Source organism: Quercus suber, unplaced genomic scaffold, assembly GCF_002906115.3.
Source record: "Quercus suber isolate HL8 unplaced genomic scaffold, Cork oak 2.0 scaffold_18, whole genome shotgun sequence".
NCBI lineage: Eukaryota > Viridiplantae > Streptophyta > Magnoliopsida > Fagales > Fagaceae > Quercus > Quercus suber.
The window spans coordinates 2435272-2505687 of record NW_027069483.1 but is presented as its reverse complement, the minus strand read 5'-3'; the positions used below and the strand labels follow the sequence as shown (position 1 = coordinate 2505687).

At 34.9% G+C, this 70416-nt stretch overlaps 8 protein-coding genes, 1 long non-coding RNA gene and 2 pseudogenes across 10 annotated transcripts; 5 read left to right on the top strand and 6 right to left on the bottom strand.

Annotated features, from left to right (window-relative positions):
* The first annotated feature begins 7778 nt into the window (after positions 1 to 7778).
* LOC111992096 (acyl-CoA-binding domain-containing protein 4) lies at positions 7779 to 19581 on the top strand. The gene is made up of 14 exons (XM_024023902.2): positions 7779 to 8049; positions 11499 to 11594; positions 11847 to 11924; positions 12016 to 12129; positions 12260 to 12326; positions 12449 to 12510; positions 12700 to 12839; positions 12920 to 13046; positions 15394 to 15508; positions 15598 to 15686; positions 16645 to 16728; positions 18368 to 18688; positions 18776 to 18835; positions 18937 to 19581. Exons 2-14 carry the CDS (start codon positions 11508 to 11510, stop codon positions 19114 to 19116), a joined length of 1524 nt encoding a protein of 507 aa, XP_023879670.1. The 5' UTR covers positions 7779 to 8049; positions 11499 to 11507; the 3' UTR covers positions 19117 to 19581.
* Positions 19582 to 21123: 1542 nt separating this feature from the next.
* On the bottom strand, positions 21124 to 24873 carry LOC111992068 (probable CoA ligase CCL5; annotated as a pseudogene).
* A 2304-nt stretch (positions 24874 to 27177) lies between these two features.
* On the bottom strand, positions 27178 to 28497 carry LOC111992075 (probable CoA ligase CCL5; annotated as a pseudogene).
* Positions 28498 to 35838: 7341 nt separating this feature from the next.
* LOC136062346 (uncharacterized) lies at positions 35839 to 36300 on the top strand. The gene has a single exon (XM_065761291.1). It carries the CDS (start codon positions 35839 to 35841, stop codon positions 36298 to 36300), a length of 462 nt encoding a protein of 153 aa, XP_065617363.1.
* Positions 36301 to 38810: 2510 nt separating this feature from the next.
* Positions 38811 to 44241, bottom strand: LOC111992111 (peroxisomal OPC-8:0-CoA ligase 1). Its single transcript, XM_024023922.2, has 6 exons — positions 44045 to 44241; positions 41101 to 42134; positions 39827 to 40566; positions 39382 to 39449; positions 39186 to 39288; positions 38811 to 39103 (listed from the first exon to the last, which is right to left on the bottom strand). The coding sequence occupies exons 2-6, from the start codon at positions 41789 to 41791 to the stop codon at positions 38978 to 38980; spliced, it is 1728 nt and encodes a 575-aa protein (XP_023879690.1). The 5' UTR covers positions 41792 to 42134; positions 44045 to 44241; the 3' UTR covers positions 38811 to 38977.
* Positions 44242 to 53385: 9144 nt separating this feature from the next.
* LOC136062202 (malate dehydrogenase [NADP], chloroplastic-like) lies at positions 53386 to 56401 on the top strand. The gene is made up of 4 exons (XM_065761008.1): positions 53386 to 53806; positions 53921 to 54014; positions 55107 to 55193; positions 55887 to 56401. Exons 1-4 carry the CDS (start codon positions 53646 to 53648, stop codon positions 56046 to 56048), a joined length of 504 nt encoding a protein of 167 aa, XP_065617080.1. The 5' UTR covers positions 53386 to 53645; the 3' UTR covers positions 56049 to 56401.
* Positions 56402 to 56867: 466 nt separating this feature from the next.
* LOC111992093 (malate dehydrogenase [NADP], chloroplastic) lies at positions 56868 to 59809 on the bottom strand. Its single transcript, XM_065761002.1, has 9 exons — positions 59695 to 59809; positions 58627 to 58808; positions 58462 to 58532; positions 58283 to 58373; positions 58115 to 58189; positions 57928 to 58029; positions 57701 to 57823; positions 57065 to 57133; positions 56868 to 56990 (listed from the first exon to the last, which is right to left on the bottom strand). The coding sequence occupies exons 2-9, from the start codon at positions 58798 to 58800 to the stop codon at positions 56898 to 56900; spliced, it is 798 nt and encodes a 265-aa protein (XP_065617074.1). The 5' UTR covers positions 58801 to 58808; positions 59695 to 59809; the 3' UTR covers positions 56868 to 56897.
* On the top strand, positions 59117 to 59773 carry LOC136062206 (uncharacterized). Its single transcript, XR_010624013.1, has 2 exons — positions 59117 to 59268; positions 59622 to 59773. It is a non-coding gene; the product is annotated as an uncharacterized LOC136062206 (long non-coding RNA).
* A 288-nt stretch (positions 59810 to 60097) lies between the features above and the next one.
* Positions 60098 to 61350, top strand: LOC111992092 (NAC domain-containing protein 53; the record flags this gene model as incomplete). Its single annotated transcript, XM_065761285.1, is given in 4 exon segments — positions 60098 to 60131; positions 60134 to 60594; positions 60688 to 60805; positions 61007 to 61350. Coding segments are annotated over 4 exon segments (957 nt in total), but the record flags the coding sequence as incomplete, so codon positions are not given.
* Positions 61326 to 63464, bottom strand: LOC136062200 (NAC domain-containing protein 78-like). Its single transcript, XM_065761001.1, has 3 exons — positions 63075 to 63464; positions 62713 to 62990; positions 61326 to 62401 (listed from the first exon to the last, which is right to left on the bottom strand). The coding sequence occupies exons 1-3, from the start codon at positions 63241 to 63243 to the stop codon at positions 62165 to 62167; spliced, it is 684 nt and encodes a 227-aa protein (XP_065617073.1). The 5' UTR covers positions 63244 to 63464; the 3' UTR covers positions 61326 to 62164.
* Positions 63465 to 65452: 1988 nt separating this feature from the next.
* LOC111992088 (NAC domain containing protein 50) lies at positions 65453 to 68540 on the bottom strand. 2 transcript variants are annotated; one of them, XM_065760995.1, is made up of 2 exons: positions 68081 to 68540; positions 65453 to 66259 (listed from the first exon to the last, which is right to left on the bottom strand). In XM_065760995.1, the coding sequence occupies exons 1-2, from the start codon at positions 68096 to 68098 to the stop codon at positions 65669 to 65671; spliced, it is 609 nt and encodes a 202-aa protein (XP_065617067.1). In that variant the 5' UTR covers positions 68099 to 68540; the 3' UTR covers positions 65453 to 65668. The 2 variants fall into 2 exon arrangements, 1 of the variants encoding a protein (XP_065617067.1); XR_010624011.1 differs by having other exon boundaries at positions 66148 to 66259; positions 67971 to 68083.
* Positions 68541 to 70416: the final 1876 nt, after the last annotated feature.

Genomic DNA, 70416 nt, shown 5'->3' with positions numbered 1-70416 from the left:
GCAATAAATGTCTGTGATTACAAATTACTCCTCCAAGATGTTATGAGTTATGAGTTAGAAAATCAACCTATTAATTTCTCCATAGCGTTTTACTTTGTAAATTGCACTTAGGTTTCTAGAAAATTAGTCCTTACCAAAACCCTTCCAAATTTGAACAAATTAACGTGGATCAGAATTCAGAAACTCCTACCACTGCACATTCTTGGTGTGATGATCACTTTACAAGTATAAGTGCTTGTGGGGTGTGGGGGGTAAGAGTTGGGGTTCAATTCTCCAAGAAGGAACTTCACACACATATACACTTAGATTAGGCTAAAGTAGAATTTCTATCCTGTATTTAAAAAAAAAAAAAAGAATTCAGAAACTCCTCTAAACACTAAGTAAGCTTGGAGAACCATCATTCAAGAGTCAACTCAGTTAAGACTAAAAATAGTCAAATTTATGTTTTAAAAATGAAACAAGGAAGTATTTGTGGGAATATTCAAACTCACATCAAACATATGATGGAATGAATGATAAGATTGAAGAAGTAATCCACATTCAGCAACAAAAATAAAAAATAAAAAAGAAGCCGATGGAATGTCAACAATATTTTATAAGCAACATGATTTGATAATTCCCATTTGTTGAGGACTCTTTTTGCGCGCCACATGGCATTATTTTATTAGCAACCCACGTCACATCAACATATTTTTTAGGTAAATCTCTTTAAAACCCAAAATAAGCTTATATCTTATTCAACTACATGGATTAAGCTCACATAGCTCACAAAATCCTTACTTCAAGAGACGGATTCATGGTCCACATTTCCTATTCATCAATTGGGATCATAACCCACGACATCATCAATATCAATATATGGATCAGGTTCAAGCAATGAATCAAAACTCATGGTCCATATTATCTCTCTCATACTCATGGAAGGTGGCTTCTCCGACAAAAGCCCATATTTACACAAAATGACAGCAAAGTCCAATGTATGTCATCTCATCTTTGGCTCATGATCCAAGCTCATAAGTCTATTTGGGAAACTTTGGGAGTTATGGTTTGGAGGATCAAGAGGTATGTTCAGTAAAACTCTAGCAGTTTAAAGTTTAAAAAAAAAATGATGTTTGGCGTGTCTTCTTCAAACCGCATGTTGTGGGGGACAAGAGCCGGGATTCAAGTCTCCATAAGGGAGCTTCACACACATATACACTTAGATTAGGTTAAAATAGAATTTCTATATTGTATCAAAAAAAAAAAAAAATCAGAAACTCCTCTAAGCCCTTAGTAGGTTTCGAGAACCATCATTCAAGTGTCGACTCAGTTAAGACTAAAAATAGTCAAATTTATGTTTTAAAAACGAAATAGGGAAGTATTTGTAGGAATATTCAAACTCACATCAAACATATGATGGAATGAATGATAAGATTGAAGAAGTAACCCACATTCAGCAACAAAAATAAAAAATAAAAAAGAAGCCGATGGAATGTCAACAATATTTTATAAACAACATGATTTGATAATTCCCATTTGTTGAGGACTCTTTTTGCACGCCACATGGCATTACTTTATTAGCAACCCACGTCACATCAACATCTTTTTTGGGTAAATCTCTTTAAAACCCAAAATAAGCTTATATCTTATTTAACTATATGGATTGATCTCACATGGCTCACAAAATCCTTACTTCAAGAGACAGATTTGTGGTCCACATTTCCTTTTCATCAATTGAGATCATAACCCACGACACCATCAACATCAATATATGGATCTGGTTCAAGCAATGAATCAAAACTCATGATCCATATTATCTCTCTCATACTCATGGAAGATGGCTTCTCCAACAAAAGCCCATATTTACACAAAATGATAGCAAAGCCCAATATATGTCATCTCATTTTCAGCTCATGATCCAAGCTCATGAGTCTCTTTGGGAAATTTTGGGATTTGTGGTTTGGAAGACCAAGAGGTATGTTCAGTAAAACTCCAGCAGTTTAAAGTTAATAAAAAAAAAAAACATGTTACTTGCCATGTCTTCTCCAAACCACATGTTGTGGGGTGTGGGGGGTAAGAGTCGGGGTTCAAGTTTTCAGGAGGGAGCTTCACACATATATGCACTTAGATTAGATTAAAATAGAATTTTTATCTTGTATATATAAAAAAAATATAGAATTCAAAAACTCCTCTAAGCACTAAGTAGGCTTCGAGAACCATCATTCAAGTGTCGACTCAGTTAAGACTAAAAATAGTCAAATTTATGTTTTAAAAACGAAACAGGGAAGTATTTGTGGGAATATTCAAACTCACATCAAACATATGATGGAATGAATGATAAGATTGAAGTAACCCACATTCAGCAACAAAAATAAAAAATAAAAAAGAAGCTAATGGAATGTCAACAGTATTTTATAAACAACATGATTTGATAATTTCCATTTGTTGATGACTCTTTTTGCGCGCCACATGGCATTACTTTATTAGCAACCCACATCACATCAACATATTTTTTGGGTAAATCTCTTTAAAACCCAAAATAAATTTATATCTTATTCAACTACATGGATTGAGCTCACATGGCCCACAAAATCCTTACTTCAAGAGACGGATTCATGGTCTATATTTCCTTTTCATCAAATGGGATCATAATCTACGACATCATCAACATCAATATATGGATTAGGTTCAAGCAATGAATCAAAACTTATGGTCCATGTTATCTCTCTCATGCTCATGGAAGGCGGCTTCTCCAACAAAAGCCCATATTTACACAAAATGACAGCAAAGCCTAATGTATGTCATCTCATCTTCGGCTCATGATCCAAGCTCATGAGTCTCTTTGGGAAACTTTGGGAGTTATGGTTTGGAGGAATAAGAGGCATGTTCAGTAAAACTCCAGCAGCTTAAAGTTAAAAAAAAAAATGTTGCTTGGCATGTCTTCTCCAACTTCCTAAACTCTGACGAGTAGCAGAAAACATCTAGTAAGTCCCTTTTATCACTTGAACACTTAAAATGATAAAACTCTCCATTACTTTTTAACTAAAACTTAATATTCATCATATGACAAATACGCAAAAACACCAGCCATCTAAATGCTATTCAAATAACTATTCATTTTATCTCCAGCTGTTGTTATACGAATTTGGAAACCTAATCATATTATCTCACATAAACTACATTACTATTTTCAGCTAAAATCCAACTCAAACACATGGCTAAATTTGATTGGTTATCTTTAATCCTCAAATGTAAAATATTCATAATATCTTTAATATCCAGTTGCAATCTGCCATAATGAGCCTAAATATCCCCCTGCCAGCTGTTTGAGTAGAGCATTAAATGCTCTTATTGCCCACCAAGATTAAGTCACAACACAATGAGACCCCTTGACTAGATCTCTAAAGTTTCATTAACAATCAATTAATCATTCCATTACTTACTAAAAATGTATTATAATGAAACCTTAGACCAAAAATATAAATACCCAAAAGAGGAAACCTTTCCAACAGAACACTAGCAGTGTGTTCAACACTTGAAACTTGGTTGAAAGTGATATCACTCACCATTTAATGCTCAATCCAGCAACCAGCTGCTATACCCAAAACAGCAAAATATCCTTAAAAGAGATCTTACCATTTTCAGCTAAATCCAAGAAATAAAATCTGAATATTCTCTCCAGCAGCTTGAGATCATTAGTTGACCTCATCTACTTCAGCCCCAAGCAACAACTGTCTTATAACAGTTGTGACAGCTTTTTCAGACAACTGTGATAGCTGTTTCAGAACAGATGTGACAACTAACCCAGCAGCTGTAACATTACAGAATTTTCTTATTTGACTAAAAACCAAAACCAATTAAAGAAACTATATTTTTTTTTTTGCTAAAATCCTTTCACTTTTTGCTGGTCTTTCCTCTAGCTGAACTGATTTAGTTTTAGACTTGGCTCTATATAAAGAGGACCAAGCTAAAGCCTACAACAACACAACACCATTCCATACAACTCTTCCTACACACCTTTACTCATCTTATGTTCATTCTCTCACTCTCCACATTCAGAAAATATATCTATCTTGCCGCCTATATCTTTAAACATCTCTTTCTCCATTTCTTTTACATAATCTCATACACACTTACTGTAGGGACCAGGTTCGAGCGTCCCTGTGTATTACGGGAATGGATCCAAGCCCAGCTAGCCCTGCAATTAATTTGTAGAGAGCGGGGTCAAGAACTAGGCCCTAGTAAAGGGTGCAATGACCACGCGTGGTAGTTCTTAGGTGAACGTGAACAATGATGCTCTTTGACCTTTCTTCGGCGAGCTTGCTGTTCTTATGACTTCCTCCCTTTTTCTCATTTTCAAAAAAAAAAGCCCCTTCCTTAAGAGGGATCCCTTACATTATATACTCTTTTTCCCATTGATCACAACCCTACATTTGTTGAGCAACCAGGCCACCACTTGAGTACCTGTCCCATCAGCCACCTTCCCGTTCTTCCTATGGGTTGCGGCAACCAAGACAACACTGTTCTGTAATCCCCTCATCATTAATGCGGCCAAGACGTTAGTTGAGGGCATTTAATATGGAGGTGACAGCTCGCCTTAGACCTGCTCCTTTACCGTGCTCCCGTTGTCGACACGTGGCGCTTGCCCTTTCCTCCTCGGATATTTAAGAAGACCCCTTTTTAGTGGTGGGGTGCTCGTGTATTTCTGAGGTCTCGAATGTCCGAGGACAAGGTCGTCCTCGGATCTGTTCCTTGGGGACTGGACATCGTACTTTTATCCTCGGACCCCACATGCATCCTCGGCATAGGCCTCTGGGCCTGGTTTGAAGTGGGCCGAGGCTGCCTGACTTTCTGGCCCCACACTTACTATACCATTCCATATACTTACTAAACCATTACAACATTACAAGACACCATCACAACACACCACAACTCTTCTAAAACTCTACTCCCACACTCTCTTATTCTGAAATTCTACTGTTTTGCTGCGCATAAACATATCTCAATACTCTTCTCAACTTCTCTTATAAATTCCATATCTTGGAAAGCAACACAAACCATCACTATAATCTTTCCAACAGCTCTAACATAATTCCTTTACCATCTTACATATCTCTCATACATCTTACAAAGTACATATCTTACAAAATGCCTATACATATCTCTCATACATCTTTCCAAATTACATCTCTCACAAATTATCCATATATATTTCTCATATATATTACAAACCCATCTCTCATCAAGTACCCATACTTATTACCCATACAAATTACAAATACTACATCCCATAAAACATCTATATCTTTTACCATCTCCATGCTTCTTAAGAGATATCAAATACTCATACTAAAAGCCTTACTCATGGAAGGCATAAAGTTCTAACATTAAAATCCTTTTACTAGAAGACACAAATACTTCTTACAAAAGCCTTTCTCATGGAAGATATAGACTTCTAATACATAAAGCCCTTATCCTAGAAGGTACAAAGACCTTATACTAAAGTCCTTCTCTTAGAAGGCACAAAGAGCTCATATTAAAGCCCTTCTCATAGAAGGCACAAACCTATCTTACAAAAACTCTTCTTATGGAGGGCAATACTATCCATAACTTCACAATAACTAAAAGAGCATTATCAAACACTCATACTAAAAGCCTTACTCATGGAAGGTATAAACTTCGAATACTAAAATTATTCTTTTAGAATGCACAAATACTTCTTACAAAAGCTTTTCTCATGGAAGGTATGGACTTCTAATACATAAAGCCCTTCTCCTAGAAGGCACAAAGACCTTATACTAAAGTCCTTCTCTTAGAAGGCACAAAGAGCTCATACTAAAGCCTTTCTCATGGAAGGCACAAACCTATCTTACAAAAACTCTTCTTATGGAGGGCAATACTATCCATAACTTCACAATAACTAAAAGAGCATTATCAAGAGGAAATTCATTTAAGTGTATGATATAGGGGACAAACTTAACTAGCCTCTACACATAGCTGGACATACTTTCTCTCCCTCTAATTGCACCCATTTCTTCCCCTTCAATCTTGAAGTCATCATGGAAGGACATATCGTGGCATACTATCTCTCTACTGCTGGAGTCATATTGCTAGAATATTATCAGGTTTCTGATATTATACAGCTGGAGTTACAAACCACGCAAAGATAAGTCACTACGTTTCCATATCTCTAAATTTACATTATTGAATACATGATTACTTCACCTTTAAAAACAAATTACTTTACTATTACATTACTATCTAGTAAACACATACGCTAGCTAATAAATTGACCTGTCACTACTGGACATATATTATTTGGACATAAACTTCTATTGGACATGTATCATTTGAACATAAATTTTTTCTGTACATATATTATTTGAACATAAACCTCAGTTGGACATACCTTATTATTTGAACATAAACCTCTGCTAGACATATCTTATTACATGAACCATACCATAGCTAGACATGGACTACGTTAGACCCATCCCATTGCTGGACATATGACACTTAATTGATTATTCCCTAATATTGGACATCACCCAATATACATCATTATGATCTTTAACTCATCACTCAATCAAAGCAATTATATCAAACACATATTATTTATTTATTCAATCACTATCATGATTCTTAGACTTTGGGCTTTACTCATTTTGTAGGTTTAAAAATATGCCGGAAGCCATTGGACTATGTGGCCCAATGTCGAGTTCCGGACGCAACTCTCCAAAATAAATCCGAGTCTAGCAAGGTCACCCATCCAACATACAACATGTGGCTGCACAACAAAAAAGGGCCCCTAACACCATTCAACCAAAAAAAGAAAAGAAAAAGGAAAAGAAGAAGAAGGAAATCTGATAATCTTTATCAAAATCTTTGTGATATAGAACAAACAAATTGAATGATTGAAATAAGATTTATGCAGTTTTCGTTAAAGACCTCTTGCTTTTGCTTCTGCTTCCCTGCTTGTTTTTTCTATCACCTCAACTCTTTTTTTTACCTACTTAGGATATAATGTATCACGAATCTTCATTGAAGCTCCCTCTCTCCCCTTTTTTATTCTTGGTGTGAAATTTTATTGGAATTGAATTGAAAAAAAGATGCATGTGAATCCATATTGATTATATCATATTATTCTTATTACTAATAATAATTACCAAAAAAGTCATTAGCTTCAACTACACCAAATAACTGTTGACTCTTTGGCTTAAGTAGCACTTCCTTGTTCTCCATTGACACTTATAGACAACGATAATCCCCCTTTTCTTTCAAATTTAATCATACCAATACCAAATCCTAAAATACCATTGTGTGATCCATATAAGGCTTCATTAGCCTAATACATGTTGAATTTATTATGCTTCTCAAAAAAAGAAAAATGTTGAATTTACTATAAAAAAAAGAAAAAAGAAAAAGAAAAAAAGTCCGGTCTTTGTAATAGCCATGTCTGCAGATTGGTAGGCTTTGAGCCCAAAAAAGGTCAAGCCATGATGACCCATTTCAGAATTACCGAGTAAAGCCTCCTAAAGACCTAGAAAATGGTCCATTCTTTCATGCACAATACGAATATTTTAGCTTCTGTTAAGCCTTTTCGCTTTGAGAAATTATTGGGCATATATTTTTTTAGGGTGAGAAAACTGAGAATAAGTTTTGGGCCTATTATGAATTAGCCCATCGGTACACCTATAATAGCCTACATTCGGACCCCAAAAAAACCCGGAAAAGAAGGCCCAAAAAATTCATTAAATTAACGACATGTCGTAGAAAAATAAGCGACATGCAGCTGATCTATCACATTGACGGACACAGAGTGAGAGAGAGAGAGAGAGAGAGATCTATTTCAACTGAAACGACGATACCGTGCTTTTCGTCTGTACGGAAACACACACAAACACACAGAGATTGTACGGGAGAGAGAGAGAGAAAGAGAGAGCGAGCTAGATCTCTACGGTGCCGTTCGGTTCTTCGCATCAATTCGGAGAATTCGCATTCCGCACCGTCCGATCTCTCCTCATTGTCCTTCCATTTCAACCTCTATCTCCATTCTCGGTCCGATCTAAGGTACGTCTTTTTTTTTTTTCCTTCTCGTTTTCTATAAATATTGTGCTTCAATTTTGAATTACCAGTTAATTCAATGTTTTCAGCTCGAAATCTGTGGTCTGTTTGGTTCCCGAGAAAAAAAAAAAAAGAAGGAAAGAAAACGAAAAAATGAAATTGAAAATTTGAATTGGTGATTTGTATAATTGAACCAAAATAGTACAACACAACACTGCTGTATTGAATTTTGTGAAATTAGCACTTGTACTCAGTTAATTGATAGTTAGTTAGGATAAGCATTAGAGTATTGTACATTGTTGGTTAAGTCTGTTGGGCTGTGAGGAGTTGTACTCTTCTGGTTCAGTTAGTTTAGCTGGGTCATGTAGTCAAGTATAAAAGACTGTGCTGAGATTGTAAAAACTGATTCAAGGAATTAGAATTCCAATTTGTTTTGGAGGCCTAGTTCCCTCAAAGAACAACCAACCGAGTGAGTGAGTGAGTGAAGTGTTAAGATCACTCACAGAAACACGCAGTTTTCTCGTCTGAGTGAGTCTGTCGTGGTTGTTCAACAAAGGTTGGACGATCAAGATACAGCAATGGAAACAAATACCCGAAGAATAGAGGAACTGGGTACTAGTGTCAAGGTTATGCAGACTGCAATCGAGGAAAGGCTACCCCTACCAGCAATACAACGATCGGGACCACAGCAAGAAGTGCCCCTTCTTGGGGCAGAAATTGTGGAGCAACCAGTACAGCATGAGGTAGGTGTATTGATACCCAAACCCATTAAGCTGGAATTGCCAAGATTGGATTTTTAGGGCTGTGTAATTGTTTAGTTATTATAACGTACTTGAAGAAGAACAAGTCTTGACTCTTGAATGCTTATTATCATTTAGATGATGAAGCACTTATTTGGTTCGAAGATTGTGAGAGATCTTTGGATTCTTGGGAGACTTTTGTTTAGGCTGTTCAAGTTAGATTTTGACCCTTCTTCATATGATAATCCTATGGAAGCCTTGACCAAATTGAGGCTTACCACAACTGTGGCAGCCTACAAAAGCCAATTGAAATATTGAGTAATAGAATTAGGAATTTAACTGAATCTCATAAGCTTAGCTGCTTCATGAGTGGGTTAAAGGATGAGGTTCGATTGGCAGCAAGGATGCAAAATCCAAGAACCTTGAGTGCTACCTTTGGAGCTAACATTTTAAGAGGAATATTTTTCCACCTGTAGGAAAGCCTGTAAACCTTTGCAAGAAGTAATTGGCAAGCACCAATACTGGTCAAGTATGACCAGGATGAACCTAGGTAAGGGGGCCCCTCCATCCCCCCATTTTTTAATTTTTTTTATAATAAAAGCGTAGTATATATATGTACAAAGAAAGTTTGTAATTTTCCCAAAATATATATTATTGCCCCCCCTCCTCCCAAAAAATTTACAAATTAACCCATGAAATCCCACCAAAAAAAAAAAAAAAAATCCTCCATGGCTCCATACCTTTTCTCCAGCTGTACCAAGAACAACCACTAGACAAACCAAAATTAACAACAAAATAAAAAAAAAAAATCTGGTCTAAACAAACCCAATTGCCCCAAAAATAAGAAGAATAGCTTTTAGACAAATCAAAAGTCCAGTCTAAACAAAAATGTACACACAATACAATCACAAATCCCCAATTTTTACCCATTTGGTTTTTTCTAGCTCAGTATGCCCCTCTTACCTCTCATTCTTCCTCCACTCCACCAGTCACCTCCGTTAATCGATCCTCACTGCCGCACACCAACAAGTCCCATAGGCATGGGTTGGAATCATTGTGTACGTGTCTCCATCTCTCCGATATGGACTCGTCACTCATGATTCTCATGAATTTCTGATCTCTCTTCTCTAATATCTATCCTTTGTGTGTGCATGTTGTCACTGCGCTTTTATAATTTTTATGAAAGCCTGTACTTGCCTCTCTCTGATATAATGATGATATCTCCTCTGAGTGAATGTGTTCTGTGATGAGTAACTACTAACTAACATGTTGATGTGTTAGGTCCTTAGTACAACACAACACTGCTGTATTGAATTTTTGTAATAGGCACTCATACTCAGTTAGTTGTTAGTTAGTTAGGATAAGCATTAGAGTATTGTACTTTGTTAGTTAGTCTGTTGGGCTGTAATGAGTTGTACTCTTGTGGATCAGTTAGTTAGTTGGGTCATGTAATAAAGTATAAGACTCTGCTGAGAATGTAAAATTGATTCAAGGAATAAGAATGTAATTGTTTTGGAGGTTGATTCCCTTGAAAGGATCATTGGAGGCCTAGTTCCCTCGAAGAACTACTGAGTGAGTGAGTTGTTAAGATCACTGAATCTTAACAGGTGATGCTACTTTACAAGTGCTGAAGAAGACACTTTTTAATGTAAATACACAGAGAATTTTACATAGTTAAAATTGAATCTTTGGTTAAATGGTTTGAGTTACGCCAATTTGTTTGTGATAAAAAAATATTTATTGAGCTTTTTTTTTTTTTTTTTTTTTTTTTTTTTTTTTTTTTGTGGAGAAGTACTTGAGTTTGTTCATTTATATAATAGTAGCATCATTTTTTTTGCTGAATTAGATTAGGTTTTGGAACCATTTCATAATATGTTTATGTTATGATATGTGGCTTTCCCTTTTGATTTTCTTTTGGTTATATTTTAGTTTGTTAATTTTGTTTTTTTTTTTTTAAAATTTTATTTTATATAATTTTTTTTTACTACATTGATGATCAAAATTAATTGAGATCATCTCAATGGGCCATGATTATTGAAGTGAAGGTTACTAGTTTGAATTTTCCCTCAAAAGAGGAAAAAATTGAAAGAAAACTTAGCTTTAAATAGATATATATATATATAATTCAATAGTTATAATGGGTGTGGGGGGGAGCTTGAAGTCTGGATGTTTTCGTTGGAAACAACAAGAGGTGCTAGTTAAGCTATAAAGCTCTTGGCGAAGGAAAACTAAGCTTAATAAAGACTTAAGGCTGGCTTGACAGAAGTTCTTTAAGACCAATCAGCTCAGGCGTAGGCCATAATTTCTTTTATCAATGGCTTGACCAATTCTTTTGGGCCTTCTTTTTGTATTTGTAATGTCTTTTGACTTGTTTTGCGGCACCCCTTCTTACAAAAGACTGTTATTGACTATTGCATTTGATGATCAAGTCAGTCTAAATATCTTCTATCATCTTGTTCTCCATTAGTGTTATCCCTATTCCTTCACAATCACAAGATCATTGGCTTCTTATCCTAGTAGTGGTTGTATCTTTTTTCTTCGATTTAAGTATTTTTTTGCTGTTTATAGTTATATGCTAGCCTTTCCCATTGGAAATTTTATATTCCTTGTGATTTTTCCCCATATTTTGTAATAAATTTTCTCCAAATTATTGCAATTTCTGCATTGAGATTATTGTTAAAACAATTTAAATTGATGGACTTGAGTGACATGCAGCCAGCTTTTATGGAAACAGAGTGGCAATCAAGGTTGGCCTATGACCAGTGGACAGCAGTCCCTGTATCTGGTTCACGGCCACCGGCCCGCTACAAGGTGAATGAACTGAATTATATTGTTGGTTCTAGCTTAAGAAGAGGTGGTGAGGTTGTGGGTTTAAACCTATTTTGTTCATTTGTAACCTACCAATAAAAAAAATGTTGGTTTTAGTACTTTTTGAACCACTAAGGTTAAGCCCATTTTCATTTGACTATTATAAGTCCATGATCAGTGGCATATTTTTATGAAGCGTTTTACTCTTCATTATGGACCATATACTTATCATACTGTCTTATCTTTTAACTATAGCATGCTGCAGTGGTAGTTGATGAGAAACTATATGTTGTTGGTGGGAGTCGTAATGGCCGGTACCTATCTGATGTTCAGGTATTGGATTTGCCCAATTGCCCATCCAGTTTTTCATATTAAACTTCAAGTCCCTTCTTGCGGGTCATTTGGTAAAGGGATAATTCTGCAGGTATTTGACCTTAAAAGTTTGGTGTGGTCTAATCTAAAACTGAAACCAAATGCTGATAAATTTGAAGAGACAGGCTCACTGGATATTCTTCCAGCCATTTCTAGTCACAATGTGGTAAGAAGTTAGATGCACATTGTCCACGTGCGTGTGTGTATTTCCCTTTTGTCTGACTTCAATCTTTTAGTCTACTGATTCAACTTATTTTTAAGTAATTACTTATTTTAAGTATACATTGTTTTGATAGGTTAACTGGGGAAATAAACTATTTCTTATTGGTGGGCATTCAAAGAAAGTAGCTGACAAAATAACAGGTTTGTATATTTAAGAGCCATATTAGCATTGGTAAGGGTTATCTGATTTTGAATCTTTTGATGCTGCTCTGCGATATTGTGTATTGTTTAGCCCCTTATTTGTGTAAATTTACTTGTTTTAGTGCTATTCATCGATCTTGAAACACATCTCTGTGGTGTTGTGGAGACCTCAGGAAAAGTTCCGGTAATTAACTGATTCTATTGGCTGCTAAGTTTACTTCTTCCCTTGTGCTTATGCTTTGTCAATTTGCCATCTAAACTTTCTTTTGTTATCTATTTATTTAGCAAGGAGAATAATTGAGTCTTTTGTTTCTGCTGGAGTTGATTTGATGTTCTGTGAATTTGATTGGCATGCTGATGGAGAATGTTCCAGGTAGCTCGTGGGGGACATTCTGCTACACTTGTTGGTTCTAGAGTGATAGTTTTTGGTGGAGAAGACAAGAGCAGGAGGTTGTTGAATGATGTCTTCGTTCTTGATCTGGAGACAATGACTTGGGACATGGTGGAGGGAACGTAAGTGTCTACTCCACATTTATGGACAGCTACTTGTGTGCTTTCAGAAGATTCTTCATCAATTTCTTGTGTTTTGATAGGCAGACACCTCCAGCTCCCCGATTCGATCACACAGCAGCAGTGCATGCAGAACGCTACCTTCTAATTTTTGGCGGTTGTTCTCATTCTATTTTCTTCAACAATCTGCATGTACTGGACTTGCAGACTGTAAGTTTTTTTGGCAGGATTTTTTACACTTATTTTTTGGGTCCAAATTGATATATAGACTCTTCCACCTTGAACTCCTTACCTTCCCACCACAAGAGAAGGAGGTGCCATTTGAGTTAGAGCTCATTGGCCGCTTTGATATATAGGCAGTAAACTGAGTATCTTTTTATTTTACTTTTTGGATAAAAGAAATGCTACTTTGCTTCCATTCTATCTTAAGAACTGTCTCACTAGGGTAAAATGTATACTGCAGTTCATTTTTAGAATAAAAATGTAGTTTCTTGATGGTTAATATTGCAACGCTTATGAATACAAGTGTGCTAGAAAGCGTTGAGTTGCAAAAACATATTACTTGTATGCCTTTTGTCCTTAATTTATCTGTTTTCCTGAATTATCCTATGTATCATAAAATTATGGCTTGTCGTGAGGTTATGCTAGGAATTCATTGAGTCTCTCAATCCACAGATTTTTTATTTTGATATAGAGGGGCATGTCCTATATTTTTTGAATCACGACCGATCTTTTGAACTAGATTATTGAAGGAAACCTCCCTTTCTGGATTTTCCATGGCCATTGGATTGGACAAACACTATCACACACCAACACAACAAACATGCAGATGTGCCCAAATTTTGGAAAGTTGTCTTATTTGACACTTAGGAAGTGTAGCAATGATGTCTATTAGCACATGTATTCAATTTCATGAATTCTATGTTAATGTCAAAGATTTATGCTTATAAAGGATCTAATTATTATATTGCCAGTAATGGTTTCACATTTATAAAACTAACTTTGCCATCAAATAGAGACCTCCATCCATTTAAGATAACTTCATTAGATGGACTTTCGACACTGAGACACTTAGACTTTGAAGAAGATTAAAATATTCCATCAATTTGTGCTTGTGATTGCTTTGGTCACTGTATGCCTGCCTTCTATCTTTTGCTTGGCTTTCTGTGGGGTTCTAGAATTATTGTTGATATCATTATGTGGTATTTCTATGTCAAGCAGTTGATGTTGCTAATGTATGTAAGACCTGTAGAAAGAATTATCAATCACCATGAGATTTAGTCATCAACATAATCAAGGGGGCCATGCTTATTTCTGTTCCTTGAAGTTAGTGCTTAGCAATTTCATTACTTATTCTTCTGAGGAAGATTAAAATTTCATATTTTCTGTTAATACAAAGAGACAAGGATAAAATTTCATTCACCTACATTTGTTATATAGTAGGTTGGTTTTAATCTGCTTTGAAGCTCTTACTGGGTTGAAAGTTAATGTGGGTAAAAGTGGGATGGTGGCTGTTGGGGAAGTGGGTAATTTGGCTGCTTTAGCTAATATCTTTGCTGTAAAATTGGAAGTCTACCAATAACCTATTTGGGTATGCCTTTAGGGGCATCCTATTGGACAGCCTTTGTTTGGAAACCCATTTTGGAGAAGGTGGAAGGACAATGTCGGGCTGGAAGAGACTATATCAATCTAAGGGAGGTAGCCTTACTCTGTCAAAGTCCACTTTCTCTAGTCTTCCCACTTAATTCTTGTCTTTATTCACCATTCCGAAGGCTGTGGCTGATAGAGTGGAGAAGATTTAGAGGAAGTTCTTATGTGGAGCTTTGGAGGAGGAATTTAAATATTCTTTGGTTGCTTGGGACACAGTTTGTTCACCAGTTGATACTGGGGGTTAGGGGATTAGGAGGTTGGTGCATTTCAATCAAGCATTGCATGGTAAGCGGCTATGGTGCTATGGACTTGAAGCTTCCCATTTGTGGTTACGAGTGATCATCTCCAAATATGGGGAAGATAAGGGAGGTTGGTGTACGAAGATAGGTAGGGGTACTCATCGGTGCAGTTTTTGGTGGAGTATTCGATCCACATTTGATATTTGGAACTTGGTGCTGGCTTGTTTGATGTGGCTTGTTTGGAGGGAGAGGAATAGTCATACTTTTGAAGACATGGAAAGCTCGTTGGATCAATTGAAAGCTCTGTTTGCTCGTACTCTCTTTGATTGGTCCAGGGTTTGGGGTTTTACACAATGTTCTTCTGTTTTAGTATTTTAAGTTTACCTTAGATTTTCCTTTTGAGTCTTTTGTACTTCTATTCTCTGTGTTCATCATTGTGAACATAAGGTTTTACTTGGTTCTAATTAAACATTCATTACTTATTAAAAAAAATGAAAGAAAAAGAAGGGAAAAAAAACTTTTTTCAAGTATAGTTGAATCATTTACTGAAATCATACTATAATTTGTGCTTACCTATAGTGTTGCTAGATCTTTTAGTCTTTTTTCTTTCCCTTCTCTTATTGTTTATTCCGACTATGTTAGTGTGATAAGCTGTCATGTGTTTGCAGATGGAATGGTCTCAACCACTTGTTCAGGGTGATTTAGTGACTGCCAGGGCAGGTCATGCTGGTATAACCATTGATGAAAACTGGTACATAGTTGGTGGTGGAGATAACAAAAGTGGTATGTAGAATTATGTGCTTCAAATATTATTCTGCATGCATATGAACCCTTTTGTGCATTCATGGATGTATGGCTATATATGTTTGCAGGTTGCCCTGAGACTCTAGTGTTAAATATGTCTAAGCTAGTCTGGTCAGAATTGACAAGTGTGAAGCAAAGGGATCCGCTTGCTAGTGAGGTCACCACTTTATTCCTTTTCTAACTTTTCTCTCCCATTGTAATGTCTTCTGATGTAAAATTGCATTTTCTCTAGCAGAGTGAGATTGTTTGTTTGATAAAAACACCTAATGAGCAAAATTGGTATATGATTATGGTAGACTGGTGCTCATGTGTCAAAGTAGTGGGGAGGCAGTGGGTCACCTTTTGATTCACTGCAAGGAGGCCTATCGGCTGTGGAGTTTTGATTTTTGATCTTTTGGGATCTACTGGGTTTTACGGAGAGTGATTGATCTTATGTTTGGCTAGAGGAATTGGATGGGCAAACATTCTTCAGATATTTGGAATTTGTCTCCGCTATGTTTGATGTGGACCTTATGTCAGGAATGAAATAGACGTACGGTTGTGGATGTGGAGACTAGAGGGTACGGGAATCAGCTAATAGCCACCTTTGCATTCTATCTATTTGATTGGTCTTGTGCACGGGGTTTTATGGATAGAGATTCCTTTTCTTTTTTCTTAAGAGTCTTTGTTCTTTTTGTAATTTTTGTAATTCTTTAGGCTAATTTGTGTCAATTATGCATGAACTAGTCTCATTTTAATAAAATTATTCTTACCTTTAATAATGATTAAAAAAAAAAAAAGAAAGAAAAAAAATTTCTGGCATTAGTTTTGGCGTTTACCATTGTTTCCTGGCATGAACCTATAAATTTTTTATTTATTATGGACAACACTACTCAGGCTTAGTTAAGGAATCAATGGTTATGCTTGAAGTGTGACGATGAGTTGTTTAAAAAACTTATATCTATGTTAGGGTGGAGAGTCGGTAATGTCATGCCCCTTGTGCTTCATTTTATTTCATTAAGGGTTTCACCTTAGACGTTATTGAATTTGATTTTGGAAAAAGCCATGTACTTGAATACATAGCACATGAATATGTTGATTTTTTACTTAATCAGTGATCATAAATGTGAAAGCAGGGACTCAGTGTTTGCTCGGCTATTATTGATGGAGAGATGTATTTGGTTGCCTTTGGTGGCTACAATGGGAAATACAGCAATGAGGTATGTATTGAAAGTTTAGTTTGAATGAGTACAAGTTCTCTCTGAAGATTAAATTTGTTTTGAGCGTATCAGCATGTATTGAAACATAGTGTTGGTAATGTCAATTTTGAATACTATTTGTGCCTATCGCATCCCACCCCCTTTTGTGGGGTTTAGTTCCAAGATTCAAATCCCCTCATTTACACTTAGAAACAAAAATTCACATCGCACCTAGTATAACTATTGGCTAATGTTGCATTACCCAATATCTTTTATTGGCTAAGTATATTGTCAAACCTATCATTGGATAATAAGATTTCCCCATTCCTGGCAGACTTGTCAAATAAGAGAGAATCCTCTCATTTATAAATTGTTCAAAAATTTAGATGCTTATGTTTTTAAAATATGCAAAATGCATAGATTTATGGATCGCATAAGGAATGACATCTGGTATTAAATTTGGTGTGCATGTTTAGCAAGGAGAGAATGTGTGATCTAATGGTGGGATTCACATTAATTGAACTTAAAGTTATTATGTTGTTTAACTTTAACAAAAGATGCACTAGGTGTAACTTAAGTTTTAACACACACACACACACACATACACACACATATGGGTCAAGATCAAATTATATATTTTTTGGATAAGTAAGATGAAGTTATATTTGGTGCAACTCTTTGTTATATTTTAAAATTCGACCGTTGGATTATATTTTCTCATTCTTAACAATTTTGCCAAATTTCATGCTAATAAGAATGGTATTTACTATTTGATACATTAGCTCATGTTCTTTGCATGGTTTTAAAATACAAAAACTTGAAATTTAAACATTTTATAGATGAGATATCTATTGATTTTTGATCATCTTGAAATTTTGCAATCATGAAGGGTTAATGCAATATAATGGTGGATTTTTTTTTTCAAAATTCTCGCATCCAATAAAAAAGTATTAAGTGGTGTAACAAGCCAAAAGTTACATTGTGGAATTTGAACCCAACCCTATATGTATACACTCACTTCCCTTAACTCATGTCCTCAAGGCTGTTTGAGAGATCTCTATCTCTGTTCTTACTATAACTTGAGTACAGTACATAACTGATCAAATTTGTCCTCTTAAGGGTTAGTGGCGTGTGCACCTCATGAAGCGTCATTGTAAAATTGTTGATATTCATTTGATACTATTTTAGCAATATGTAGTGTTCTAGACTATCATGACTAGTGAGATGAGGATAGACGCTACACAATGTTTCTGTTTCACCTCAATCTAGAAAGGGTGGGAAGGTCATATCACTCTGCTTTGGGAAGTGGCACCTCAATGGCTCAACCTAATTGCCTCTTCTTCTTCTTCTTTTTTTTTTTTTTTTGGTTTTTTTTCTAAGATGCATTTTGTTGCTTGTAAGTCCGATTCACTGCAAATGCTTTGATTTTTAGGTACTGACTCTTGAACTGCAAATTCTGCTGATTTTTGTTTCTAACTGGGTTTCAGTTATTTTCCTCTAGATTAGTCTAGCAGTAGGCACTAAATCCTAAAGCCTCTTTGTCTGCTAATATTTATTCAAAGTTTCCAGTGTGAATTCTTGTCAAAAGTTATGGATTCATATCAGTTGTTGCAATCTAAGTCTGTTCTATGCTTTCTGTGCCTGCCCCTTTATTTCCTAGGTTTTTATTATGAAACCCAAACCTAGGGACTCATCACGTCCCAAGATTTTACAGTCACCAGCAGCGGCTGCAGCAGCAGCTTCTGTTACTGCTGCATATGCTTTAACCAAAGCAGAAAAGTTAGATTTCACCAAAGCAGAAGATCTGAACTCCAAGGGAGCTGAAAACAGTATTTCTGAAAAAGATGTCACAAATGGTGTTAAGGCCATTAGAGAAGAGAAAAATGTGTTGGAACTGTCACTTGCAGAAGTCAGAGCAGAAAATACTAGGATCAAGGGACAGATTGACGAGAAAAATGGTACTCTTTCTGAGTTGTCCAAGGTATGCTTTTTATGATTTAGTGCCAATTAAGGTGATTTTCCATTGGTCAGCTATTTAAAACTCATGGTTTCAACCATATTCATTCAGGAACTACTTTCTGTCCAAGGTCAACTTGGAGCTGAGAGATCAAGATGCTTTAAGCTGGAGGTCTCCCTTTCTCTCATTCCTTTTGCCATTTTTTAATCTGTTGTTCCTTTGTTGACTAACTGGGTCACTGACTAAATTTATTTGGTATTGGTGATGTCCAGGCACAAATCTCAGAACTGCATAAGATGCTGGAATCAATGCAGCCCATAGAGAATGAGGTACAAGAGCTTCGGACGCAAAAGTCTGCATTTGAACGGAATATAGAGCTAGCTTCAGCAGTCCAGAAGCAAGGTTCAGGTGGTGTTTGGCGATGGATAGCAGGGGGAAATGGCAATGCATAAAGGTTGAAGGTTGGTGCCTAAAAATTAAATCTGGGAGCAATTCAATTTATCATTAGCCATAGCTTTTTTCAAGCAAATATATGATCTTAAGCTTAGGCAGATTATAGCAGTTGCAATTTCGAGAGCTAATGGTGAAATTCAATCATGGTCAACAAGCATAATCTTGGAAATGCTTGCAACGTTTGACCATTGTTAAGATCTTCTAATGGAGATGAGACTAAACTTGATACAAGAATATAGTATATGCTCTTTTTTCTTTTAAAATTTTTGGAATCCACAATCTGTTCATTTTTTTTTCTGTCTTTTCTAATTTCTTCATATTTGTTCCTTGTGTATGTGATGGTGACAGTCACTCATTTTACCCTTTCATTAGTTTTTGTACTTAGTAAGTTAGTACAATTGATTTGTATCAGTTACAAGATTCTTCTGGCTTGGCAATGAATTCTTACATATTCTGGAATTTCATTACTCATCTTGGTAGAATTTGTTTATTGATCATGCTGAATAAGTTTCACCTGAAGGTATAACAATTCATATTAACTAGTTGTGGTATCTATGTATGTAATTTGGAAGAAGATCTCCTACATCACGGTCCTTTTGCATGCTATCCTTTATTTTTTCCTCTTTAAAAAAAAAAAAAAAAATTCCAATAGGCTAGGCACTGGTTCTTTTAATTGCATATATATAATATTTAAAAGCCAAAGTGTAGTATTTATTGTTTCTACACTCCCGATAAGCCTCATCAATTGTAAATCTATTAATAAATAATTAGATGATTTAATTTAATTATTTTGTCTAAATCTATTAGCACATGAAGTCATTTAAGCTTTTTTTTTTAAAATATATATTAATCAAACAATAAGGTCTTTTAAATAATGCATCTTGTGAATGTTCTTATTTAAATTATTAATGGTAAAAGAAAAGATAAAAATAATATCATTATTGGTTAGTTTCACATCAACAACATAACAAATTCCTAATTATTTTTTAGTGCCTGTTGAGACACATTATTGTAGTATTTGGTCAACTTCGGTTGATTCGTGTTAATTCGGTTCACTATGGTCCATATCAACTGTGAAATATACTTGCAAATAATTAAATGAGTTAATATAATTATGTTGTTGAAATCTATTATTACATGAAGTTATTTGAACATTTTTTGAACTAATATTAATAAAACAATAAGATCTTTTAAATAATGCAGCTTATGAATGTTTTTATTTAAATTTCTAATAGTTCAAATTAACCAATCGATTATGGTATATTTTTTTTTAAAAATCCCTTTAATAACATCTTCTCCATTTATATAAAACAATATTATAATTATGTAATTTAAATTTTTATTTATTAAATTACGATTTTCATATATTTCACTATGTATTGTTGTTGAATGCAAAATATATTATATGTTCCATTACATATAAGTTATAAAAATAGAAAATATGTTTAAATAACACATGCACTATTTAACCTACAAATTTTACATTTTATTCTTGTAAAATAATTATATACTACATTTTCTAGCTTAGAACTAGTTTTGTTATAAGAGTCATGTCTTACCAATTAAGCAATAGCCTCACCATGATGGTTTGTGCAAAATGAGACATGTATCTATGACAATTCTATGCCTAATGGAAGAAAATGTTACCTCTTATTATAATGGTATGCCTCATGTAATGCAGAATATTAAGATTGAACATCATGCTGACAATGACATATTATTCAAACGACAGAGTTAATATTCTCAACCCATCAAAAACTATAATAATCTGTTACTAATAACTGGTCCTATACTGTTCTAAATTCGAACCATCTCACATTTGGGAACATTAGGGGCAAATGGAAGTTGTTTGAACTGTATAACACAGTCCATTACACAAAATGACCTTTGAAAGCCTACATATCTTCAAGACTGCTGAGGATATAATGGTTGATCACTTCATCTCTTGAAGCTCTCTTATTTAGGTTCCAACAGCAAAGGAATCAAAAAGTGGAGAGTTTTTTTTTTTACAACTTGGAGATAAGTTGTTGTTTGCTTTGTGAAACCAGATCCTTTCTTAAGATCTTGCCTGCAGCTGATCTTGGAATAGCACTAGTGAAACTAACTCTTCTTACTTTCTTGTATGGAGCCACCTGAAATTTCCATATACACAAATTAGGGGGAAAAAAAAGAGTTCAGCAATGGCTACTGAGTAAAGAGGACAGAGTTAGAGCCATGACAAACCTGGCTGGCTTCGAATTGAATTACTTGGTCTTCTGTGAGTTCAGAACCAACTGCTTTTACCACGTATGCCATTGGTATCTGCCCTGCTTCATCATCTTCAACCCTGCATTTTTTCTTGGTTAGAGAGAGAGAGAGAGAGAGAGAGAGAGAGAGAGAGCTAGAGTGAGAGAGAAGTGTTAAAGGTAACACACGGTATAACTGCTGCATCCATAATAGTGGGATGACTCAAAAAGTATTGCTTCCAATTCTGCTGGAGCCACCTGCATACACATTGAGCACCGATCAAGTAATTAGTTTACTATATCGTGTTGTCCAATAATTATCTTATGGCTTTGAGAATAAAAGTCTTTTGTCTCACTCTGAGTATTCCACTTTATATTCAATCATTCAGGGCGTGTTGCACTCTTTTTATTATTATATTTTTTCTATTATAAAATAATTAAAATTAACCCTGTTTGTTTTTGTGCTTAGTGCGACATATTTAGTTCACAGCCGGTCTCAAGCGTGGGTAAAGGAGGAGGGTTGTAATAGGTTGACAATTCAGACTAAAATTTAGTCATTCTCTTATTATATGGATCCAATATAGATAAACATTGGGGCTCTTTCTAGAATTAATATGACCGGCCCATTTTAGTCTATTGATGATACATAATTGACCCCAAATTTTGAGGCTAAGGCTATGTTATTATTATTGTTATAAAATAATTGAAATTAAAAAAAAAATTGGACACTAACAATGAGATAAAGAATTATTATTAGTTGATCTGATAATATATGCATCATTTTTCTCACAACATGTGAATCCCACATGATACACAAAGTAAGAGAGATGATCTATATATCAGATGCATGAAATACATTTTCAACGTTTGGATTAGTTAAAACTTAAAAACACTAAATTTGCGCTAAAATGTCAAGTTACCTATACCCATTATGTTTGATGAGCTCCTTAATCCTATCCACAATGAAAATAAATCCATCCCCATCAATATAACAAAGATCACCTGTTTTCAACCACCCATCAGAATCAATTGTTGCCGAAGTAGCTTCCACATTTCCCAAATAACCTTTCATAATAGTAGGGCTCTTTAGCCACAGCTCTCCTTCCCTATATGGTGGCGAAGCCTTTCCAGTTTCAATATCACCACCTTAGCACAGAAGCTTGGAACCAACCTTCCTGCTAACCCCGAACGAGCTTTAGCATCATTGTCTGACACAAAAAATGTCGCTGCTCCACAGCTTTCTGTTAGTCCATATCCTTGCCTTAGCTCCACCCATGGAAACCTCTCTCTGAACCCATCACCCAGTTCTTTGCTCAAAGGTGCAGCCCCTGAGCCCACCCTTCTCAACGAAGATAAATCAGACTCAAACCCTGCTTTACTTGTGTACTTTACCAGCCCAAGTATCACTGGTGGCACAGCAGGTATGTTATTAACTTTGTGTGCTTTAATTGCGTGAAGCATAGCTTGGAACTCAAACTTTTGCATCAAAACCGTAGTGATTCCCGAACAAAACAATCCTAGTGCAGAAAACGCAAGCCCGTAGATGTGAAACAAAGGAATGAAACACAAAAACACGTCGTTTTGAGCTGAGGTTACGTCCACAGACCATCTCAGTAATGTCATAACGGCAATGAAATTTGCATGCGTTAGAATTACACCTGTTAAAATAAAAGAAAAAAAAAATTAGAGAGCAGAAAGAAATTTGCACGAGTTAGAATTACACTAGTTAAAATAAAAGAAGATAAAAGATTTAGAGGAAAAAAAAAAGGATTTACATGATTTGCACGTACATAACCAAAAACGTTTTGTGATTACATTTTTACTGTTCTAAATTGTGTATTAGCAAAACCCAATATAACGCATATATAATTATATACATAATAAATAAGGCATATTAGCCATTGATTAAGCAAGGAAATTGACATGCGTTCATTCCTTGATTCTGGACATAATAAAGATACATGACTAAGATACTGTTGTGCGTATTGGGTGAAATAAATCTGTTTACACAAGGTTAAAGAAGAGAGAGAGAAGATAACATGACACAAAGAATTTACGTGGTTCGGCAATATGCCAACGTCCACGGGAGGCGATAGAATAATTTTCACTATAGTTTGGAGATTACAACAATGACTTGTAAGCACTCTCACACAAACCCAAACCCCAAATACACCCTTGGTTCTCTCACAAACAAATAGAGAACACCCTTTTGTATTTAGGCAAAATTGCAAGACCCAACTTCCTAGCTCTGGTGCACACACACAGAAGAAGTTATTTGCTCTCTCCCTAGCTCACCCTTGCATGCTTTCATTTGCTCCACACATATTGTATTTATAGCCTAGGTTTAGCCGAAACCTCCACCTTTAGAGCACACTAGAGACTTCTATTGTTTAGGGAAGTCAACAATAGTGGCTAGCATTCTTAGATTTCAGCTATGCATGAATGTAGTTCATGTTGGTTTTGTTCTTGCCGTTTCTTGACGATTCATGAATGCAAGAAGTCAAATATTTCGGCCAAAAGGTGAAGTTTGTAGAACATACAAGACTTCTATCAAAGAAGTCAATAATTTCGGCCATGAGTCCATGCAATGTTTCTTGAAACTTCTTTGCATTTCTTTACGTACAACAATCATGCAATTTCTTGCAACTTCCAAATAGTATGATATTTAATTATCAAGCCATTCTATTTGACAATTCAAGCCATTTTATTTGACAATTCAAGCCATTCTAACAGATACATATACAGTAACATATAAAGGACAAATATATTAAGTCATACTAACAATAACTTTGCTTGTCCCAGTGGTCCCAGAAGAGTATAGTATACCTTTGCTTGTGGAAACTCTGACTGATCACAGCGTTCAATCAACTCTTCAATGGACAAAGAATCGTTGTTGGGTTTTCTTGATGTTAAAATAATAGGCACCCCAGTTGGGACTAATTTGTGAAGCTCTTCAGGTGCTGGAATAGCTAGCTTGGATCTCGAGTCACGTACTTGCTTGACTATTTCTGACTCGGTGTTAAGTGGATTGGCTGTGGTTAGTATTGCACCAATTGAGAACACAGCAAGACATATGGTTGGATACAAGAGCGAGTTTGTTGACAAGACGAACACCACGTCACCTTTTCGGACCCCAAGAGCATGGTACAAACCTGAAGCAAGTGAACGAATTGATCTTTGGAGTTGTGCATAGGTGACTTGTTGATTAGTGGAAGAGTCTATGAGTGCAATTTGTGACTCTGCTTGGTGGGGATGTGGTAATTGTGATAACACATATGTGGCAGTGTCAAGGTCTGGCCTAGTGGGGATTTTTCGGCGTTCATCAAGTTTATCAAGGGAATGGTAGATTCGGGATTGTGGGTCGAACCCACTTTTCGGAACATGTGGCGGTTGAGGGTTGCCAGAGACTTCTTTGGTGGTGGTGTTCCATGCCTCTTCTGCTGACATTTCTTGATGAATTTGCTAAGCTGTAGGAAATGTGCTTAGACAAAACCTTGGGGTGACAAACTAATGTTAATTAACTTAATTGTTGTGGGTTATATATGGAAAAAATATAGTACTACCAAAAAAATTACACTTCACTAAAACTATAATGTGGAAGAGTGTGTGACTGGTGGGAAAAAAAAATAATTTAAAATAGTAGTTTCATGTATAAGTGATAAGTAATCACTCACAATCTGCCATATCAGAATTATGGTAAAAAATTGTGAAATAATTTGTAGTCCTATACCTATTCTTCTATATGCTTTGCTATTGTCTTTTGCTTTGCTACTGTCTTTTTTTTTTTTTTTTTTTTTTTTTTTGGGCTGAATGCTTTGCTGCTGTCTTTTGTGTTAGACAAGATCTAGCATTGACATTGATTAGTACGTCAATTAGTGTATGTGATGACTAGGCGATCAAGGCATGGTGTCTTGTAATTAGATGATTCGTACCTGATACCTTAATTATCTTTTTTATCATCCAATAAGCAACCGAACAAACAAATCACAAAACAACATATAAAAAAAACATATCAGGTGCAAATAAGAGATAAAAAGACAATCTTATACAGCTTTTGTTGAAGTTAAAACACATTATAATACTGTAATTTGGCCGCTAAATTGTAAGAAAGTGTAAATAAACAGATGATTCGATGACCCCATGAATTAAAACCCATTGTAAATAACGTATTAATTGACTTGTCCTTGTACATGTTATATCATTATTGTTATATAATTATATATCTTCGTATAGCTCACATAATTACTCTTATATATTAGCTATACTTCACTAAATCTGGCCGGTAGAATATTACTATGATCCCTCTTACCCCTTTTTTATTATTAAAAATCTTAGAATTATATATTCTTCTACATTTTCTGGGTTAACAAAAACAACTGTAGTTATATATATATATATATAAATGCTACGATGATTGCCTATGCTCCGCTGTGAAGTCCCATTCTCTTCTAACAAGTACTTTGGAATATAGAGATTCCTTAGGCTAGCTCATAATTATGTTCTTGGAAAAAAGAAAAATGAGTTTACTTTCAGACTTTTGGTATTCTCAAACTCTCTTTCGGCAAAGACTTGGAAAAACACCATTACTTTTACTGTTCACATATTACTGTTCACGGATTATTGTTCATGACACTGTTCACTTTTTACTGTTCATGACACTGTTTACTCAGAATTTTTGCCTATTTAAGAGGAGTTGTCCCTTAAGTTTAGGACATAATTCTCTTCCGGAAAAAACCTTCCTTCTTTTAGAAGCCTTCCTTTGAGTAAGAGAGTTCCTACTACCACTATTTCCCTACAAACTTTGTAACTATTAACTTGTTCTATAAAGATCTTGTAATTACTACTACCTGCTGTAAGCAGGGGTAGAGCTAGAGGGGGCCGAGGGGGGGCACTTGCCCCCTCCTGACTCCTCCCAAAAAAGTCCTCATATTTTTCTATAAAGCAAACCATACCCCTAATATGGAATAAATAAATAAATAAAATACACATTTTTATTTGAGAAAGTTTTAAAATGCAACAAATTTTCACAATATTTTTACAAAACTCTTATTTTTAGTTGAGATGCATCTCAAAATAGATATATTTTATTTTTATTTTGACCAATGATATACTGATATTTTAATTTATTGTCAAAATATTATGAGATTTTGTGGTATTACTCAAACAACTCCTCCCACTGCCACCAAACATGTTTAGACTTTTAACCAATTTGGCAATTTCAATCCTTTTTTCTTTTTACTTATTCAAATTTCTTTCCTTTCAATTCAGTTTAACCAGGTGAAACTCAAACTTTACACAAAATAATAATAATAATAATAATAATAATAATTATATCTTGTATGGCACTGAAGCAATAAAGTATCCATTATTTATTTCTCCTTCATTTCTTGCATTTTCATAGTTTCCAAATTTGATTTTTTATCATAAATATAAATTTTAAATAATTAGAAGAATAGAGAAAGAAAAGTTGAAATTTATTTTCTCAATTTATTTTGAGGAATCAAATTAAATGTCTAAACTTGATTTATATAGATTAATCTCTTACTTTGATGATTGATCGTCAGGAATGTTTTACAATTGTTTAGTTATTTTACAATTATTTAAATTTTAATAGATTTTGTATGACAATTATTGTTGTTTATAATTTTATTATTAATTTCGATTAATAATTTTAGGTTTTTATTTTTTTTTTTTTTAGTCTTGCCCCCTTCAACTGAAATCCTGGCTCCGCCACTGGTTGTAAGTGTTTTACTCTACTTTCAATAACAAGTATTTTTAACTTTCAGTTTAATATACTACTTGTTGCTACTGCCATCTTTGACGGTTATGAGAAAATCATTTTTTGAACCCATCACCTACTTCTTTGCTCAATGGTGCAGCCCCTGTGGTCACCCTTCTCAACGACGATAACTCAGACTCAAACCCTGCTTTGCTCGTGTACTTTACTAGCCCAAGTATCACTGGTGGCACGGCTGGTATGTTATTGACTTCGTGTGTTTTAGTTGCTTGAAGCATAGCATGGAACTCATACTTTTTCATCACCACCGAAGTAGTTCCCACACAAAACAATCCTAGCGCGAAAAAAGAGAGGGCGTAGATGTGAAATATAGGAAGGAAACACAAAAACACATCGTTTTGAGCTGAGCTTACGTCCACAGTCCATCTCAGAAATGCCACATCGGCAATGAAATGTGCATGTGTTAGAACTACACCTGATAAAATGAAAGAGAATAAATGATTATACAAAATACACTGAAAACATAAAAACGTTTGTATTTGGGTAGTGCATATTTGCACACATTGTGTGCAATAAAGATGGACCTGGCCCAAAAGCTTGAGCCTACACTAAAATATGCCTAGTGACTATATTTTTAGTATTTGAATTGTTTATTGTCAAAATACAATAGAGGGTATATGTAGACAATAATTAACACAATGGGTTATTATTATGCTTGAATTAAGGATAATTGATATGTCTTAATTCAAGACATAATAGTCAAGAGTCTTATAACTCAATTGAAATTGTTTGATGTTTTCAACAAAAACTTCTAACTCTCTCATTGTAACTAATGAATTATTAAAAAAATGAAATATATATTAAGTCTTTGTTTTAATATTTATGCTAAAAATAAATAGTAAGTCATAATAAAACATGTGATTGTACTAACAAGACGCACCTTTGCTTGTCCAGTAGTCCCAGAAGAGTACAGTATAGCTGCTGTGTCTGACTGAGCCAGCTTGACTTGTGGCAACTGATATAAATGATCAGAGCTTTCAATCAATTCTTCAATGGACAAGGACGACGAATCCTTGTTCGGTTTTCTTGATGTAAGAATTGTAGGCACCCCAGTTGGGACCAATTTGTGAAGCTCTTCAGGTGCCGAAATTGCTAGCTTGGCGCTTGGGTCACTTACTCGCATGGTTATTTCTGACTTGGTGTTAAGTGGGTTGGCTGTGGTTAATATTGCACCAATTGAGAACACTGCTAGGCATATGGTTGGATACGAGAGCGAGTTTGGTGACAATACAAATACCACATCACCTTTTCGGACCCCATGAGAGTATGGTCAAGCCTTTAGCAAGCGAATGAATTGATCTTTGGATCCATGCATTGGTGACTTACTGATTTGTGGGTGAGTCTATGAGTGCAATTTTTTACTCTGCTAGTGCCTAAGTCCTAACATAATTTAATTTTGTCTTCTATTGGTCAGTTAGGCTAACTGCCTCTGCATGTCTTTACTTCCCCAATTCAAATATCCCACCACGTGGGTGAGTCTATGAGTGCAATTTTTTACTCTGCTAGTGCCTAAGTCCTAACATAATTTAATTTTGTCTTCTATTGGTCAGTTAGGCTAACTGCCTCTGCATGTCTTACTTCCCCAATTCAAATATCCCACCACGGCCCCATGGCCACCATCCACCCCTCACTCAACAGACAAGCCCCATGGCCCACAGTCACAAGAGCCAATCAGATAAATTCACAATACACTAAAAGACAAACTAAGTAACTCACCAATAGATAAGGTCAAAACAGGTGCAAATAAAGTTATAAAGTAAAACTATAAAGTGTAAAGCCAATTGCAGTTCAAAGATAAAGAGAGAGAATTAGATAACGAGAGAAAGAGAGAGCCTCATTTCAATCTTACAGCAAACCCATTAACCCAAAGATGTAAGAGCGAAAAAGAGAGAGAAGTAAATTGTAAAGAACTGAAATACCTTGAGGGAGGCTTGAGGGGTGGCGCCGTGGCAGCACGTCAAGGGGAGGAAGGACTCGAGGCCAAGCATGATCGATCTCCTATTCGATCGGACCGATCTTTGATCTTCGATGCCTGACGTGCTGTGGAGCTTGAGTTTAAGGCCCCAATGCGATGACCGATGTGCTCTGTTGCTCGAGTTTGAGGCGGCGGTGTCGTTGCGCTGATGTGCTAGGTCCGTTGGTCATTGTCGTTGATGAGGTTTTTTTTTTTTTTTTTTTTTTTTTTTTTTAGAAATTTGAATTTTACTCCAACTAATAGTATATTAACACATCTCTTTCACGTTAGATTACATTATCTAGAAATTTGAATTTTGACAAAACCACCGTTAGATTACATTATCTTCATATATTCTCCATACTTGAAAATTTTTGAAGTGATCAAAGATTAATAATTATGTCATCAATCAATTGTTTAAATTTAAATTTTTGTAGTTTAAAATAATGTATAAAAGATAAGTTTATAAATCAAATAGTAAATAACATCTAATTGACATGAAAATTAGCATGAATGTTAAAAACATATAGATTATGGAATTCAACGATGAGATTTTTAAAATATGAATTTTATAATAAGTTATTAAGTGGTATAACATTGCTTAGAGTTATACTAGGTGTAATTTTAAGCAATATTACATCACTCAATATTTTTTAATTGGATGTGAATTTTGACCAATCCACTGTTAAAGTGCATTTTCTTCATATATGATCCATACTTGCAAAATTTTGAGATGATCAAAGATTAATAATTATGTCATCAATCAATTGTTTAAATTCAAGTTTTTATAGTTTAAAATAATGTATAAAAGATGATTTTATAGATTGAATGATAAATAATATCCAATTGACATGAAAATTGGCATGAATGTTAAAAACATATAGATCATGGAATTCAACGGTGGGATTTTCAAAATATGAATTCTATAACAAGTTATTAGGTGGTGTAATATTGTTTAGAGTTATACCAAGTATAATTTGAGCATAACTCATATAGGGTTGGGTTCAAGTTACACTTAGTAAAACTTTAAGTAATGTTACACCACTCAATATTTTTTAATTGGATGCGAATTTTGACAAATCCAATGTAATGACCCCTCATTGTGTAGATATTGTCCGCTTTAAGGCCCATACCCCTTATGGTTTTGTTTTCCTTTAAAATACACAGTAGTGGGGTAAAATGTCTCTACACATTAAAGGGAGGTCACTAAGGCCTTTATAAGCGCATCATCGTGTGCTTCCCTNGGTTTTTTTTTTTTTTTTTTTTTTTTTCATTTTTCTTTAGGTTAGGTTCTGATTTCAGTTTTTGTGTTTTTTTCTTTAGGTTGGGTTTGCTTTACCATTTGTTGTTTAGGATTGATGTTTGACTTTTTTCCCTGGGTGGGCTTGCTTTGTTACAATTTTTTTTTCTTCAGATTTTAGTTCAAAATCTTTTTTGGGCATTTTTTTTTTTTTTTTTGCTTGAAAGTAGAACAAATAATCCACCAAAATTTTATTTTATTGGCATAAAAAAAAAAAAAAAAAACTGAAGGTGTTCCTAATTTTTTTTGAAGGGTAAAATAAATAAAAAAAATTTAAATTATTATATATAATTTTATTTTATTTTCAATTCAGGGTGGTCCTGGGACCACCCTGGCTTGAACGTGGCGCCGCCATTGTATGTAGCAATGTCAAGGTCTGGCCTAGTGGGGATTTTTGTTGTTCACCAAGTTTATGAATGGAATGGTAGATTCCGGCTTGTGGGTCAAACCCACTTTTTGGATAGTGTGGCGGTCCAAGGTTGCCGGAGTCTTCTTTGGTGGTGGTGTTCCATGCTTCTGCTACTGACATTTCTTGAGTGAATTTCCTAAGATACAGGAAATGTGCTTTAGATGAAACTTTGGGTTTGTGTGAGTGTGACATAATAATGTAATTAAAATACACAGTAGTGGGGTAAAATGTCTCTACACATTAAAGGGAGGTCACTAAGGCCTTTATAAGCGCATCATCGTGTGCTTCCCTAGGCGATGTGGGATTCCATGAAATGTAAGACCTTTCTTTTAGGTCACTACAATCCACCCCTTTTATGAATACACGTGTCCTCGTGTGCAGGGCCTACACTTCCAGCTAAGGTGTGGCTCTGATACCATCTATAATGACCTCGCTCCAATTGTGTAGATATTATCCGCTTTAAGGCCTATACCTTTCATGGTTTTGTTCTTCCCCAAAGCACACAATAGTGGGGGGAAAAGGTTTCTACACATTAAAGGGAGGTCACTCCTTATAAGCACATCCTCATATGCTTCCCTAGGCAATGTGAGATTCCATGAAATGTAAGACTCCCATTTTGGGTTACTACATCCACCATATATTATCTTATCTCCATATATTCTCCATATTTGCAAAATTTTGAGGTGATCAAGGATTAATAGTCATGTCATCAATCAATTATTTAAATTCAAGTTTTTGTAATTTAAAATAATGTATAAAAGATGAGTTTATAGATCATGTGGGGGGAAAAGGGCCCAGCCCAACATAATGGGCAGAAAGCCCATAGAAGAGCTATTTTGCGACCGAGAAGAAGGAGATGGAAAGGGCAGGGCCCATCTGGAAGTGGGACCCTTAGAAGGAAGAATTATTACAATCCGAAGAGGATATCTCCTGTCCGAAGAGGTTGTAATCCTCTGACGCAAATATTATAAATCAATTGAGAGTGTAAAAGGCCAAAATGACATTCCGAGGACTCCACCTGATCAAGATAAACTCTGAGTGTACTGGGAAACGATAAGGATGGAGAAATATCTAAATGGAAAGCTGCTACCACCGTATTTAATACTCTGCAGCAACTTTTCTGGCCGCATTTATGTGGAGAAGACCCCTGAACAGTGCATCCTAACCTACCGCCACTCACACAGAGTTAAAAGAAGATGCTTGACGTGACATGTACTTAAGCAAACTCATGGATGAGGAACAAGTGGACGATGGAGATGAAGAGAAGGGTGGCTATAGAAAGGAAGGAGGCTCCTAACGAGATGGGGGAGAGAAAAAAAAGAACAAAAAAGAAAGAGAGAACTTGACTGTAACCCTAAGACCTTTGTTCATCAGATAAATAATAATATAGCTCTTCGAATTTTCAAGCTTTACGTGTAAATTCATGTTGGCTTGTGTTTGAAAGTTGTGATTCGTTGTTGTCAATCCAATACTTAACCTAGCTCTTTCACCCATACTCTACAAATTTATTGTTTTGGACTTGGGCCACAAATCCTAACCCTACAGATCAAATGGTAAATGTTACACCACTCAATATTTTTTAATTAGATGCGGATTTTGATAAATCCACCGTTAGAATACATTATCTTCATACATTCTCCATACTTACAAAATAATGAGGTAATCAAAGATTAATAACCATGTCATTAATTAATTTTTTAAATTCAAGTTTTTGTAGTTTAAAATAATGGGTAAAAGATGAATTTATAAATCGAATGGTAAATAACATCCAATTGACATGGAAATTGGCATGAATGTTAAAAACATATAGATTATAGAATTCAATGGTGGGATTTTCAAAATATGAATTCTATAACAAGTTATTGGGTGGTGTAATATTGCTTAGAATTACATTAGGTGTAACTTGAACCAAACCCATATAAGGTTGGGTTTAAGTTACACATGGTGTAACTTTAAGTAATGTTACACTACTCAATATTTTTTTTAATTAGATGCGATTTTTGACAAATCTACCGTTAGATTACATTATCCTTATATATTCTCTACTTACAAACTTTTGAGGTGATCAAAGATTAATAGTTATGTCATCAATCAATTATTTAAATTCAATTTTTTGTAGTTTAAAATAATGTATAAAAGATGAGTTTATAGATAAAATGGTAAATAATATCCAATTGACATGAAAATTAGCATGAATGTTAAAAACATATAGATCATGGAATTCAATGGTAGGATTTTCAAAATATGAATTTTATAATAAGTTATTAGGTGGTGTAATATTGCTTAGAGTTACACTAGGTGTAACTTTAAGCAATTTAACATCACTCAATATTTTTTAATTGGATGTGAATTTTAACAAATCCACCGTTAGACTGGCATGAATATTAAAAACATGTAGATCATGGAATTCAACAGTAAAATTTTCAAAATATGAATTTTATAACAAATTGTTGAGTGGTATAACATTACTTAGAATTATACCAAAGTGTAACTTAAACCTAACCTCTCTCTCTCTCTCTCTCTATATATATATATATATATTCTTTTAATAGTATGCTTATTACCTAAGACTTATTACTTTGATATTTTTATGCCTCTTTTGGGATTGTAAATTTGTAATTTTTTAATAAAATATTAGTTGTTACATTATTAACAAAAGCCTTATAGTTTAATTGATAATTCTCTAGTCTCCAAGCACACTTGTAGCTTAATTGTTATCTCTCCAAACACAAAGTGTTTAGGAACAAGCAGTATATTTTGGGTCATTTTCATTCTCAAAAAAAAAAAAAAAAAAGAGTAGTATTGTTTTGGCTTTTTTGATGATAAATATTTATAAGAAAATTAATGAAGGCCAGACCAGAAGAGGGCCCTAAACAGTTATATACTCTTCACTTGACAAACCTAGCGGGAAGCTCAAGATGGGTGTGAGTCTGACCTGTTACAAGAGAAAAGACCAATGCATCAGGTTATGGGCTGCTACAATTTCTCAAAGCACCAATTTCTCAAAATTGTTTAAAAACGCTATGTGCCGCTATGCCTTCAAATGATGAGTCCAAATCTTCTGTCCCACTTTTCCTGCTCCACTCTATACTCCACCAATAAATATTTACCATGTGATACTATTAATTAATAACTGTAGGATTAATAAGTCAATAATGATAATATTTAATTAATTAGGTGAACACGTGGTAAATATTTATTAGTGGAGTATTGAGTGGAGCAGGAAAAGTGAGACAGAAGATTTGTACTCAAATGATTAGGTTGATGGTCCATGGAGGAGCGAGAGTATCAATGGGATTCTCCGATGGACTTTAAAACGTCTACCCATTTTATAGTCTGATGATCCCATGAGCTTGCAAACAGGACTGCTCTCTCTCCTCAAGTACCCAAATTAGCTTTTCTCCATGTACAGTTGCAGCGTCAAAATTCAACTTAGACCCAATAAACCAAAAATGGAACTCAACCACCACCATTACCGTAATCATCACCAACCCAACTCTGCAAATCATGGAGTCATCATGCACGCGCCGGAGGCTCCCACACTGGCTTCGTCACTCAAACATTACCCGTGAGTCCGTTCTTAGCGTTTTGTGCTCTAGCTGAGCTTACGCCAGTGATATTCAACATGCCCATGTGCTTTTTTCTCAGATTGAAAAAAAAAAACCCATTACTTATATGTGGAAAAGTATGATCATAGGCTACTCTAAAGCCAAATATTCTCACCGTGGGGTTTTTCTATTTTCGTCAAATGATTCGAGAAAACGCATCGAAATGGAGCCTCGTCTTTGCGCTCAAGGCGTGCGAACATTTTTTGTGTAGTTTTTAGAGGGGGAATCAGTTCATTGTTGGGTTCGGACTTTTGAGGATGGATTTTTTGATAAGGATTTGTTAGGACGAATTGAGTTGAATTTTGCACTTGAAGTGTTTGATCAAAGTTTTGAGAGAGGGTAGTTGCAGGTTAGGTAGGCCATCATTTTCTGGGGAAAGTTTCGGCGGTGTAATAACAGTAAGAAACTCAAAAAACAATGAACGTCCCTTTTGAGAGAGACAGAGAGCGTCATTTTGATCTTGGACAAGCCACCCTTGACGAAGCTGAGTCTGATATTGAAGAGGATTCCATTGTTAATGGGTTTGCTTCTATAACTCTATCCAGATAAGATTTAGCAAGGATTAGAGCCCCTTGGGCCTCATCTTTGATAATCAAAACCTTGGGCAGAAGTGTGGGGTTCATGTTCCTGTCTTCAAAGATTAGAGTAATGTGGAATCCTTCAGGTAGGCTAGACTGCATAGATTTGGGTCATGATTTTTTTTCTCATTAAATTTGAGCTTCAAGAAGATGTTGATAAGGTGCTAAAAGGGGTTCCATGGTTTGTGAGTCAGCACTTCCTATCTATTCGTCAATGGGAGCCTTATTTTAAGGCTTCAGCTGCCACTTTCTCAAGTGTCGCAGTTTGGATTCGTCTCCCTGAATTGCCAATTGAGTATTAGTATTACGAGCCTGAGGCTTTGAAAGAGATTGGAGGGGCCATAGGTCATGTTTTATGTATTGACGCTCGTACTGTTAATGGACCTCGGAGGAGATTTGCCAGGTTATGCGTCCAAGTGAATCTGGAGCAACCGTTGATCAAAACGATTATGATAGGAAAGTTTGCTCAATCAGTTATGTATGAAGGCTTAATGCTCTATGCTTCTCCTGTGGCAGAGTCGGGCATAAAAAGGACGTGTGTTCCCTATCTAATCAGGGCACCTCCTTCGCCTCCTACCCAGAAAATACACCCTCTCAGGTTGACTCAGTGGCAGTGCCATCAGTGGATCAACAGGGTGATCAAAAGGAGTATGAACCTTACGGCAGTGGATGGTTGCCATGCGGTGTAAGAAACCCCGAAAGCTTAGTCCAAAGGTTCAACTAGGAGGGAAAATTCGAGTTACTGATGTTCAGGTAACAACCTCATCTGAGGGTGTTGAGGCTTCTACAAAAGAATGGGTAGCGGTTGCTTGGCAAAAACCACCTCCTGGTTGGGTAAAACTTAATACGGATGGATCTTCTATTGGGAATCCATGGTGGAGTGGGTCTTCTGAGAGGTGCTGAGGGAAGATGGATCATAGGCTTTGCTAGAAATTATGGGAATCTAAACAGTATAATGGCTGAGCTATGGGCCCTTAGAGATGGTTTACTTCTAGCTAAAGACCAGGAAATTGAAAACTTGATAGTGGAAATTGATGCTTTAGCTGTTGTTCATCTTATGCACAACTCCACTGTTAATCATTCACTTGAGCCTTTGCTCACTGATTGCAGGAACCTTTTGAAGACTTTTTCCAATATGCGAATTGAGCATACTTTTCGGGAAGCCAACCGTTGTGCTGATGCAATGTCTAAGCTTGGGAACAGTAGTGATGTTGTTTATGGTTTATTCCAATCTCCACCATCCGTGGTGGAGCAACTAGTAACCCTTGATAAGAAGGGAGTAGCTTGTAATAGACTTGTGTCTCTTAATTAATGTTATGCTTCTATTTCACCAAAAAAATGAAGTTTTGAGAGAGATGTTACTTAGACCTCGATGATGGATGGATATATGGTGCATGGTTCTGCGGAGAAGGCTTTGGAATTGTTTAATCCGATGTTATTGAGTGATGTTGAGCCAAATGAGGTTACTATCATTGTCGTTTTTTCGATATGCTAGCTGAAAAAGGATTTAACTATTTGGAAAAGCATCCGTGGGTATATAAAAAGAGGAATGTGAATTATAGACTGAATTTGCAAAATACCATATTATATTTAATTGAATTTGGAAAGCTGGATTATGACCAAAAATCAAAACGGGCAAAAAATTATTTGATGAATGGAAGGTCAAATGATCAGAACCATGATTTATGTTTCCTTCTGCCTGGCTGCAAAACAATACTACCTTAGCTGAAAGCAGGATAGCTATATTCCACTCGTACACTTTTTATTACTGTTATTATTATTGTTATTTTGCTAAACCTTTTTATTACTATTATTTTATATAATTTGGTAGTTATAAATTATAATAAGAAAAGTGCTAAAGATATAAGCTATTTTATAATAATGGAGGAGGATGAATTTAAACCTTAATTCTCCTAATAAAGGGGTGCAGGTCATGCCATTGAGCTATAAAGCTTTTAACAACTTTGATCCGCATTTTTTTAAGTACTTATTTATGAACCCATTTGGCATTATTGTATAAAGTTAAAACTTTTCGCTGAGAGAAATGGCAGCGCATAAAGGTTGAAGCTTGGTGCCTAGAAACTTAATCAGGAAGCAATTCAATTTGTCAGGCCATAGCTATCTTTCAAGCAAATAATATGATCTTAAGCTCAGGCAGATTACAACAGTTGCTATGTGAGGAACCTATGGTGATATTCGGTCATGGTCAACGAGCATTATCTTGGAATTGCTTGCCAACCTTTGACCATTGTTAAGATCTTCTAATGGAGATGACAGAATCATGATACAAGAACATAGTCTATTAATAAATCCTTGGAATCTACAATCTGTTCGTTGTTTTTGTTTTTTTTTTTTGTTTTGTTTTTTTTTTTTTTTTCCATATTTGTTCCTTGTGTATGTAACAGTACTAACTAATTCTTACATCTTCTAAAGAAAAAAAAAAAAAAAACTAATTCATACATATTCTAGGATTTCATTACTAATATCTTGGTAGAATTTCGTTGATTGACCTAATGTAGGCCGAACAAGTTTCACTGAAGGAATAACAATTCATATTAATAAGTTGTGGTGTCTACGTATTTAATTTGGAAGATCTCTGATACATCTTGGTCCTCTGCATGTTATGCTTTAATTTAATTTAATTTTATTTTATTAAAAATTTTATAGGTTAGGCACTGGTTCTTAATTTGTATTTTCATATAAAATGCATGTCTTTTCTTCCCTACTATAATGGTTGCCGCAAAAACAACAAACAGTCAATCACCATGCAAAAAGCTCAAATCTATCAAATAAATTCAGGAGAAGGGTAATAAAGAATGGTTACCCGAGACTTGGATGCAAATTCAACAAAGAATGGTGAGGATAAACAGAACAAGAGCAGAGAGATGGCAATGTTGTGAAGGAGTACAGAACGAATGAGCTAAGAAAACAAAGGAGATATATATCTATTGGGAAGAATAGGCTAGTATTTTGGTCCTTAAGTATAAAGTTAGGGCTTTTTGAGATTTTCTTAAGAAAGAAATTTTCAGTAACGTTGCTTATTCTAAAATGTGAAAATCTGCAGTTTTAAAAAATCACAATCTCACTAATATCGCATGGGCATACATTTTAAAATATTACGTTTTGGCTAGAATCACACATTTGGTTCCCAAATCATGGGCCAAACAGACACTATATTAAACAATCATGTGCATTACCGATTGGTTCTTACATATTTCGAAATTTCATTACTCATATTAGTTGAATCTCTGTTCATTGACCTGATATGGGCTCTTAAAGGTATAACAATCGTATTAATAACTCGCATGGTATCCACGTATATAATTTGAAAGATCTTTGATACATCATGGTCCTTTGCATGTTGTGCTTTATTTCTCATTAAAAAAAATTCTATAGGTCAGACACTAGTTCTTAATTGCATTTTAATATAAAATGCGTGTATTTTCTTCCTTACTATAATGGTTACTGTAAAATGAGACATGATGTAAATTCTATGCCAAATGGAAGAAAATGGTTATCCTCAATTCCTCATTCTAATTGTCACTTCATATATTATGAATTATGAGTGACTGTCTACTATTTTTCTATGAATCTATTACTTTTTCTCTATTATTTATAATTGATCACATCATAATTATGGCAAAAGTTGTGGTCACATACTTTTTCAACATGCTTATAATGATGTATCACATATTCTTTATACAACCGAGTTAATACTCTCAATCCATCAATTAACCAATGTAATCTCTTAATAATTGCAGTTTATCCTGAACTGTTATAAATTAGAATTATTTGTCACATTTAGGAACCACAAATTAGGCAGGCAAGCGAAAGTTGTTTGAGCTTTATTAATACAAACCATTATACAGTTTGACCTCTGAAGGCCCATCTTCTAGACTGCTGAAAATATCATGGCTGATCAATTTATTTCTTGAAAATCTTATTTAGGTTTGAGCAGCAAAGAAAATAAAAAAGAAGAGAGCAAACTGTTACAATTTGGAGATAAATTGCTGTTTGCTTTGTGAAACCAGGTTCTTTCTCAATATCTTGCCTGAAATTGACCTTGGAATTGCACTAGTGAAACTGACTCTTCTAAGTTTCTTGTATGGGGCCACCTGAAAGTTCCATATACACATAAATTACAAAAGAGTTTAGTGATGGTTACTGAGGAAAGAAGACAGAAGAGCCATGACAAACCTGGTCAGCCACAAATTTAATCACTTGGTCTTCACTGAGCTCAGAACCAATTTCTTTTACCACGTATGCCATAGGTATCTGACCTGCTTCGTCATTTTCCACCCTGCAAAATTTAATATATTTGTTAGAGAAACATAGAGAGAGCTAGAGTGAAAGAGATGTGTTAAAATAACACAAGGTTGTTAAAATAACACACGGTATTACGGCTGCATCGAGAATTGAAGGATGACTCAAAAGTATTGCTTCCAGTTCTGCTGGAGCCACCTGCATGCATACACATTGAGCACCAGTCGAGTAATCAGAATACTATTTGGTATCCTTTCTAGTTGTTTCATTTAGCACCAACCAAGTCAAATTTTGCTTTCCAAAGTAGGAGTAATTGAACCATTAATCCCTTAGTTTGGACTATTAAGTTTTAAAAAAATATACTAAAGCTACTAGTAAATCTTCTCTAAAAAGTTTACAAACTTACATAACATTGAATAGTACGTTGCCATTTCAATAACATAATAAATGAATGTCTAAATTTCTTTTTTTTATAATTGATAACAAGTCAATCTGTGAGACTTATGTAGCAAAATTTATTATATCCTAGTATCACAAATGTTAAAAACTGAATTAGTGCTAAAATTTTAAGGTACCTGATATCCATTATGTTTGATGAGCTCCTTAACCCTATCCACAATGAAAAGAAACCCATCCTCATCAAAATAACAAATATCACCGGTTTTCAACCACCCATCTGAGTCAATTGTTGCTGCAGTAGCTTCCACATTTCCCAAATAACCTTTCATAATAGAAGGGCTCTTCAGCCACACTTCTCCTTCCCTATAAGGTGGCAAGGGCTTTCCTGTTACAGTATCAACCACCTTAGCACAAAAGCTTGGAATCAACATTCCTGATGACCCCGAACGAGCTTTAGCCTCTTTGTGAGTAGGCGAAAACGTTGCTGCTCCACAGATTTCTGTTAGTCCATATACTTGCCTTAGCTCTACCCATGGAAACTTTTTTCTGAACCCATCACCTACTACTTTGCTCAATGGTGCAGCCCCAGAGGTCACCCTTCTCAACGACGATAACTCAGACTCAAACCCTGCTTTGCTCGTGTACTTTACTAGCCCAAGTATCACTGGTGGCACAGCTGGTATGTTATTAACTTTGTGTGTTTTAATTGCTTGAAGCATAGCATGGAACTCATACTTTTTCATAACCACCGTAGTAGTTCCCACACAAAACAATCCTAGCGCGAAAAAAGAAAGGCCGTAGATATGAAATATAGGAAGGAAACACAAAAACACATCGTTTTGAGCTGAGCTTACGTCCACAGTCCATCTCAGAAATGCCACATCGGCGATGAAATGTGCATGTGTTAGAACTACACCTGATTAAATAAAAGAGAATAAATGACTATCATGTGGTTTGGTCCATAGGGAAAAAAACTAAACTACACACAAAAACTAGTGCACACACTGTGTTTTACACAAAATACACTGAAAACATAAAAGCGTTTGTACTTGGGTAGTGCATATTTGCACACATTGTGTGCAATAAAGATGGCCCTGGTACACAAGCTTGAGCCTACACTAAAATATGCTTACCGACCATATTTTTAGTATTTGAATTGTGTGTTGTCAAATTCCAATAGAGGGTATATATACACAATAATTAACTCAATGAGTTATTATTATGCTTGAATTAAGGATAATTGATATGTCTTAATTTAAGGCATATCAAGAGTTTTATAACTCAATTGAAATTGTTTGATGTTTCTAACAAAAACTTTTAACTCTCTCATTGTAACTAATGAATTATTAAAAAAAATGACATGTATATTAAGTCTTTGTTTTAATATTTATGCTAGAAACAAATAGTAAGTCATAATAGAACATGTGATTGTACTAACAAGACTCACTACCTTTGCTTGTCCCAGTAGTCCCAGAAGAGTATAGTATAGCTGCTGTGTCTGACTGAACTAGCTTGACTTGTGGCAACTGATATGAATGATCAGAGCTTTCAATTAATTCTTCAATGGACAAGGACGACGAATCTTTGTTTGGTTTTCTTGATGTTAGAATTGTAGGCACCCCAGTTGGGACCAATTTGTGAAGCTCTTCAGGTGCTGAAATTGCTAGCTTGGCGCCTGAGTCACTTACTTGCTTGGCTATTTCTGACTTTGTGTTAAGTGGGTTGGCTGTGGTTAATATTGCACCAATTGAAAACACTGCAAGGCATATGGTTGGGTACAAGAGCGAGTTTGGTGACAATACAAATACCACATCACCTTTACCGACCCCAAGAGTACGGTACAAGCCTTTAGCAAGTGAACGAATTGATCTTTGGAGCCATGCATAGGTGAACTGCTGATTTGTGGCTGAGTCTATGAGTGCAATTTTTGACTCTGCTTGGTGGGGAGGTGGGAAATGAGATAGCACATACGTAGCAATGTCAAGGTCTGGCCTAGTGGGGATTTTATGTTGGTCACTAAGTTTATTAATCGAATGGTAGATTCCGGTTTGTGGGTCAAACCCACTTTTCGGATAGTGTGGTGGTCCAGGGTTGCCGGAGTCTTCTTTGGTGGTGGTGTTCCATGCTTCTGCTGCTGACATTTCCTGATGAATTTGCTAATAAGATGAAGGAAATGTGCTTTAGATAAAACCTTGGGTTTGTGTGAGTGTGAGTGTTATTGATGTGGGTTAAATATGGTTTGCTATTGGCTTTTGTGTTTGCCAAGCTCCAACATTGGCATTGATTAGAACAAGAATAGGACGATTTGGACCAAGTCATGGTGTCTTGTAAGTAGATAATTCGAATTTGATACCTTAGTTAATCATAGGGATCCGTCTTTTATGTTGTGTTTAATGGTTCAAAATGACAATCACATGTCTTTTCTGTATTGTAATGCTGCCGCTAAATTGAAAGCAAGAACAAATAAAGTGGTGCTTAGATGAGCTGAAAAGGAGAGCAAATAAAGTGGTGATTAGATGAGCTGAAAAGGATGGGAATTAACGTATATATTGAGATCATCTACGTTGGTGGAGATATGTTTTTAGCTATTTGATACTACAAAAAATTACTTTATTTATTTTATTTATTCACTTTACAAAACATTCATTCACTTTACAAAACATTCAGTATAACTAAATCTATTTTAGTTTTCAATATAATAAAATAATATAAACATCATAATAAAATAATATATCTACTACAATAAAAGTATGAATAAACAAATAAAAAATAATATATAAAAAAAGAAAAAAAAGAATAAAATAAGAATAATAATGTGAACGTACCAACAATATATTGCAATGTAAACGCTATATAAAAAAACGAAACAAAAGAAAAAAAAAAAAAAAGAGAAGGAAATGTGAACGTACAAATAAATAATTGTTTCTTTTGACCTTTCATCTGAACGAAGAGGAATAAGGATAAAAGAAAGAATAAAAATAGTAAAATAATTGAAAGTAGTGTGAATACACGAATTAAAAAAAAAAAAAATTTTCTTTTTACCTTTCAGCTATAACGTACCGTCAAAAGTAGCTCTACACTATAGTTATAGAGCCAAAAAAAATATATAGTTTGAACTCCATCATTATAGGGTATATTTTGATAATTTACAGTGCTACAAATAACAATATAACTATTTAACTCCCACCAAGGTGGATTCTCTGATATGTGACATGTCCCTGTGCATCTCACAACTTACAATATTACCGTCAGAGTCGGACAATGTAAGGACAAGAGGCTACTTTGATCTTTTATAATAAAATATTTATAATTATTCCCAAAAATATATCTAGCTCGCCCCAAGAATTTTTTTATTTTTTTATTTTAGGGGAAAGAAATCCGCACAAACTTTATTAAAGAATACTCTTAAGGAATTACATCAATATTGGCATAAAGATGTAATTCTTTATGGTTACTTTTTTAGTTCATAAAGAATTCTTTATAGTTACTTAATTATAGTTCATAAAGAATTACATCAATATTACTTTATAGTTATTTTAAGGAATTCATATTGATGTAATTCTTTATAGTTACTTTATAGTTACTAAAAAAGTAACAATAAAGAATTCTTCCCCAAGAATTTTTTTTTTTTTTTTAAGGAAAGAAATCCGCACAAACTTTTTTTTATATATATATATAAAATACTTGTACTTGTAAATACCTTTTTTGTTGTTTTAACCGTAACTATAAAACAAGTATTTTTAGCCATACATAAATACTGAAAAAACTAAGCTTCACAACGAAAGATAATATAACTTTCTAAAGCAGTCTTGGACCAATAAAAGATAATATTGACAAAACTAAGCTTCACAACAAAAGATAATATAACATCCTAAAGATAATATAACTTTGAAAATTTAGTACAAAATCAATTATATATGATTTCCAAGATTTAAAAGAATGTTGACTTCTATTTTGATAAATGATTAATTAGAAATGTATTGAGTAGCAATAAACTTGAGCCTTTTGTTTTATTTATATTTTGTTAACATTGAATGGATGTTAGTTTTATTTTTATGTATTAATCTAGTTTTAAATCCTAATATACTTTTTTATTCATAAATTCCAAGAAATTTTTTATCCATACATTGTCCTTTCCAAAGCTGAAATTTTGGTTCCAACCCTAATTAATGTTATATAATTACTTGACTAAAAGCCACTCGAGGAGTAAGGATAAAGCGTATTTTGGCATTGTAGTTTCAATTCACAATATGAAACAAAATTATATTTAGCCAACAAAAAAAAAAATGCATGGAACTAAATCATACTTTAGCAAAATCTAATAATATAATATTGATCGAAGAAAATAAAGAAAAGAGATAATAAAACTACGGAATGATGGATAATCAACTTACTTGAAGGCAAACACTTGAATATAAAAAACTTGAGAAATGGTGAGGTACAAGAGAAATGCAGTTGATTGAAGAAGCCAAAGGATTACAATAGAGATGAGAAAAGATTACAGTTTAGAATTTGGAAAGGTTTACAAGTGAAAATGTAAGAGTTAGAGAGAGATGGAGAGCAAGAGAGAGGAGTCTTCAGAAGATTTGAATTCTGCGCTAAAAGCCTTATAGTCGTGACCAGTTTCCCGACAGTACAGCTGTATAATCCAAAAGAAGCTTGCAAATAATTTTCCTGAGGAATCCTTCACATGGCATTTGCAGGGAATCTTTCCTTGAATTATGGCACTTGTCGTCCTTTACCGGGGTTCGAATTGTATCAATCCATCTACAAGTGAGTGGTTTAGATTGGTAGCAAATTGGAAACAACGGTTTTCAATGTTTGGTAAAAGCGTTTGAGTCAGTTTTTAATTTAACTGGTCGTAGATCCACGGGATGCATGTGAATATATAATATTTTGAGTTTTTTTTTTTTAATAGAAACTTGGGGGTGTTTGATTGATTTTTTTTTTTTTTTTTTTTTTTTTGAAGTGGTTAAATTTTTCAAACTTTTGTTATAGTGTGTTATGTTTTCCTTTTCTTTGGGTACAATAAAACTTTTTAAATTTCAAATTAATTATTCAAATTTCTCTCTATTAAGGAGATTATCACAATAAATTTTTTGATAGTACTCAAATAATTGACAGGAACATTCAAATATATAACCATGTAGATTATATTTTGATATAAATTCAAATTCTCACTTTCAAAAAATATATATATATATATATGAATTAACTCAAACTAAAACTATAAAAGGGAAAAAGAGTGCATGTGATGGGAAACTCAAAAAGCACACAACCAAAATATATCAACCGGAAGTAGAATACAACAAACACAAAAAATCATCAATCACAAGGGGGGGGGGGGGGGGGAGGGGGAGAGAGTAATCAATTTTTTCTTCACAAATAAACAAAAATTGGAAGTTTCACCTTGATTAAAATTAGTAAATGAACATATTGGAACCAAAGTATATTATAACATAAAATCATCGTATCAAAGAGGCAATTACTGAAAAACAATAAAGCTGCTAACAAAGGACTTGAGGCTTGTTTTATTTATTTAAAATTTACTTCATTTTCTTAAAAATCAAACAAATAGGAGTATAAGCTTCTCATTTTTTTATTTAATTTTTTTTCTAAAAAAGAAAGGTATATAGGCATGCAAAGTGAAAGAAACCTACTATGCAAGAAACCCTTTGTACAAGCCTAAAACGCGGTTCAGAACTTCTCTTTGCAAAGTGGCATTGTGGGCAACAATTTGCCACTTGCGAATTCAAAGAAAGAGTAGGCTTTATGGTAGAATAGTCAAGACAAAGGAATAGATTGTTAGAATCACTAAGAGCGATGTCATAGCTAAAATGGAAGCAAGGAGCAACTTAAAGAGCACCATCCTCAATGAAGTGATGTTTATCAATTGGAGAATGCTCAAACCTAGTTCTAAAATCTAATTGAACTAATGGGAGATTGTGAAGTGGTAATTTGGCAGGTTTCAATCTGCATAGTCTAAATGGTTGTGGGTTGAGGTTCTGTTATTGATGCAGCAATTAAGAGTCAAAAGTGTTTTAATTAGAATTAAGTTGTATCAATCTAATGTTATCTAGTTAGATAGAATTTAGCCAAGAGTATTGCATCTCAAATGGTTGGCATCTCTTGGTGTGTCCATGACATCCACGGTTCAAATCCTTCCTTCCCGTTATAACTATATTGAAAAAAAAAGTTAGATAGCATTTATATTTTCAATCTGCTCTGCATAAAGTTGGGTTGTTTGAACTGATGATTGCTATTTGCCTTATTTTGGGAATAGCATCTCAGGTTGTGACATTTGTTTTGAGCTAATGAAGTTTTTTCTTAACTATTGAAGAAGAATAAGTGTGAGTCAAATATTTGAATATCTTGTAAATGAACCAATATCAAAATAATGATGGTAAGCTTAGTTTGTTTATCTTCTTGTTTCAAAAAACACAAACAATAATGTATTAGACTCATTTGATGGGTTTTGCATTGCTCTTGCTAAGGACATCATTTGTTGTTGTTGTTGTTGTTGTTGTTAGTGTTTTTTTTTTTTTTAGCCTTTGTTTCATTTATTAAAGGTATGCTTCGTAATTTACTACTGCCCTCTAAGCTTTCCTAATATCATCATTAGAACCAACATATCATGCCTCAAATGATCAATTGAAAATCTCTAGAACAAAGTCACAATTTGGACTCCTCAAATGATCAATTGAAAATCTCTAGAACAAAGACATGACTTAGACTCTAAAGAATAACAAAGAATAGGGGGAAAAAAAACTTATTCTTATAATGTGGCACTAATACTCCAAAACAATTGCCATTGAACTTGTGTATTTATATTACTAACATAAGTCAGCTAAGGTATTATGTGTGGGTTTGTTGCAATACAGTAAATAGATATATCAAGGTCGGCTAGTGCTTGGAGTCCTTATGTGCCCAATACAAAAGGTTAATTGGAATAAAACATCCAAGGTTATGATGAAAAAGGATGAAAAAAATTTCTCTCTTCTCTTAAAGTACTTTAGAAATGTCTTTGGTCACTTAAAAAATCTTCATTGTCAAACTCTCATGTATTTGGGTCAATGTTCCTAAATCCTGCAAGAACCAAATTCCACATTTAACATTACCAGAATTAGATAAAAATTAAACCCCCAATCATATTTTAAGATTTTCTATTTCCTTGTGACACACAAACCCATCAAACTTTTGAGGCAGATTTACTATTGTCTATTGGACTGCAATAAGAAACTTTCTATTTCTTTGTGGCATAATAAGAAACAGTGTGCTGAACATAGTATTGATGACTTTCAGAGCCAAATAGAAATTGAGAAAGATCCCACATAAAAAAAGAGCCATTGAGTTGAAAAATATGAAAGCAATAGTTGGAGTAAAACTGTAACGTATACTCCATTATTGTTTCAAAAATATCAAAATTAAATACATCAAACTTTGGTTTTTTTCTTCTTTTGCTGACATAGAACTAAACAAATGTCAAATTTAAGAAAACTTGGTTTTCTTTAAAATTTTAGAGAAAAAAAAAATTGAATTGTACAACATGAATATGAAGTAAGAAGTTGTTGTAGAGATTTCTAATCCTTGAAAACCCTTCTCATGATCGACAAACGAAATCCGAGCCACCCATAGCATATTGTCGACAATGCAAAAAAAAGCAAATCAGCCACAAACTTTAAAATTCCAAAGGAAAAACCAAAGTTGGGGAAAAATGAAAAATAAGAAGGGAAATGACACACCTCGAAGGGACTTTTCAAATTAGATGCAACTTTGGTAGCTTTTGCGGAGGTAGAGAGCAATTGGAAATTTATAGTGTTAAAAATAACATAGTTAATCAAGGTTTTCAGACCCGGACCGGACCGAGAGGTCGGACTGTGAAAACCGGGTTTTTAAGCATAAAGAACCAGATTTTTTGTTAATTCCGTGAACCCCTAAAACTGGGGTTGGACCGCACGAACCGATGGCAAGAACTGTGCAGTCTAACCCCTTAGCAATTTAAAATTAAAAAAAAAAAAAAAAAAAAAAAAAACTTAACGCAATTTTATTCTACTTAATTAAATTATCCATCTCTTACAAGGAATAAAAAAAATCATAATTAAAATCCTTCAAAGATATGCAACTTTACTTCAAAAATTAATCATAAATATTAATGTTTTCATGGTTATTATTTTATTTTATTAACTTTCTTATTTAATTATTAAATATATGCTTAAAAATCATTAAATTTTCCTCACATATATAGATATATTGTCAATTTTTCTAGTTTTATAAATTTAATATCTATATTTAGACTTTAATTAATTATTAAATTAATTATGATGTTGTAGTGAGCCTTTTTGTTATATTGAGTTGGGCTGCCTCCTGCGATATTGGGCCCAAATATTCTGAGTAAGGAAGTTGAGACCGGTTCAATTGCAACTCAATTTGGTTCGGCTTGTGTGCAAACTTTGCCTCATTTGCCAAGAGCATGCTTACGGCAAGCAGGGCTATTTTAGATGGGTCGTGGCAAGTAGACGTAATAACAATAAAACAAAAGAAGGTCCTTCGGCTTCGTAATTAAAGTGAATAACCCTTCATTAAGAGAGATAATCATAATAACAATAATAACTTTTATAAAGAAAGCAAGAATAAGTGGGTAGTATATGGGTTAATTAAAAAGAAAGAAATTAGATCAAATCTGATCCGCAGGACCAAAACCAGAGAGAGAAGAACGTTTCTTCTCAATGCGAATAATCTCCTGGGAAAATCCTATCGTGGAAATTAATCACTTTGAGGGAAACGGACCTGAATGGTTGGTGCCTAAAAGAACCCTTTTGCTTTTGGCAAAGAGCAAGACTTTGAGAGGGAGAGAGGGAATCAATCTATTGGTGCATGCCTACCGATCTAACTCTCTGTTTTTTCCTTTCTTCTTTTTTTAATTTTCCTCTTATCTTTCATTTCTTTTCTCCACACTTGTTTTCTATTTCGTGGTTTTCCTTAGAGGTTCTTGTTACCGTGATTGTGGTGTCCTTTCCTATGCATGGCAAGGGCCTTCTTTTATAGTGTCTGCCATGACCGGGTTTTACTATTTTATCCCTTAACCACCTTTGTTTGGTATGGGTGTACTTGCCGACCACCACTGGTCCGTCTGTGTGTCACTCCCTATCACCAGACAAAGAAAGCTATTTTATTTGTTAGTCTGTCATGGCACCCTTTCCTGCTACGGTGTGGGTGCTCTCTCTCCCTATCCTTCATGGCATGCACCTAGTGGTTCCAACTCAGTCTTGCTTCTTTTGGGCGGTATGTCATCCCAGCAGGACACTTTCCCAAAAAATCTTGAGCAGGAACCTCAGAATAGGTTTTTCCCCTCTCCCCATCGCCAAACCATGCCCTCTTACCTTTAACTCATGACCTCACCATGTCCTATATTGGCTGGGTACAGGTTGGTAATGTCTGGGCCTTACGCGTGCCTCCCTTCCATGTGTGTCCAGAATTTGCCTGCTGCTCATGCGTTAACCGTGGTCTGGAGGCTTGCCTGCACAATCTGCCATTCGTCCTTGACCTTTTATGTGAGCTGCTTTCTGATTTTCCGCTCCCCTTAGGGGCTGGGCTTTATTTGATGTTGGGTTTTGCCTTCTTTCAATCTACTCCTTGACTGCTATCATTTCCTACCATATCATTCTGTCATTCCTACTGTGATATTTATTTGACCTAATCTTGTTGGACCTCTTTGGGCCCGCCGCTTATTCTTTCCCTAGTGGCTTAGTATGACTATTGATTTTTTATTACATTACTTGCAGGCTCCTGTGTCTCATTTGTTTTCTCTTGGACATCCTTGGTCTATTTGTTTTTCTTGGGCTTACTTGACCCTTTTTCTAACTATGTATTCCCATAGGTTTTTACTAATTTCATTGGGCTTCTCCAGCCCAATTACCTTATCCTCATCCTTGGGGTTCATGGGCTTGCCATCAATCCTTTACTTTCTTTGTTTTCATTACTTCGGGCCTGCTATAGCCCATTCTCACTTTTCCACATCATATATTGCCCATGGGTTTGCTATTTCTCTCTTTCTGGACTCTCTTAAGCCCATTTGCCTCCTCAAGGCCCATTTGTTTATTTCATGGGCCTGTGATTCATTATTCCTACCGCTTGAACTTAATGGTTTTTCTATCTATTTACCAACTCCTTTCTGCCGGTGTTGTTGGGCTCCTTTCTTTTTGACTTCCAAAATGACCATCAATAGACGTCATCACGGTTCGATATCGGTTCGACCTTGGTTCGACCTCAAAAATCATGAATTTCTCCCTTTTGCGGTTCAATGAACGGTTCGGGTCTGAAAACCTTGTAGTTAATTGTAGGAGTGGTAATTGAAGGGTTTGAATTTCAAAAGAGCCAATCGGTTTTAAAGGGGAAAAGGAAGAGTTGAGAATTGGAAGAGGTTTGAATTAACGGTGAGTTGGATTTAATAAGTTAGAATATGTTAAGTTGCAATTTTTTTTATATTAATATTGTTAAAAAAAAAAAAAAAAAATGACATGACTGTTGATGTGGCTCAACTAAAGCGTAACAACAATAAATGTTATGCTTCAACTTTTATATATATATATATATTTATTTATTTATATGGATTAAGGTATTTAAGCACTGTATTTTGAAATTTTACAACGACTCTTTTAAGTTTGGACTCTACCTCTTGCTATACATCGAAATGGGCATGTGACTAAATGAGATATGGACCTCTTTAAAGCTACGTACTTGTATTTTATATCAAGGGAGCAGAATCAATCACCGCCACAACCAAACATTCTTGGCCACTCAATTGTCGACATCTATTGTACGCTAAATCTTCCAAAGTTTCAACACCATTGCATCAGCAGGATGTCTAAGTTTTGGATTTTGGCTGATGGGAACACCTTTGCAAAATGTTATGCTTTTTTTTTTATTGGCTTTGAATGGAAGGTTCATATGAATCATATCTGTAACTCTAAGGATTTTTTTTTTTTTTTAAGTCTTGAACTAGAATTTTAAAGGCTGGATTACAACCAATAAATCAAAGGGGCAAAAAATTATTTGATGAATGGAAGGTCAAAAATGATCAGAGCCATGATTTGTGTTTGCTTCTGCCTGGCTGCAAATTAATAATTTAAGCTGAAAGTAGGATAGCTATATTACACACTCTTGGACAAAATATATTAATCAACTAGTTGAACAAAACAATTCCAATAATTTTGATCCATACTTTTGAGTCCCTAAATATTATATTGTTTGTAACCGGCCGTTTAGCATTATTGAAAAAAAAAATTAGAACTTTAAATTATAGAGTTTTAGTTGTAGAGTTTCTGGGAAAAAAGTTTAAGTTACAGAGAACTTTATATGTTTGAAGTGTTTGACAATCTGCAAACTTAAATTTGAATAAATTAATTAATGGAGAATTTTTAAATAATATATACATTCAAAGACAGAACCATGTACAAGCTGAGGGGGCTGTGCCCCCCCCCCCCCCCCCCCAAATTTTTTTTTTAAATATTAAATAGTAGGTATATATTTAAGATTTTAGAAAATAACCCAAGAAAAATTATATTTGCCTTTCTCGACTTCAAATCCTAGTTCCATCGCTGTATACATTTTTTTTCATTTTCTTCATATCTCTTGCAATTTTTTTTTCTCTTCTTTCCCCTCTTTGTTTTGCTTTCTTTTTCTCCTCCTTTATACCTATTCCTTTTTTCTAAATCTAACTTTTTACTCAATTGTGGATTCAAGCAATCCAAAGTGACCACAATGGCTCTCCACTCCTCTCATCTCAAGAATCCATACATCTCTTATTAGTATATGGACAAATATCTCTCAAGTACTACTTTCTATTTGGAGCCTAAATGGAGGAAGCCTTACAACCGACTTTATAGTTTTCAATGGTCATTAGCATTTTAAGATTGAGAACATACTTGAAGAACTTTCATATTTTCATAAGCCATTCATCCATATATAATGGGAAAATTATTATATAGTCCTAAGCCTCAACTACTCAATAACAGCCCCCATGACTCAAATTCAAGATCTTTACCTTAGAGAATAGAACAGTATCACTATACTAAAGTTTGGTAGCAATCTCAAGAAAATTATTATTATTATTATTGGATAGAGATCAAGAAAATGAATGATATTGTAAGTTGGATCAACCAATTGATAATAATACAATGGAATATGATATAGATAAAACAACGCACATGACACATGAGGGTCCAATGTAGTATTATACTAGGAGGATTGAACCCCAATGGAAATTCTCAACAGCCACTGATAGGCGACTTGAAGTACAGCTGAGTACCAAAACTTCTTACCAAGTTGAAGAAAGTAAAGGAGACTATCAGTGTGTTTCTTGAACCTTTGGTTGTTAAATTTTTATATGGCAGACTCCAGCGCATAGGGATTGCAGCGACCAATTATTGGAGAAAGTCAAGGACATTGTGGGTTAGAAGTTTGAGTATTTTTTTTTTAGGTATTTTATACTACGGAGGATATTACTTATTTCTCTCGTATTTATAGTAGGGTTTATTTATTAAATTTATAGTGGGGTCTATTACGAATATGAGTAGATAGAATATCATTCCATTATGTTCGAGGAGTACTTAAGAATTTTACTTTACTTATGAATAATCTTGGTCTCCCACATTGTTAACCTGTCATGTATATTGTACTATCACTGACTCCCATCTTCACAAGGTTAAAAATGATTAAAGCCCACAAATTAATGAATTCTTCCAACCGTTAAAATGGTGCATGCTTAAAATAAAACTTATGGATAATCTTGGTCTCCCACATTGTTAACCTGTCATGTACATTGTACTATTACTGACTTCCATCTTCACAAGGTTAAAAATGATTCAAACCTACAAATTAATGAATTCTTCCACCCATTTAAAATGGTGCATGCTTAAAATAAATAAATAAAACTTGATTTGGTAGATGAAGAGAAGTGTCCAAATTTTACAATTAATTTAATGTTTCCCCATATATAAATCTTACAAACTAATATATTGTAATTTGATTTTAATAAGATTCTGTGAACCCCCTATTGGTAATTTTTTCCAACCTTTGAATAGATGACCAAAATCAAACACACATAAGATCATCAGCTCCATATTGCAAAATTGATCTTTGAAGCATCTCTAATAGATTAGGCATCTCCTTTTCTAACCTCTTTTTTTTTTTTTTTTAGCTGAATCCTTTTCCTTTTCTAACCATTTTGACTAGCATTTTCTTTACTGTGGCATCTCCAACCAATAAGGTTAGTCATTTTGGATAAACTGCTACAGTAACTCTCAAAGCTCAACACATTTGAAAAGTAATTGCAGTTTTCCAAATATTTATTTTATCATTTTTTTTCCTTAAAGAGATAGAGTTATAAGAAGAATATGAGTAAAGGAATAAAGAATAAAAACTAATATTTAAATAAAATAGAGATTAAAAAAAAAGTACAATGAAAATTTAACCAAAATAAAAATGGAAAAATGAATTTTTTTTTAAAAAAATTTATAAATGACATTTTGATTAACTAAAATAGGACACATATTTCCTCTATCACACATGCCAAAATTCAGAAGCCACCTAAACTAAGTGCCTTGTACTGTTGCTTTCCAAAAAAAAAAAGTGCCTTGTACTGTTAAGTCTCTAACTGTAATTCAAGCCCACCGTAAGTAGCCGAGTGCAAAGAGATTTCCTGACTCACATTTTGTTGACAAGTGTCAATTGCAGTGCCTTATCCTAATATTTCTAAAGGTGTGTAATCACTTCTTACTTCCTCTCCCTCTCTTTTACTCTTCTTCTCTCCCCACCATTCCATTCAATATCTTCAACCAGAGAGTCTCTCACTATAACAAAATCCCTTTCTTTTCTTAAACAGAGCTTGTTTATCTGTCCCTTTGAGTCTCTCTCTTTCTTTCTTTTTTTTGTTTAGTTTCCTCTCTGAAACTTTCACTCTCTCACTTTCTTTGATAACTCTCCGACTCTGCTGCCATGGCAGTGGCAGAGCTATCATCTTCTTACACAAAAACCCATCTTCGCTTATCCCAGCTCTCTTCCTTATCCACCCGTCTCGGCAATTTTCGTCGCTGTGCTTTTAGACCACTCCCTCGAGCTCGAAACTCCCTCACTATCTCTTGCTCTGTTGCACCAAAGTAAGCTTCTTTTCAACCCTATCTGTTCTTTCTCTGATATTTGTAGTTTCTTTATAGTCTTATGGGACTTTAAAAAAAAAATAAAAAATTGTTTGTTCTTTTTGTAATTCTCAGTCAAGTTCAAGCTCCAGTAGCAGTGCAAAATGAGGAACCCAAGACCAAGACCGAGTGCTTTGGTGTGTTCTGTCTCACTTATGATCTCAAGGCTGTAAGTTCTTACAAATTTTGTGTCTTTTTATGTTAATTCGATGAGTCATGGTGAAATTCTATCTAAATTTTGTAGTTATTTGTGTTTTGAATTAGTTTTTTTTTTCTTTTTTTCATGTTGAGCTCCAGTGTCTAATATAAGTACATTGATATTGTTTGTCAATATGTGTAGTCATTAGTTTTTTATATGAGGGCTGAATGGTTGAGAAAGATTCGTTTGATTCTGTTTTTTATTTTTCATTTTCGCCTTGTCATCATTTTCCACCTCATTTGTAATAAATGGTACACAAGCACTTGCCTTTTGCTCATAGTAATAACTAACAAGAAACATAAAAAGAGTCCAATGGGGCAATTTTTATTCTGCAAATGCATTCCTCATGACTAGATTGTTTCCTACTTTGGTGGTTGCTGAATTTAGTTGGGTTTTATCGATGTTTTTATGGTTAGTTACATTTTAGCAACTCAATATGCCCAATTCTCCATGGTCTATAACTATTAGTGCACATGCAGTAATAGATTTTTATTCCAGAACTATAAATATCTTTTATTTTAAGCGAGAGGTGTGAAACATGCTTGCAAAATCAAGTTTACTATTTAACTCAAAAAAAAATAAATCAAGTTGCTATTGTTATTTATGTAACATTTAAATCTTGGTAATCAATAATGCTAATATAATTACTGATGAATGGTGAAAGAAGAAACGAATGTTACTGGCTTGGATTTTTTAACACAATGCATATGAAATGTTACTCAAGGCAAGTGCGGAGAGCATTATCTTGATTTTGTATATACAAATTATTAAATTTTATATTGAGTACTGAATCCCTTTGATGGTGGCACTTGATCTGACAATGAGAAATAATGAGATACAGATTAAGTAAGGTCCTGTATGGACATGGGGTACACCATTTTCACATCTAGTAATGTCTTGCTTGTTTGTGTGGGTGGATGGGGGTGTTAGAAGATGCAAATTCCTATCCTTGACATCTTTTTAGCTGTTTTGGTGCAGTAATAGCTCATCAGGAGATCTTTTCTTCCATTGTTTAATCCACATTGACCACAGCTAACAAATCTTTTTAATATGTGGCCCCAGGAAGAAGAGACAAAAACCTGGAAGAAATTAATTAATATTGCTGTCTCAGGTGCTGCTGGGATGATTTCAAATCATCTACTTTTCAAAGTAAGGATTTCTTAGATCCAAAAGTCGGAGTATGCTGTTTTTGGGTGATTTTTTTTTTTTTTTTTTTTTTTTAATTTAAATTTTCCTGGACTCTCTATTGCATTTAAGTTGATATTGACCTGTATGTCACCCTAATTGTTCACAGGATACATAGAAGTCTAGCTTACAGTTTGACCCAATAATCATATCAACATTAGCATGTTCCCATAAAAGTAGGAACCCTATTATCTTTTGAAACTGACAGACACCAGTCTATGGTAAAATTTGCCCCAGCCTGTTGACTTATTTAGCTGTAAAATTTTAGCAATCCAGTGTTGCAGGCATGTAGCATAAAATTGAAGAAGGAAAAAAAAAGGTTATTATATGCATATGTATTACATCAAGGTATTGCCTCACTCATTAGGAGGCAGTGAATTGAGTTCAGTTGCCTTTGACTGACTGTCCAACGTATTAATATATTATTGAACCATCTTCAGAACTCTTATTGGTGCCCTTGGAAAAAATCATATAAATCAAATCACTCACTTCATTTTACACTGCATAGAGTCACAAGAAAGAATACTTAGCTCCGGGGGGGGTGGGGGTTGGGGGTGTGGAAAGAAGAGTCATAACAGAAGGAATAACATTATGACCTAGTCATAACAAAGGTTGTTTGTTTCAGACGTGTAAATCTGATTTTGTTTGTTCTGCCAGCTTGCATCTGGTGAGGTTTTCGGTCCAGATCAACCTATTGCATTGAAACTATTGGGATCTGAAAGGTCGTTCCAAGCTCTTGAAGGTTTGTTTCTCAAGTCAACGTACTCTGATAAGACTATTAGTTGCACCACTCAAAAAGCAGTGTTTTGTTCCACCTAAGCAAACAAAGAAGTTATAACTGAGGGGAAAAAAACTTTACACATATTTCAGACAATTACCTTTATTCTTAGAGCATGTTTTGTTGTGAAACCAATGATGATTGATTGAGGTACCAGACAAGAAAATTCCTTCCATTTAGATTGCAGCACTATGACTGCACTGCCTTTTATTAACATTGAAATTATCTGTTTCAAGTGAATTCTAATAACGTATGCTTTCATGAGGGAAAAACTAAATATCTAGTTCATTCTTGAAACAAAATGAAGGACAATCAATATTGCAAATCAATTATGTTCTGAATTTAAGGCCCGTAAGACTAAAAAAAAAGAACATTGCAGCTGAGTTGTACCAAGTCGGCATTGAAGACTGTCAGCTGCCTTAGCAGGGGTACTCCATCCATTTTGCAGAAAGGAAGTTTGTGATACATCTGCAGCAATGAATGTTTGTCCTTCCAATTTGGCTAGTATTACAGCTAGAAAATCAAGCAAAAAGAAGAAAAAGAACCTGTCATGGAAGTCATTTGCAAATTAGTTTTCAAAAAAAAAAAATGTACGCTTTTCCTTGTTGAGGATTTTAACTTCCAAAAATTCAAGCTTTATTATCTTGTCCAAATACAATTCATTTACCATAAATTCTCCAATGTTAAGAATATCAAAAAAAAAAAAAAAAAAAAAAAAAAAAAAAAAAAAACGTTAGAAAAAAAGAAAAAAAGGCATACATAACACACACTTCTTCAATCCAATTCACATTATCAAAGGTATCACAATTATGATATCATTAAAGTTTCCATCAACTTCCTTTAAAAAGAATGGGGATTTTCTTCTTTTCATGATAAGTTCTAACATTCCCTTAGTAGATGAGAAGATAACTCACCCTGGTGATGCGCTCAAGAAGGTAGTCATCAAATATTACATCCTTGACAAGCTCATAATCACCATCTCCCTGGAGAATGCGAATACGTTTTTACGGAAAAGTCAATTAAATATTATCATTAGAAAACTCTGAGCTAAACTTACTTTTGATCTGCATGGCATACTGAAAACAATATCCTCTGCAATTCCATAAGGATTTCCAGTGGTGTAAACCTACAATGGCATTGCAGCAATAATGAGACTGGAGAATTAAAGCCAGTATTTTAACTTGTCTGCAACTGAAGTGACTCAAATAATATCAAAAAACCATGTTTATAATCCTTTTTACTAGGTTGTACTATGTTCATAATTGTATGATTGTACAGACAAGTTATGCTCCTGATAGGAATCTTCTGGCAAGTGGCATTCAATTAGCTGATTTGCTTCAAAAACCAGTATGTCTTTGATACTAAAGATATTATAGTTTTGGACAAATAGTAAAGGATAGGAAGAAAATTTAGAACATAGAGAACTCCTGAGACTATTAATGTTTTGGACAAATAGTAAAGGATAGGAAGAAAATTTAGAACATAGAGAACTCCTGAGACTAACTGAATAATTTCCGGTAGTCACTTCTGTTATTTTCATCATACGGGTTGTGCCAAATTATTTACTCCCACCATTAGTTTGGATGAAGTTAGTGGATCTCTGACATTATGGTTACTTGGGATTTCTAATTTGTTCTCAATAAACTGACAGCATATATCTGTATGCATGCATTTTAAACAAACAAAGACTTACTCCTGATGAAAACCAATCACCCTCAGGGGTTGGAGTAATTAAGGACCGTATTGCATCAACAATTGACACAGAAGTTGATGCAGCTGAAGATCTTCCCCATTTTTTAATCAACACGCCACCTCTCTGCAAATCAAAACTTGCCTTTAGCATCTGAACATGAAACCCACACATTTGATTTTACCGGACTCTATATATATATATATATATTAGCGTTCTGAAAATCTTACCTTCTGGACCTTTTCCATGAACTCCTCCTCTAACCACTTTTGATCCCTTATAACCTCTTTCACAGGAAATCCATTGATTCTAGCATTTAAAAAGTCTGGAACCTGGTAAAGTTACATATAAAGTTTCTTTAGAAGAGGAGTGGGGAAATTTTTCATGCATGATCTTATAACAGAACCTCTTAATAACCTGAGTGGTAGAGTGGTTTCCCCAGATGGTCATATTTGACACTTTATCATAGAAGACACCTGCTTTGAGGGCCAACTGCATAAATCATAGCCATTATTTAGAATAATAATTCCTTTTGGTCATGACAACTGCTAATCAACACCAGTAATGGTCATTAGCTAACTTTACCTGACATTTTGCCCTATTCTCATCTAACCGAGTCAAAGCATGAAAATTTTTTGCAGGTATATTTGGAGCATTTTTCAAACAAATTAATGCACTGCATAAAAAAGAAACACAAGGCAGTTACAGGCACAGTATGGAACACTTCAATTGTACATCAACCACTAAAATAGAACCCCTCTTACTTAGTATTGCAGGGGTTGCCCACAACTATCACTTTGACATTACGGGATGCAACAGCATTGAGAGCCTTTCCCTATAATAATAAAATAATAAAGGAAATATAAGAATCAATTCAGTATAGCCAATTGTTGCTAAAAAAAATCATAAATCACACCAAATAGTGGTACCTGCTCAGCAAAAATCTGCCCATTTATGTCCAGTAAACCAGCTCGTTCCATTCCAGGCCCTCGAGGCTTTGCTCCTATTAGTAGGGCCCACTCTACATCTTGAAACACTTCATATGGATCAATACTTATACTTACCTCCCTCAACAAAGGAAACAAGGAATCCTCCAATTCCATAGCGACACCTGCATGAATTTATTCATCATTATGGAGATACATCAATCATCATTTTAAAGAACTTATTCTTAGATGATAGTAAATTTGAAGACATATGGTCATACAAATAAACATATAACAACTAGAAAGGTTATAGGTTTTTTTTTTTTTTTTTTTTTTTTTTTTTTATTCTTAACATTGGAGAATTTATGGTAAATGAATTGTATTTGGACAAGATAATAAAGCTTGAATTTTTGGAAGTTAAAATCCTCAACAAGGAAAAGCGTACATTTTTTTTTTTTGAAAACTAATTTGCAAATGACTTCCATGACAGGTTCTTTTTCTTCTTTTTGCTTGATTTTCTAGCTGTAATACTAGCCAAATTGGAAGGACAAACATTCATTGCTGCAGATGTATCACAAACTTCCTTTCTGCAAAATGGATGGAGTACCCCTGCTAAGGCAGCTGACAGTCTTCAATGCCGACTTGGTACAACTCAGCTGCAATGTTCTTTTTTTTTAGTCTTACGGGCCTTAAATTCAGAACATAATTGATTTGCAATATTGATTGTCCTTCATTTTGTTTCAAGAATGAACTAGATATTTAGTTTTTCCCTCATGAAAGCATACGTTATTAGAATTCACTTGAAACAGATAATTTCAATGTTAATAAAAGGCAGTGCAGTCATAGTGCTGCAATCTAAATGGAAGGAATTTTCTTGTCTGGTACCTCAATCAATCATCATTGGTTTCACAACAAAACATGCTCTAAGAATAAAGGTAATTGTCTGAAATATGTGTAAAGTTTTTTTCCCCTCAGTTATAACTTCTTTGTTTGCTTAGGTGGAACAAAACACTGCTTTTTGAGTGGTGCAACTAATAGTCTTATCAGAGTACGTTGACTTGAGAAACAAACCTTCAAGAGCTTGGAACGACCTTTCAGATCCCAATAGTTTCAATGCAATAGGTTGATCTGGACCGAAAACCTCACCAGATGCAAGCTGGCAGAACAAACAAAATCAGATTTACACGTCTGAAACAAACAACCTTTGTTATGACTAGGTCATAATGTTATTCCTTCTGTTATGACTCTTCTTTCCACACCCCCAACCCCCACCCCCCCCGGAGCTAAGTATTCTTTCTTGTGACTCTATGCAGTGTAAAATGAAGTGAGTGATTTGATTTATATGATTTTTTCCAAGGGCACCAATAAGAGTTCTGAAGATGGTTCAATAATATNCGCCCAAAAAAAACCAGAAGAAAAAAAAAACACCCACGGTCATTTCTGAATTCTCAAATTTTGTAAACATGTTTCCCTTTTCCAGAATCTTGAGATAAATATTCCATCCGAAAATCCTCCCCGTTGAACTTTTATTATGGGGAAACGAGCAACCATGCTGAGCATTCTGGGGAGTTCATTGAAGATGATCAAAAGCCTATCATAGGCACTGGCGAAACCTCCGAGCCACAGTATGACCAATTTTTAAACATACCAGAACAATATGGGATGGGTACAAATCCAGTCAAAGATGAATATTATGTTGAATCAAGCAAAAATGTGAATCCAGCTGAAGTCAATTACTCGCTCAATGAATTCTTCATGGATGCTGCTGATAATGCTCCAATGGGTGATGGATTATATCTTGAAGCTAATGACCTTTCAAATCCTGTGGAGGCAGATCCTGAAGGTTTTGACATGCTTGATGAGTACCTAACATTCTTTGATGCAGATGATGACAACTCACAACATTTAACATTTGATCCCTCTGAAATCATGGGGACTGATAACTCTGTTTTTGACCAAGCACCCCAGAAGGTAAAGGATTAATTCTTTAAATACACTAGCTCATACCTGTATGTTGGGATTCTGTCATTGCAGCATTTAATTAATTTAATTACTCTGTAACAGCATGAGAATGGAGGAACTGACCAAGTCTTCAACGAGACTCTACATCTGCCAGAGGCACAACGCAACAATGATGCCTCATCTTTAAAGCATAAGCCAGAGGCCACAATATATGAATCAGGTAAGATTTATCTTAATTTGAAAAAATCTCTCAGCTCTTCCAGTCACGTTCTTTTTGGTGTTTCTATGTCCATAAATATGTGAAGAGTGGTAAAAGTTTGAAGCAGCCATATAATCCCTTGAGACTTGTATGTGGGTCTGGTCTTGTCTTCCCTTCTTCTTTTGATTTTGCTTATTCTTGTGTGCCTGATCTATGGTGCAGATGATAAGCATCCATTCGTCAAGCGGGCCAGTCATATGTTGGGAAGCATCCCTGCTCCTCCCGCGTTTGCTGCAGAGTTCCCTGCAAAAGATCATGCAGCTCTTGGGTTACACTCTGCTGCACAATCCTCCAGCTCAGTTCGTGTCACTGCTGGTATGATCAGAATAAGAAACATGACTTTAACTGGCAATGGGATGGACTGGTCACTTGGCAAGAATAATGATGCCAGCCTCTTCTTGTCATTTGTGCTGCCACAAGCTGACATGAATTCTGCCAATTCTGTGCCGTTGGCTGGCCCACTCACTGGCAAGGGATCGTCTGGGGGGGGGGGGGGGTGTTTGTAGCAAGGAGGTGCAAGAAACAAGACCATGTATACTAAATAAGATAAATGGAGAGCACCCAATCTGCCACAACTATACAGTTTAAAGACTTCAAATTTATGGTGGATGCACATCATTAAAAGTATATCCACTGTCATATTGAAGTCATACTAAGCATAAACTTGAATCCAAAGGTTGCAGCTTATGGAGGGAGGGGGACATTGATATAATCAACAAATTCACATATAAGGCCAAAATAATGAATCCAACTGCTCTACCTTGATTTCAATCAGTTTCCCAAGTGTAGATAGATCTTGATTTTTGAACCATCTATAAATTTGTCTTTCGCTTTATGGTAAATGCATCAGCATTTTGTCCGAGAAGTCATAGACTCTGGACAGAAATCAACACCCAAAAAAAAGCAACATACCCAGGCTCCTGCTTCTGCAGGGTTTGGGTTCAATAAAGCAAAAATTACAGTAACTATAGGAGCTTCTGAAAAGCTTCCCCAATATTTTGAACTTAAATATAATGGAAAGTTTATGTAAACATCTAAACCATAACTAATCTAATTTCACTAGTTTTTGCTACTAATACAGAACTCATCATATAAAAATCAAATAATGGGCACCATCCAAATTTGTCCTTACAGCTTTCCCTAAAGGACCTAAACACAATAAGGGATTACCATAAAAATTTCAGCTTTCTTATTTTGGTCCCCCAAAGAATCTCGTTTCACATGCCTAACAAATAGCGTCAATTCTTATCATCCAGCATATTCAAAAAAAGCAACAAATAAACAGTTCCATCAATCACATAACACTACATTACAATTCAGTTATTCAATTGCAAAAATTTCACAAACCTGGTCAAGGTCATTCGTTTCAACAAAAGCATCATCACCAACCATCACTTCTTCAGCTGCAGCGGCCACAGCCGCAGCCGCTTCACCGGGCATGAAAACCTCCACGTCATCATCTTCCCATTCCTCCTCAACAAACGGAGCGCCATACTGCTCCCCATTCTTCGGCCCTGTCCCACTCTTCTGGAAAATCCTACACAGCACAAACGCATCCTTCACCCAAACCCACCCACAAAAGGACATCAAATTTTCTTGATAGATTCGATAGAGAATTTCATTCTAGGGCATCCGCTCCATGATGATTGCTCTTTATCATCAGGCCAAGACACCATATAGTTTTCATTGTGGGCAGGGTTTAATCCCCAAATCTCTTATTCGCAAACAAGAGACTTTCCCAGTTGAGCCAACTGGAACCCACGTAAAAAAAAAGACAAAATCAATTCCAATACCACCATAACAAAACATTTCCAACAAAAACACAAACAAATTAAAAACAGAAATGATAATCAAAACAAGAATCTTACAAGAACAAGTCCAGATTTTTCCAAATCCTCATCGATGAGGCGGTACTCGTGCATAACCCAATTGGACCTAGCTCCACGAGGAGCGCGACCATTGTGGTAAACAAGGGTCTTCTTCATCCCGACAGTGCGAGAATTCTGACGAACAGGACGGTCCTTCCCAGTGGTTTTCCAATACCCCTTTTCAGTAGCTCGATTCGTCCTCGAACTATTCCCATACTTCTTGTCCAAAGCACTGAAGAAATACCACTCCAAATCCCTGCTCTTCAGTTTCGACTTGCCTATAAAAAATGTTACCCAAAAAATCAACAACAAAGATTCAATCTTTAACCCATACATCAAAAAGAGAGAGATAGATGGTTTACTAGGGAGGTCCCATGGTTCGGACTTGTAGATATCGACGACGGAGATTGGGTCGAATTTGAAGGGCTTGTTTAACACCTTGCGCTTCAGGTAGTACCGAACGAGTTCTTCGTCGGTTGGGTGGAATCGGAATCCGGGGGCGAGTGAGGTTGCTGATTCGTCACGGCCCATTAATTCAAATCAATTCGAGCTAATTAGGGTTTTAGAATTTAGGATTTGAAAGAGATGAGAGAGAGAGAGAGAGAGAGAATAATTAGGGTTAGGGTTTTGGATTTTCAGAGTATTCAGTCAGAGTCTAAAGGTTGAAAGCTGGAGAGAGAAGAAAAAGACGATGAGAGCAATGCCATTGAGCTAAAGAGAGAAAATGATAAAGACAAGGAGCCTACACAAATTGATAAATAGTGGATGCTTCTTCAGGAAGAAATTTGGGTTTGGTTTGGTTAGAGTCACAGCGTCGGTGATGAAATTGGATTTCAATTCAGTACGGATTTGTCCACGTGGTAGTGTCTTTGTGAGTAGGTAGCACTTGCGATGCGGAACTGTTGGGCGTTGGTGTACTGTTGTGTTGTTATTCTAGAATGTGCCATTGGGGGAGGAGGGTGACGTAATCACATCCGTCAAAGTTAGATTGAATAGTATTAAATATCCAATACGAAGTTGGCTTAATTTGTAAGGGAAAATGACAACCTTTGGTCGAAAATCACATCCGTCAAGTAATAAGATTACTATTGGATTTTAATAAGTGTTTTTTATTTTTGGGTTATATTAAATTTTTTTAGAGCTTTCCGAAATCTGGGAACTTTTTCATCCGCACAAAAAAAAAAAAAAAACACACACACACACACAAATCTAGGGAACTAGATCACTTTCCCTTGCGTGTAAATCTGTATATTTTGGAATAAATTATGATAATGAAATGATGATTTAATATCAATTTTCATGTGATTATCAATAATTTTGTTTATTTGAAATAGAATATAAAGTTGTTTAATTTTAAATATTTTTGATATATAAACAATCTCGTTGATTTGTAATTTAATCAAATTCAAATTACACATAAGTTTTTGTTGATATTATAGGACTGAATTACTTTTTATTGAATAAGTTTTTTTTTTTGTTTTTTTTCCCTCTAGGAGTTATTGAATGAGTAATATGATATATTTATTGTTAGATTATATTACCTAGAGATGCTATTACAAATGAATTGATGGTTATTAATAATGTAATGTTAATTAAAAGTTATATTTCTCAAATGAATAAATAGTTTAAATTTATATCATAAAGATATTTCCTAAAACATATAGGAATATAATATGCATTGACTTCCTCCCATATATATACATTGACTCTGTTATTTAGCTTCAAATGACTTTTTTTTTAATGTTAAAACCGTGTGCGAGGCATATAAATATGAACAATAATTTTACTTTTTTTTAGAATCAAATATATGAAAAATTAAGCTATAAAATCTAGGATCCTAAAAACTATTTTGGTTCAAATGGAACATTGAGTTGCATTGTTTTTGGCACAGTCAAAGCTAGAAATGTACCATTGGATTGATCGTCTGGAATCTGGATCTACAATTATGGAACTCACTAAATAAGGAAAAAGGAAGATGAGGTTGTAAACAATTTCTAGGACCTTTCCTTTTCTTTTCTTTTCTTTTTTTTTTTTTTCTTTTTTCATGGCAACTTATGCACATTTTTGCCGGCACAGAACAGACAACTTTCTCTCTAGGTGGGTCTGGACTTTTACTTCAGTGTTTAGACCACAAATCTCCTACTCGAGATGTCATCTATTACTGGCCACCAGCCAACGACACTCACTACCCCACATATCTTTTAAACAAAAGTAGAGTGTCATTGGTGTATGTAAATTATAGTTTTCCTAAGTTTGCAGTGTCATAAACAATTTGTGTTACCCTATGTTGTTGCAGCTGATGATAGTGAGTAAAATGAAGAAGGCACGCAAGCAAGATAAGAACCTCGAAATTTCAGTACACGCAGCAGTTGTCATTGCCAAGACTTGTGTGAGTTGCATACATACACGTACACAACTAAATTAACTTGATTGAGACTTGTTTATCACATGACCTTCACAGTACATGTAGTTTGTAGGAGATGAACCCATCACTATCAACAAAGATTCAGAAGTTGTGATGTCTTCTCTAGTCCAATTGTATCATCTCCTTAAGTTTCAGCTAATCCACCATTCATAAAAATCCTTTAAAAAAAAAAAGGGCAGCACATCACCGTCAAACTCGTCATGGAGTCATGGGGCAATGCCATTGACCCAATTTTTTTCTGTGAGCCTTGGTTGCAGGCTTGGGTTCTTAATAAATAAGAAAATTTCTAATTGTTTTACTAAGACTGTATAAGTCTTAAATTTTGAACCAAGAAGTCTACATTACCTATTTTTCAGAACAAAGGCTTCGATAGCTGATACAACATTACATTTTGACATTCTTACAAACAAATGTTCAAACAACATTAAAAAGTTCCTGACCCTAGAAAAGAATACATGATCTCAGATCAACTGATGTGAGAGGGAAAAGCCCACCAAGGGCTGCAAAACTTACATAACATACGCCTACCATTCACTTGACATCTCGGACACTCCTCTTCAAGTCCTCATTTTCCTTGTTCAGAAGATCAATTCGAGATTGAAGAATGTTTAACATGGTTTGGGCACTCATCAGTTCAAACTTCAATGTCTCCCTCTCTACTGAAATTTTATGTATCTCATTTTGCAGATCTTGTATGAATTTCAAGCAGCTAGGAGGCACGGACGAATCAAGATTAGCAATATCAAACGGAGGAGAAACTGAAAGACTATCTTTGGGTTCAATAGATTCTAATAGAGAATATTCCACGAGTGCAGAAAGGAAATTCCTTGTTGTTGCTGGGGCGGTGGTGGTGGTTGTCAATGGTGTTGCTGCGGTGGTTGTTGTAGATGAGCAATGATCCTGACTTGTCCTAGTTGAAGTCTCTAAACCATTTGAATGGTTAGAGTTCGATTCATTATGACGCCTTCTTTTATACCTTAATAGTGGGCTGGGTCTTGGATTAGCCAAGCACGGTGAAGGATAGTCATCCATTCTCTCACTCTTGCAGACGACCAGAGCATTTTGATTCTCTCTTGGTACTTCACTAGCACTAAGAGGAGCCTCATTAATGGACTGAGTATCCTGAAACAACAAACATTGGAAAGTAAAAAAGACTTTTTGGATATAATGAGGCTTGAAATACTAAGTATAGGAGCTACATCATACACAACTCACGGCATAATAGATATAAACATGCCCACAATCGGAAGAGCACAACCAATATCTATCGTGGAATAAACAAATTATGTCTTCACATGTTTTTTATTTATTAGGTATTGGGGGAGGGGGCCTGGTGGGGTTCAAACCGCAAGTGCCCTGGCACCACAAGAAGGGCTCAAACCACACTCATTTAACCATATATCATATCAAGCATTGACTTATAACCATTACTCTTGGATCTCTAACACTGTGTGACCGTATTTGTTAGAAATGGGGGTGGTGTGTATCATGTCAGAGAATATATATCAAATCACTTGTAAAGAATTTCAAATTGTTTGGGGGTATAAAAATGCTCATAAATGGTATGATTAGTAAGTTTATTTTCCAAATCTATTCAAGTCAGGTGTATATTGTATTAAACAATAATTTCTGTTTCACTTTTCATTATGATTTATTTTTTCTTCTTCATATTTGGGGTTTGATGGAGACTTTAGATTATAGACCATTTTTTTTTTTAGTTTGTGATTGTTAGAATTTAATTGGATGACTTTCCCCCTTATATATACTAGTTTGAAGGCAATTTATAACTCTATTCTATTTTGGCAAGATTATGAGAAAGACAACTATTTGCATTACATGCCATGTGTTGTCACGTTTGGTGTGATGTATTTTAATATGGTGTGAATTATCTACTTGATGCATTGTAACTTGAAAATATGATCATTTTGAAGATTTTGTAAATATATCTTAATTAAATTTTTTGGTTGAATTTCTAAAATATTATTGTATGAATGATGATAAAATTGGTCATATATTGATTATGTCTCAAGCTTGTAATTCGTGTCTTTTTATAGATGTATATCTTATATCTATAATATTATTGTTCATGTATTTTACAATACATGACAAAAAAACTTATATATCGATTCAAGATAAGATTCACTTTTTGACAACAATATGCATAACCATGATTTAATATGGAGAAAATACATTCCAACTCTCTATAACCACAAATGGAAGAGTCAAAACTGACTATCAAATATAAAAATCTAGTGGTATAGACCTAGCCTGTCCAATTTCTCACTATACTGCAATTCCTCCATACAATACAAGGTATTTTGTCCCCAGGAGGGTGGGAGGATAAACAAGGATACGGGTAGTATGCAAATGAGATCATTCAAAAAATATATTGAGAGGGAAAAAAATCTCAATGCCTAAAGTTAAGGTCAACAGAAAACCTAAGAAAGAGGTCAAAGAATAGACCAACACCCAGCTGAACAACACTTTAAGAAAGTTAAACTTTATTACCTCCAAGGAATTCTCTCTTCAAAAGCCCTCTTATTTCTTTCCAGCCAAATATACTAAATAAGGCATGATGGAGTAGCTCTTTATGCTACACCCTCAAGAAGTCAAGAACTGATCTGAGCATAATATGATGCACTCCAAAGAGTGAAAAAGGCAGAGACCATAACTCACATGCAAATGAAAAATGAAGTGATGCACAGTTTCACCATCCTTCTTGCACATATAACACCAACTAAGAATATAATTCTTAGATTACATTTATGTAAATTATCTGCAGTCCACACAAAGTAAGAATATGGAGGGAATTCTAAATGCCAAATATTCTTACATGGGAACTGATTCTTCAACAAACCACGTGGTTGAAAATAGAAACTCCTACCATCTTAACTACCACTCTTGTTCAATTTTCAATTTAGTGTCTTCTACCACTCCACATACCTTGGCAGCATAAAGCATTTCAAGAATAGCATCAACAGATTCATCCTCCCAATCTTGAACTGCCCGAAAAAACTCAAATCCTTACGCAAAACCCCATCCATCCAACCCTTGCAATCAGCTACTTTAACCTCTTTGTTCTTGTTATAGAAAATAAATCTGAAATAGATCTTCCATTTGTAAATCAGAACCCACAAATCCTGCCAAAAAAGGGTCCTGCTTCCATCATGCACATAAATATGTGAAAATCAGAACACTACATGTCATTCCAAAAAGGGTCCTCTCCCATCCTTCAACCTCACATATCACTTCAACTAAATGCAATCTTCTGGAGATAAGAAGGAAACGCAATCCTCTCCCAAAATTATCAGATGTGTGCAACAGATCTACGAGTGATAACTTATGTTCCAAGTAGGCAACTAATGCCAATTACACCTTATTACTACTTACAATAAACTAACGAAGAAGCACCTTTGGGGTTATCCTTTATATATATATATATATATATATAAAATACAAAACCTTAGGGACTAGCATCAATCTAATACAAAGAATCCAAAATTGAACCAATTCACGTATTAGATGTAAACATGCTTCACTGAAGGTGCACACCTCCAACAAAAAAAATTATATTAATAAAGTCAGCTCTCCATTTATCTAGTTTCGAGACATCATCTAAGCAAAATTTATGCATGCCAAAGTTATCACATCTGAATATAGACCATTTGCCCAACAAGTAAGCAAAAGGCCCAACCACTCAGCTGGTTCATATCATTACGTGCACCATTTAACAGGTTGATTTTATAACTGACTACACAAGTCTCACTCAAACACCTAGCTAGTGTGAGTTGGCTTGCTTTCACTTCCATGCTTGAAGGGGTAAAAAAACTGAGGATTTCACAGACTAGAAAGCACATGATACGAGTAATAAAATCAAATTTAACTGAGGACAATGCTTCTTCATTTATAGTTTTACCTTGTTAAATATTCAAAGATGACCTTTTGTCTTTGAAACATACTTCTTATATATTATGCTACCATTACTACAATAATAAAAAGTTCACCTTGTGCTTCAACAATTTTTCCAAATGGTTTAACCATTTACCAGCCTGGCAGCCTCCAAACTGGTTGACATTCAATCCAAGTACATGCACAATGCCAAGAAACCTCAAAGAAAAATCCCAGGCTCAAAAATCAGCTCAAGCTAGAACAAGTTTCCAAACTTCTATTCAAGCTCTTAACTCCAGATTAGCAAAATGAGCTCACAAATGGCTTGCAAGCTTTAGAAACTTGGACCAAAATTTATTATTTGAGGAGAACAAAGGCCACTTCACATTACAAGCCCGTCACTTGACAAGTTTTATTATCTAAGAGGAACATGAGGAACCTCAAACTGCAAGCCCATCTTTTGTTATTAAAGAAAGTTTGAGCCCACACAAAGACAAGCATTGATACATAAAACGCTTGGGGCATAGGTGTTCATAAAGGAAAAGCCTCATTTACCTCCAACTTTGCGATGTGGAATTCCCAGCCAGCCTTCTCCCATATCAACAATCCCACATAAGAAGTGATGCCAATTACATTTTTTTGCTAATAAATGTATCACATGCCCACTCTGTCTTTCATCCATGAAGTCTAAATGTCTCAAATAATGGACAAGGAGAAGCCTTTATAAGTTGGCCAAAAACTTTGTAACATCTCCTATAAGAGCTGGGCTAGCGAGCCAACAAGCCAAGCATCTTTCTGCCTAGGCTTGCTTCATTTACGAATGAGCCTTAGAATGTGTTCAAGTTTAGCTCATTCACCACAATGAACAAGCCGAGCTGGCCTTTGACCAAGCTACTCATGCATCTCAGAGCTCTCACAATTCCCCCATCACCTATGTGAAGGCACCTATTAAAAATTTGTCAGATAAAGCTATGTTCAACCTATCAGAACCCAACTTGTTCAAAAGATTCAACTTCTTTCCAACGCCCACCGATTCTTCCTCTTCAATAGGTCTTTCAAACTACCCAAAATATAATGCTCTATATCATCAAACTCAAAGAGATCCAACTCGAGAGACCACACTCGCTTCTCAAAAAACCCCTTGAAAAACTCAGCTCTACTACCAACTTCTCTCAACACCTTCCTTAAGAATTTCACAACTAGCCATTCTATGCAAACTTGCCATCCAATTAGAAATTTCAGGCTCTGTCACTTTTTAGCAAGAAAAACTTCTCTACTTTGCTTCCAATTGATTTGCAACTCAAACCAAACAATCAAAATCCCTTCCTTTCCTGCTTCTCAAAAAAAAAAAAAATCCCTTCCTTTCCTCTCCAACAAATCTACTAGCCTCT

Excerpts from the sequence above, each read along its gene's own strand:
- LOC136062200 (XM_065761001.1), bottom strand. The coding sequence starts at position 63,243 with ATGGGCCGTGACGAATCAGCAACCTCACTCGCCCCCGGATTCCGATTC. Across the intron at positions 62,991-63,074 it reads CGAACCATGGGACCTCCCTA|GCAAGTCGAAACTGAAGAGC; the intron begins GTAAACCATCTA and ends CATTTTTTATAG. Across the intron at positions 62,402-62,712 it reads AAAAATCTGGACTTGTTCTT|GATGCGTTTGTGCTGTGTAG; the intron begins GTAAGATTCTTG and ends GTTTGGGTGAAG.
- LOC136062346 (XM_065761291.1), top strand. The coding sequence starts at position 35,839 with ATGGATCTTCTATTGGGAATCCATGGTGGAGTGGGTCTTCTGAGAGGT.
- LOC111992111 (XM_024023922.2), bottom strand. The coding sequence starts at position 41,791 with ATGTCAGCAGCAGAAGCATGGAACACCACCACCAAAGAAGACTCCGGC. Across the intron at positions 40,567-41,100 it reads GACTACTGGGACAAGCAAAG|GTGTAGTTCTAACACATGCA; the intron begins GTAGTGAGTCTT and ends TTATTTAATCAG. Across the intron at positions 39,450-39,826 it reads TCAAACATAATGGATATCAG|GTGGCTCCAGCAGAACTGGA; the intron begins GTACCTTAAAAT and ends GTATGCATGCAG.
- LOC111992093 (XM_065761002.1), bottom strand. The coding sequence starts at position 58,800 with ATGGAATTGGAGGATTCCTTGTTTCCTTTGTTGAGGGAGGTAAGTATA. Across the intron at positions 58,533-58,626 it reads GGCAGATTTTTGCTGAGCAG|GGAAAGGCTCTCAATGCTGT; the intron begins GTACCACTATTT and ends TTATTATTATAG. Across the intron at positions 56,991-57,064 it reads GTATGCCATGCAGATCAAAA|GGAGATGGTGATTATGAGCT; the intron begins GTAAGTTTAGCT and ends CGCATTCTCCAG.
- LOC111992096 (XM_024023902.2), top strand. The coding sequence starts at position 11,508 with ATGGAAACAGAGTGGCAATCAAGGTTGGCCTATGACCAGTGGACAGCA. Across the intron at positions 12,511-12,699 it reads AGACCTCAGGAAAAGTTCCG|GTAGCTCGTGGGGGACATTC; the intron begins GTAATTAACTGA and ends AGAATGTTCCAG. Across the intron at positions 12,840-12,919 it reads TGGGACATGGTGGAGGGAAC|GCAGACACCTCCAGCTCCCC; the intron begins GTAAGTGTCTAC and ends GTGTTTTGATAG.
- LOC136062202 (XM_065761008.1), top strand. The coding sequence starts at position 53,646 with ATGGCAGTGGCAGAGCTATCATCTTCTTACACAAAAACCCATCTTCGC. Across the intron at positions 53,807-53,920 it reads TCTTGCTCTGTTGCACCAAA|TCAAGTTCAAGCTCCAGTAG; the intron begins GTAAGCTTCTTT and ends TGTAATTCTCAG. Across the intron at positions 54,015-55,106 it reads TCACTTATGATCTCAAGGCT|GAAGAAGAGACAAAAACCTG; the intron begins GTAAGTTCTTAC and ends ATGTGGCCCCAG.